The 72,089-nt window shown below is 46.8% G+C and overlaps 1 protein-coding gene across 2 annotated transcripts; it reads right to left on the bottom strand.

Moving 5' to 3' along the window:
• Nucleotides 1-23,100: 23,100 nt before the first annotated feature.
• On the bottom strand, nucleotides 23,101-62,222 carry LOC144806580 (uncharacterized). Of its 2 annotated transcripts, XM_078672915.1 has the most exons (3): nucleotides 61,566-62,222; nucleotides 28,592-28,683; nucleotides 23,101-25,586 (listed from the first exon to the last, which is right to left on the bottom strand). In XM_078672915.1, exon 3 carries the CDS (start codon nucleotides 24,381-24,383, stop codon nucleotides 23,304-23,306), a length of 1,080 nt encoding a protein of 359 aa, XP_078529041.1. In that variant the 5' UTR covers nucleotides 24,384-25,586; nucleotides 28,592-28,683; nucleotides 61,566-62,222; the 3' UTR covers nucleotides 23,101-23,303. The 2 variants fall into 2 exon arrangements, with proteins under 2 accessions (XP_078529041.1, XP_078529042.1); XM_078672916.1 differs by lacking the exon at nucleotides 28,592-28,683.
• Between the last annotated feature and the right edge of the window lie 9,867 nt (nucleotides 62,223-72,089).

Here is a 72,089-nt window from a genome sequence, read left to right as displayed (position 1 = left end):
AGATCCCGTTTACGCCAAGAAGAAACTCTGCCTGAAGAGAAGGACCTGGGAAAGCTGCATGGAGGACTACTGTCTCTAATCCTGAGAGACTGGCCTGTGGTGGGTGCCTTGCTGCAAGAAGGAGAGAGGAAGAAAAGACTGAGAGACTTTTAAATTCAACTTGTGCATTTGAACAATCTCCAAGGGCTTGCAGGTGAACTTTCCCCCTTGAACTGCACCCCAGGAACAGTGGGCGCTCCCCCCCTGAAAAGAGAAGCTGCTGTGAGTGTTGCATCTTCCCCGCAGCTCTACCAAGGAGAAGCTGAGCGCGCCGTGAGGAAATCGCTGTGCCCTCTGAAAGGCCCTGAGCACCCCGTCCCGTCGAGCAAAGCATCTGCTATCTGACAAGCCCCAGCTTACACCGCAAAGACCAGCCACGCTGGCTCAAGCACCGTGACTGCCGCCTGCCTAACTGTTGTCTGCACCGCAAGAACGGACCTCGCCTTGTGCCCGTCTTCCCCGAGGTGAAACTGCCCTGAAATCCGCAGCTGCCACTGTTCGTGAACAGCAGCGGCGCGTGGAGAGAAGGAGTACGCGTTGTACTCGTGGAGGCCTTTGTTCGCCCCTCACACTGCTTCTCGGGGCCCGCCCCCTCTTTTCAGAACCAGAGCACACCACAGGAAAGACTCGGCCCGCAACGCAACACAGCCCTCCCGAGCCACGAGCCGTAGCTCGCCACAAAGGAAGACTGCACCGCGACGTGGGACGTCCCCTCTATGCCTGCTTGTGTCCGCCCCGAACCCCTACGATCAAAATGTACTGTACGCTATAACCAGGTGTGAGTCTCACTGCCAACCAACGAATCGCCCCGCCTCGCTCTACACAAATCTGCACCAAGTACGCCTGACCGTACCCCGCGCTCCTGACTGCAGTGTCCTTGCGGTGCTTATGCTCAGAACGCACTGTAGGACGAGTCGCACGAGTCTGGTACGACTCATACACCCTGTTTGGTCCACTTGCAACGTACGTGTCTCACGCGGGAGGAGTGAGATTCAGTAGGGCCTTTGTCCGGTGATCGTACGGAGTGCACAGGAGCGCTCCAGAGGGCCCAGACCTTGAACGTACAGTACATTACCCCTAAAGACAGTGCCTAAAGAACAGTGAAGGGGTTTTTAGAGGTACTCAACCCTTCCAAAAGACTGAACATTGGGATATTAAGAACTGTGGCATTTTAAGAGTAACTGGAATCATCCTGAAATCGTTAAGACTGTATTTACAAGCCTGCTTGAGAGTTTCTATATAAAGGAATATATTTTTACAAAACTAGTCTTGTGTCCGTCCCTGTGTGGTGGGTTGATGATTTATTGTGTGTGTTGCACTAAATGCTTAACCGTATGTGCTCAGGAGTTTAGCCTAGTCTGCTCGCGCCACGCCGCCTAGAGGGTGAGCAGGGGTTATTTCTGAGAGTAAGTCCTTTGCCCTGACTTAGAGGAGAGGGTTCCCGCTTGTCACAAGTGAATAGTGGAGAAGTGTGGCTCAATGGTTAGAGCGGCAGACCTTGATGCAGAGGTCTGGCCCGGGACCAGGGTTCAATTCCCGCTTCGGCGGGTCTTGGGCTCAATTTCCTCGGACCTGATAATTCTCGCCTCGGTGCCTATTCTAATCATGGGTCCCACTCTGCAACTCTGGGCAATAGCTTGCTTAATCTCCACAACGGCCCCAACAGCGCTGGGATGCCTGGCTTCACCTTGGGGGTGCCAATGAGTGGGCATTTCACAGGGAAAAGCCAGGAAGGGTTCCACAGCGGTATGCGTACAAGCGCCTGAGATACCCCTTCGGGGGTCGATTCGGTGCGCTATACAAACACTACTACATTTACATACTACAATACTTGCGCCAACCAGAGACCCGCGATTAACTTTTCTCGTACCCAGAGTGCCCCAATCTGTCACTTCAGCACATGCACACACTGTTCGCCATAAGCCCTGCAAATCTGGCACCCCGACAAAAAACATGCGAGCAACGCACGATTTGCAGGTTGCATATGTTTTTATAACTATATGTCAGGGATACTCGCTAGCAAACGGGAGTTAATATTAGGAAACTGCAACAAATATTACTTCTACAATGTATTAATATTTATTTCCAAAAAGACGTCACACGCTTAGAAAATACTTCTTTGATGCTAGCAGCATGCTGCAATAGTCCTTCCAAATGGAGTTGCATTCTAGGAAAGCTGTGCCTGGCAAGCAGAGGGAACGCCGGCTTCCCAGGCTGTTTCCAAAGTCACAGGATTAATTAGCGCCTGTGACAGGTCGCTGCATTCACTTGTTTTTGTGATGTTTGCTGTTTTGCCAAATTACAGCCACATAACTATTTAAAAGGTCACGGAAGAACTACACCTGCCAGGGATGGGGCTGACTGACACACCAGCGTGTCCGTGCAGGTGGGATCTCGGTACCCATCATCTGCACACCAGTCCCACGCGCGGAACTTGACCCCGCGAAAGAAAACAGTATCCTTTCCTGCGCACAGTAACAATGGAAAGCGAACAGTTATGCACCCAGAAAGGGGTCGCCAAGCAGGGTCTTGGAACAAAATCCTAAACGAATAGTTTCTTACCTGTCGGTGTAGTTTTGCAGCTTGAAAGATCTTTCTGGATTCACTATGCTGTGCATTATTTCGCATTCTGGTGGTTGGGTCCGGAATCATAGTCTTTTCTCTTTTTTTTAAATTTTTGTAGCCCAGGTGGGCATCGACGTCCCACCATTTGGTGCACCTTTCGAGACGTCAGCATGCTTCCTGCGGAAGCTCCCACCCTTGGGCACTATCTTCGGATTCTTTTTTCTTCTGTCTGTTCTGTTACCGAAGTTACGGCAATGTTCAACTAAGTTATTCACCGCTTTCAAACATCAAAGGCTTGTTTTTCACGAATATTCCTTGTATTTTCACCCCATACCGCTCCAGCCTCATCTTTTCTGGCGGAGGTGGGTGGGTTCGCTAGTGAATCCAGAAAGATCTTTCAAGCTGTAAAACTACACCGACAGGTAAGAAACTATTGGTTTTGCAGCGTGAATCTTTCTGGATCCACTATGCTGTGCATAGATTTTGTAGCGGTTTTGTTACATCTGTGGCAGCTGGGTGAAAGATGAGCGTTGGTTGTTGAATATATGTTGAAGCACTCTTTGTCCAACTTGTGCTTCCTTGTTCATTTGTATATCCACGCAGTAGTGCTTAGTGAACGTGTGCACTGAAGCCCATGTTGCCGCCAGGCATATGTCCTGAATTGGTGTATTGGCCAGAAAGGCGATTGTTGCCCCTTTCTTCCTGGTGGAGTGGGCCCGTGCCCCTCCTGTTAGTTCCTGCCCTGCTTGCTTGTGGCAGAATTGTATCGTTTGTGCGATCCATCGAGCGATGGTGCTTTTTGTCACTGGTCTACCCAGGAATTATTTTTTTTGCTTTTTTTGCGAAGGACACGAAGCACTGTTTCATCTTCCTGTGGTCCTTTGTCCTTTCTATGTAGTGCATCACTGCTCTTCTTGTGTCTAGAGTGTGGAGCGCCCTCTCGGCGCTTGTTGTTGGCTTTTGGAAGAAGCTCGGTATCTGTATACTCTGATTCATATGGAAACATGACACTACCTTTTGCATGAAGTGTGGGTCCGTTCTCATCATGACCCTGTCACTATGTTTCCGGAGGAAACTAAAAACTCACCTCTTTTCAAAATAACTGGGCTCCTTCCCCTACTGCTCCTCCTGAGTGCTTCAGTTAGCGCGGGGACACGCTTTTAGCGTAACCAGGCGCTCTATAAATGCCCCTTAATAATAATAATATAGGGTTCTTGTCATGTTGGTGCTTGGAGCTTGCTTACCCTGCGTAGTGAGGTGATTGCTACCAGAAAAGTCGCTTTCATTGTTAGCATTTGTAGTGTTGCTTTGTGGATGGGTTCGAAAGGTGCTTTCATGAACTCTGTCAGAACCACATTGAGGTTCCATGCCGGCGGCGGCATCCTTTTTGGTGGCGCTATTGTTTTAGCCCCTTCCAAGAATCTTTTTACTACTTGTGATGTAAAGAAGCTTCTCCCTGTTTCTCCTCTTGTGTCTGAACTGGGGTGGCGGAGTGAGCTAAAGAATGGTGATGGATTAAACCCAGATCAGTTGACTGGGGGTGAGAGTTTGATTTTCTCAAATGCTCTGTCAATCATCCCCTTTTGTATCGCTTTGTTCGCCCTAAGTGTGGCAGGGTATGCTCAGACGTGAGTCCCTTGCTCACTTTGCCACTGGATTCAAGGTAGCCTGGCTGATGAGGATTATGAATCCGAAACAGGTCCCAGGATGCTTGTTTCCGGTCCAGGGAAGATATGGCTTGGCAGTTCGGGCTGGACTGTTCCCATGAGGCACAGGGTCAGACTGATTTGCTTATGGCCATGTCTGAACTGGGGTGGCGGAGTGAGCTAAAGAATGGTGATGGATTAAACTCAGATCAGTTGACTGGGAGCGAGTGTTTGATTTGCTCAAATGCTCCGTCCATCATCCCCTTTTTTGTATCTTCTCCTCTTGTGTATGCCACAATCGCTGCCAGGTTTACCCTCAGCGAGGATGAGCTTAGTTTGGCCTTAATTAGGTGCGTGAGGTATCTTAGCACCTTTGATTCTCTGGTCAGCTTTCTCTGTAGTTTTTTCTTGCAGCACCATTGAGTGAATCTTTTCCATTTTTCTCTATAGCACTTTCGTGTGCTGGACCTCCTAGCCTCTCGCAGCACCCGCAGGGTGCTTTCTGGTAGTTTTAGGTGCGCAAACTCTAAGTCCTCAGGAGCCAAGCTGCTAGGCTTAGGCTCTCCGGCTCTGGGTGTAGAATTTCTCCGTTTTCCATGGAGAGTAGGTCTTTTCTTTTTGAGAACTTGTGGGGTGGCCCCTGCGCCATCTCCATTATCTGCGAGTACCAGGTCTGCCTGGCCCATTGTGGTGCCACCAGGATGAGCGTCATATTGCTCGTCATGCATTTGTTGAGAACCCTGGGGTTCAGCGGTATCGGGGGGAAAAGCGTAGGCAAATGTTTTTGACCAGCTTATCCATAGGGCATTCCCCTGGGATAGTGCCTCTGGTTGTCTGGATGCAAAGTATTGGCATTGTGCATTCTGGCTTGTTGCAAACAGGTCTATTGTCGGGGTGCCCCACCTCCTGAATAGTCTCTCTGTCTCCTGTATGTTGAGTTCCCACTCGTGAGATGCTGAAGTCTGCCTGCTGAGCCAATCCGCTTCTACATTGTCCTTCCCTGGCAGGTGTATGGCTAGCAGGTCTATTTTGAGTGGTATTCCCCATCACCAGATTTCCTGTGCCAAGTTTGACAGAGGGAATGATTGAGTTCCCCCCTGCTTGTTGATGTAAAACATCGTTGTGGTGTTGTCTGTCTGTATCAGCACCCTCTGGTTGTACAGTTGTTTCTGAAAGGCCTTGAGGGCCAGCAACACTGTTTTCATCTCTAGGTAATTGATGTGCCTGACCGCATCCTCTGGGCTCCACAGACCCCTCACTCTGAGCTTGTTCATGTGTGCGCCCCATCCCTTCTGGGATGCGTCTGTGGTGATGGTCACTGTTGGGTCCGGTGGCGTTAGAGGCTTCCCTATTGTTATGTACTCTTTGGTCCACCACTTAATTTCTTCCTGCACTTTGTGCGTTACAACCACCAGATCCTCCCAACTTCCTGTAGCTTGTGACCATTGCTGTTGCTGCCACTCTTGCAGTGGTCTCATCTGCAGGCGTACATTGGGACCAGGTGTATGCATGACGCCATCATTCCCAAGATCTTGCTCACTGTCCTCACTGTCAGAGCTCGCCCCTTCTGGTAGTGATGTTTCTCCCTGAGGAGGCTGAGTGTCCTCTTCTCGCTGGGCAACACCCTGCATTGGACGGTGTTGATTTGAGCTCCCAGGAAGATCTTCACTTGCTCCGGATTCATTGAGCAATTTCCCCAGTGTATGGAGAACCCCAGGATTGCTAACATTCTTGTGACCTGCTCTGCATGATCCCTGCAAGTCCTGTAAGAGCTTGCTTTTATGAGCCAGTCGTCGAGGTAGGGGTATACGTGTATCCCCTCTCTTCTTAGGTGTGCGGCCACTGCTGTGAGGCATTTGGTGAATACCCTTGGTACGGACTTTAGACCGAAAGCCAGGGTTGTGAATTGATAGTGATCCTTGTTTACTGTGAATCTTAGCATGTGCTTGTGTTGTCTGTTCATAGGGATGTGAAGGTACGCATCTTTGAGGTCTATGGTGGACAAGAAGTCCCCGGCCCTTTTCTGTGGGATGACCTCTTGTAGGGACGTCATATTGAATTTTTGAGTCTTTACATATTTGTTTAGGAACCGTAGATCCAGGATGGGTCTTAGTCTTTCGTCCACTTTTGGCACCAGGAAGTAGTTTGAGTACACTCCCCTGTTTCGTTCTTTGAATGGTACCGGTTTGATGGCTTCTTTGACGAGGAGTTCTTGAGCTTCCTCTTGGAGCAATTGCAGCTCCTTTCCGAGTGCTGTTTTCTCTTTGGCTTTCTGTTTGGTGGTCGCTTTTCCAACTCTATGCAGTATCCGAACTGTATAACGTTGAATATCTACTTGTCCGTGGTTATTTTTCTCCACTCTCTGAGAAAAAATCTCAGCCTGCCTCCTTCTGGTGTTACATGCTCTTTTGTGTCCTGTCCGTGTAACCCTCTCCTCCTTGCTTTTCGTGTTTTTCCCTCAGAGGGTTTGAGTGGTTGAGCACCCTTTTCCATGTGAAGTCACTTAGGGGGGGGGGGTTGTTCACCGCCTCTCCTTTGGCCCCGTCGGTTTCCTCTCCTGCGAAAGGACTGGCCCCTGTTCTGGTAGTTCCAGTTTTGCTTCTGCTGGCCCTGGTGACCTTGGTTGTCACTCTGTTGACCCTGGTGGAACGCTTGGTGTGACTGTCCTTGCTGGTTTCCACCCCTTCCGTTCGGCCTCCGCGTCGGAGTGCCTCTTCTCATTTCCCTGGATTGCAGGGCCCCCATGGACCTTTCAGTCTCGTTGTCCTTTTTCAGTTGGTTGAGCTTCTCATCAACTGTGGCCCCAAATAGTGTTTCTCCATTGAAAGGGGTGTTCAGGATGTTATTTTAAACCTCCGTCTTGAAGCCTGAGATCCTGAGCCAAGCTTGCCTTCTCTCTGTGATCCCTATAGCCATCAGCCTGCTGGCTGTTTCAGCCCCGTCTAAGGCGGTCTTTAGGCATGAGTTTGTGATGCTTTTCCCCTCTACCACGAGGTAAGCGGCTCTCTTCTGGTATTCCTGTGGGAGGTGTTTGAGCAATTGGTTCATCTTGTCCCAAACTGGTACTGGTGTCTGTTCAGGAGGGCGTTGGAGTTTGCCCTCCTCCAGTGCGTTGCTGCATTTCTCTCAATTTTCCTGCCTGTTAGGTCCATCCTCCTGCTTTCCTTGTCAGGTGGTGGCCCAGATGTTGTTGGCACGTTGGCCCTTCTTCTGGCTGTTGCGGCTATGATTGAGTCTGCTGAGACTGTCCCCTGGATGTATGGGGGGTCCTGGAAGGAGAACTTGTACTTCTCCGTCCTTGGCGTGCAGACCTGCAGGTAGCTGGTTCCTTGAACGCCTCTTTTCCTTGTGCCGTTATACTCTTCAGCATGGGTAGGAAATGGCTTTTTGTCTGTGAGGGGAGCAGGGTTTCCAGCAGGAAATCTGTCTTTGCTTTCTCCTCCTCCAATTTGACTCCATAAGCTGCTGCAGCCTTCTTGACCACCTCATAGTAGACCCCAATGTCATCTGGCGGCGAAGGCCTCGAGGGGTATGTCTCCACAGCCTCCTCCGGGCTTTCGGCCTCGATATTTGCCAATCCAGGTTTTGCGCCGTCGAGGATCCCGATTCGTAGCTCGAATGCTGGTCCCCATAGTCACCCTCTGTGTAATAGAGGTCTTCCTCTTCTTCCTGTTCCGAGGGCTCCGGAGTATTCGGCGGCTCTTCGGCGTCGAACTCCTCCTGTTCTTCTATCTCTTAGAGGGCCGTCGTGGGCCTCGAGGGAATTCTGAAGCTTCTCATTTTGTCATTGAAATCCTTCTTCCTCTAGATGATGTTTTCCATCTCGGCTTCGAGCCTTCTCTTCTTTCTCTCCATCTGCTCGGCCTGCTCGGCGTCGAGCATTTCGGCAGCCCTCTTCAACGGCACCATCGACGTCGAGGCGGTTCTTGGCTCCTTCTCTTTGAAAGTCGAGGGACCCTTTTCGGGAGCTTGCTTCGATGACCTTTGCTTTTTGCTGGTCTTCGCCGCCCGGGAGTCCTTCTCGAAGGATCCGCTGGGCTGTTTTTTGAGGCCTGCAGCTCCAGTCGTCGAGGCTTTTGACGCCGGTGGTCCCCTCGAGGTTCCTTACTCTGACTTTCGAGAGTCAACCTCAGGTTTTCGAGGCCCTGTCGAGGGTTTCGGGTTGTAGACTCTCCTACCTTGTCTGTTTTCTTATCGGTCTCTGCGACCGTGGAGTCATCTGGACCTTCGGCGATGTTGTCCTCGTCGTCGGTGGAGAGGCCCAGTTCGTACAGCGACGGGGCTTTGCCCTTGCCCTGCATCGTATGGTGAGTTAACCTCTGTTTCTCCCGAATCTTCAGTGTCTTCGGTGTGAAGACTGAGCAGGCGTTGCAGTCCTCGCTTTTGTGTACGACCGGCAGACAGAGGTTGCAGACTGGGTGCTGGTCTCTCTGCGCGTATTTGTGGTGGCAATTACGGCAGAATTTGAACAGTGTGTTGTCCATTACTGCGCTCAGGGGGCCCCCTGAGTGCGCATTCTCCGTCGGACGTCGAAGATCGCGAGGTTCCTCTACTCCTTCGTCGTCCCGGCTCTGGTGATCTTTTCCTCCTGGTCTTCTTGATGTTCTTTCCCGAAGAAATCCGCTTATTTCTCTCCTTTTCTCCTCCAAAACTTCTGGAGCTTCATGCGACGATCCAGACCCAATGGCGGAAAAAAGAATCTGAAGATGGCGCCCAAGGGTGGGAGCTACCGCAGGAAGCATGCAGACGTCACGAAAGGTGCACCAGATGGTGGGACGTCGACGCCCACCTGGGCTACGAAAAAAAGGGAGAAAAGACTACGATTCTGGACCCAACCACCAGAATGCGGAATAATGCACGCATAGTGAATCCAGAAAGATTCACTTTGCAAAATCTCACTTACCTAGCGCCGAGAGCCAGAACCGGGAGAAAAGACAGCAAGTAAAACGCAGAGATGAAATCCATGGTGCAGCGCGCCTGCTTTCCAAGCTCCGTGGCTTCGGGCTTCTCCCCGTTCCCAGCGTCTCCCCTTGCAGGCAGGCAGCTTCCTGTGCTGGGGTCTGTGGACGCGGATGAGCTGCGGAGAGAGCGGACAGCCTAGAGACGGGTGCTCGGAGAGCGGTCTGAGCTCCACCGGTGATGTCACGGGTGACGGAGCCGCCGCTGCGCCTGCTGCAAGCCTCCTGCCTGGGCACTGTGATTATTCAACACAGTGACTCTATTGATGTCCTGGGAGGTTTGTTATTACTACCAGTTTAAGTGGCAGCCGAGGCGGGAGGGGCTCTGGTGCACGACTCCAGGCGCCGAGGCTAGGCGTGCCGTCTGTTTTTTAGTGGTGTGCATTATATCACCGCTCCGTCTGAGAAAAAAATGCAGCAATGTCCAGAAAGCTGCTTTGCTTGGCAGGTGGCTGCTTGTGAATGTTGTCTCGAGCTCAGGGTGCTCCGCTCAGCGCGCACAGTGGAGTTAACTCGCCATTTTCCAAGACAGAACTAATGTAACAAGAAGCCAACATTTTAGAAGTGAGCGGCCGCGCTCCTAAAAAAAACAAGAAAAAAAGCGCTCGCGCGGCAGCAGGGAGAAGGGATTCAGTCGCGGGATAGAAAATTGCGACCAGATGGGCAGCATGCTCCGCGAGTGAATCTCCTGAAGTATACGCGTTGCCAATGAAGGAAATAGAACGCGTGCACGAGCTTGGCTGAAAAGCCTAAGCGCTCGGAAAAGGTCGTTTTCCTTTGCAGCGCATGCGCGCTGCGGAGGCTCGATCTAAAAAGGAGAGGCGGCAAGGAGAAAAGGTTCAAGGTTGTGGGCACCTCTGTCGGGTGAGTGGCTATACTAGAAGAGGGTGAGCACCTTTATATTCACTATAAGATGTGGGTATGGGGGTCAATAGGATACATTTTTCCACAGGTGTCTTCTACGTGGGAAAGATAGCAATATATGTATACATGTTTGATCGGTGTATAAGATGTGACATGAATTAATCTTAAGAATGGACTGTCCACTTGGAGGGGTGCGTTAAAACATAAGCTATAGGGGCGTGGCCAAGATGGCGTCGGAGTAAGACGTGCTTTCGAGTCGCTCCGGCGCCCGACCTGCTAAGCATTGTATAGCATCGCCTACGGGGTGCCAATCGACTCTGAGATACTCGCAGAGACCACCGGCATCGAGTGGAGAGGTTCGGAGCCCCCGGCGAGGCCATAGGAGACCGGAGAGCACCATTGCGGGAGGGTCATCGCCCGGCCTACTAAGCATCGGCCTTGCGTGAGGGGGAGGCCGTCCTGTGAGTGCAGGGGAGCCAGCGCCGGCTGGGCGTGGCATCGCGGAGCAGCGGATCACTCCTGCCCCCTTATCGCCGCCAGTGTTGCTCCGCACTATCGAAGCACTGAGGCGGTATTGGGCGTTCTGTTGCAGCGGACCCGAGGACCTCAACAGACGACCGGCCACGTGGAGGGTGTACCTCGGACTCTCAGCGGAGCTGTGCGAGCCCGGGAGCGGCTGTTACTGGACGGCACAGAGACGGCTACTTGCGTCCACTGATGAGGCGGGGTGTCCTCTTCGCCCCCGCGAGCAACCTAACACTCTGAGGTGGTGCCCGTGGCGTGAAACAACTACGAACCGAAGGCACTGGCCCTGCGCTGTGGGCCCCGGTCCGGCACGTGAGCGGACCTAGAGGCCTATTTTGCCCTGCGAGCTGACTGTCTGTCCCGCGCTGTCCCCTCACCGGCGGCCGCAGCATCATTTGGAGGATCGGAGGGGGCACGTGGCTGGAGCAGGGGGTCTGCCCTCGTGGCCCCGGTTGACGGAGGCGGAGAACCCCGGACTGATTGCCGGACAACACTGTCCCTGCATTGACTCTTGGACTCTGGCGGGAAGCTTCTGAGCCGCCATCTTTATTTATTTATTTAATTATTTAGTATATTTGTAGAGCGCAAAACCTGTCACCCAGAGGGCATCCTGGCGCTTTGATCAAGAACCATAGACTTTAACAGCTCAGGCCATTTATGGAAACAGGTGGGTTTTTAACGCTTTCCTAAAAGGAAGGTAGTCCTTGTGGCTTCTCAGAGAGAGTGGCAGGGAGTTCCAAAGTTTGGCCGCTGCGACACTAAAGCAGCGGCCACCCATCCTCACTCTGTGAAACCTCGGAACTACAAGAAGATGCCCCGAAGAAGAGTGGAGGGGCCGCGAAGCAGAGTACCATGCAAACATCTTTTGCAAAGGAATGGGGCGCTGTTGGTGAACAGCTTTAAACACAAGACACGCAGCTTTGTATTGTACCAGCAGATGAACCGGGAGCCAGTGTAGGTCTCTTAAAGCAAGGGTGGAGGAGCTGGACCTAGGGCGAGAGAGAGCCAGCTTGGCGGCCATGTTTTGCACCCGCTGTAGCTTACCGGTCAGATTTTTTGGGGCCTCCAAAAGAAGCCCATTATAGTAGTCGAGGCGACTTAATATGGTTCCATGGACTACTTCCGGCCTTGCTTGAGCGGGGAGAAGGGGCAGAACCTTGCGCAGCATGCGCAGCAGCATCATACACGTAGAGGTGGTTTTATTGACGTGTATGTCAAGCTGTAGGTTAGGGCCAAAAATCACCCCCAAATTACGGGCTGATTCCGCCGCCAGTACTGGCTCAAGGAAGGTACTAGGCCAAAAGTTCTCTGGGAGTGCCCGCGGAATCCGGTCGATGGAACAATGGAGTACCTCCGTCTTGGAGCTATTAAATTGTAGGGAATTAGCTCGTAACCAGTCTGCTGTGGCTGCCATGCAGCGATGGAAAGTATTCAGCGAGACCGCGTTATTCCCTTCCAGAGAAAAGACCAGCTGGGTGTCATCGGCATAATTAAATGCCGAGACACCGAAAGATTTTATTAGCTGGACTAAGGGACGGAGGTACAAGTTAAAGAGTATATGGCTGATGGCCGAGCCCTGTGGGACCCCCTGTCCTACACTCCTTGGCTCAGAGCTAAATGGTGGAAGTGAAACCAACTGTTGCCTGCCATCAAGATAGGATGTCAGCCAGTCTCTTGCCCCCTCAGTGACCCCGCACTCCTCCAGTCTCCTGACAAGGGTCCGATGGCAGACCGTGTCGAACGCGGCCGACATGTCGAGCAGCACTAAAAAGGCTGCCCGACCACTGTCGACACGCGAACGAAGATTGTCCAACACGGTCACCAGCGCGGACTCCGTCCCGTGTCCGGGGCGGAAGCCAAACTGGTCCTCATCGAACCAGCCGATGTTCTCCAGGAAACCTGAGAGTGAACGAGTCACCCATTTTTCAAGAATCTTAATCGGAAAAGGGAGCAAGGAAATAGGCCTGTAGTTGGAGAGACAGGCAGGGTCCAAAGTGGGCTTTTTAAGCAGAGGTGACACTACTGCTAATTTCCAGCATTCTGGCACCGATGCCGACTCCAAAGATTGGAGACAGATCGAGAGCAGATCGAGAGCAAAGGCCAGAAAAGATCTGCGTGGAAAGCCTTCCAGAATTTGGGGGGCAGTGGGTCGAGCGGGGACCCCGAGGACACCGTATGTGCCACCTTACAGAATTCCTCGAAGGAAGGGGAAGGAAAAAACCTTAGTTGGGGTCGACTGGAGGGGGTAACCGGAGCTCCCAAACAAAGGTCAGGGGCATTGAGCTGGGGTCGACTGGATGGGCTGCCCGGAGCTCCTAGACACAGGTCATCACCACCCGTCTGGGGTCGACTGGGCAGACCCACCGGAGCTCCCACGCCCAGGGCTCCCAAGGTGCAAACAGAGCCAGTCGGCTGGGGTCGACTGGGTGAGCTGCCCGGAGCTCCCCGACTCAGTTCAAAGGCATCAGTCCGGGGTCGACTGGGCAGATCAACCGGAGTTCCCATATCCGACACTCTTGGAGGAAGGACAGGCGACCAGGGTCGACTGGGTGGCACGGTCGGAGCTCCCAAGCCAGTGCTGAAAGCAATTGGCTGGGGTCGACTGAGCGAGCCAACCGGAGCTTCCGGTCCGAAGGCAGTAGGTAAAGGGTGCGTTAGGCCCTCTAGGATCTTAGCAGTCTTCTCCTCAAAAGCAATGGCCAGCGAGTCACAAAGTGCCTGCGACGCACGGATCGTATTAGCCGCACAGACAGGGTGGGACAAGTCCCTGACAATTTTAAACAGGGCTTGGGATTTATTAGACGCCTGAGTCAAGGAGGCTTCTAAGAAGGCCACTTTGGCCCTCTTAATATGGGCCTTGTAATCACGCAATGCGAGCCTGTACGAGATTTTTGCCGGGGCGGAGTACTGCTTCCTCCACACTCTCAGCACGTTTACAGCTCAGCTTCAATTGTCATAGCTCTTCCGTGTACCAGGGAAAAGCCCTGTTCACTCTCCCTCTGGATTTACGGAGGGGCACAACCTTGTCAAGCGTATCAGTAATCGACCGGCATAACAAGGAGTAGCTTTCCTCCACCGAGTTACTCAAGCGGAAATTAGCAGGTATTAGGGAGGGCCTAGGAGATGAGCTGAGCAGTCGGGACCAAGATCTGCCCCATTTCGAAAGTCCTACCCCGGCGCCTTCAGAGGAATAATCCCCTAGACATAGAGAAAACGCCACAAGCGCATGATCAGTCCAGCACTGGGCTAGGATGTCGTTAATCACTGCCGATTCACCGTCAGCGAAGATCAAGTCCAAGACATGACCACCCCTATGTGTTGCCGAGCCGACCACTTGCTGCAGTTGGATGTCAGCAAGAGCCTGGCAAAGAGACGTGAACGCTCCGTCTGCAGGACCCCCCTGCCAAAGGTTGAAGTCGCCCAGGACTAACAGCTTCGAGTGGGTGTTGGATAAGTCATACACTAGGTCGAGGAACTCTGGTAGAGAGGAAGCCGATCCCGGTGGCCGATAACACAGCACACCCGAAATCAGTGCTTTCTACGAATCTTTAATGGAAAACCCCATCAATTCAAAGCCAGATACCTCGCTGATTTTAAGCTGGGAAAGACCCAGCCATTCACGATAGATAATGCCAATCTCTCCACCCCGGTTCTTCGGTCAAGGGGTGTGGATGATTTTAAAACCTGGGGGGCAAGCCAACCCCAGTTCAACTAAACAGTCCTCCTGAGTCCAAGTTTCGGTTAGGAACAACATGTCCAACCCAGAAGAGTCGATCAGAAAGGCAATCTCAGTGTGGTGCTTGCAAAGCGACCGAACATTGAGCAGCCCACAAGACAAGGATTGAGATGGAGAAGGAACGGAAGCCCTCTGTGTCACGGGAGCCTGAGATGGTCTTAGTTCCAACAGATCCGTCCGAGAGTAGATCAAGCGAGGGGAGTGCGGATGGCCAGAGGTAGCGGCCCTATGCGCGCCCGATGCGCGAACGGGCGCAAACGGGCTTACCTCTGGCGCACCTCCGGCGCGCCTACGTCGCGCCCGCTGCGCGTGACCGCTGCGCGTCTGGTCTACCATCTTTATAAGATATTCAACCGAGTGGAAGTCCGCCTCCAGCGTCCCTTGCCTTCAGCAAGATGGCGCCCGGAGTGCTCCTCGCCTTCGCCCCAACCCAAGATGGCGGTCGGACCCGCTAAACTAACTGTATCCCGCCAAGTGCGGGTGAAAATACCATTTAAATGCGAGTGAGCCTGATCTCAATTCCCCGGCCTACGAATCCGGCCCTAAGCGGTGAGAGATAGCAGCGCGATCAATTGAGCCCTTAGTACCTCTGTAGCGTAATGCATGCGGCGCAAATAAAATTTAAAAAGCAACACAGTTAAAAAGCCACACAGTTTCAGCGCGCTGGTGCAAGATCTAACCTGTGCAGCAGTCTGGCAGCTCTTATAAGCTTGCCAAAATGCGGAAGTCCGCCTCCAGCGTCCCTTGCCTTCAGCAAGATGGCGCCCGGGGTGCTCCTCGCCTTCGCCCCAACCCAAGATGGCGGTCGGACCCGCTAAACTAACTGTATCCCGCCAAGTGCGGGTGAAAATACCATTTAAATGCGAGTGAGCCTGATCTCAATTCCCCGGCCTACGAATCCGGCCCTAAGCGGTGAGAGATAGCTGGCGATCAATTGAGCCCTTAGTACCTCTGTAGCGTAATGCACGCGGCGCAAATAAAATTTTATAAAGCAACACAGTTAAAAAGCCACAGCAGTTTCAGCGCGCTGGTGCAAGACCTAACCTGTGCAGCAGTCTGGCAGCTCTTATAAGCTTGCCAAAATGCGGAAGTCCGCCTCCAGCGTTTCTTGCCTTCAGCAAGATGGCGCCCGGAGTGCTCCTCGCCTTCGCCCCCCACCCAAGATGGCGGTCGGACCCGCTAAACTTGATCAGGCGGCCGCCGCCCGTGGCGCAGTTACGCGGTAGCGGGGAGGCCTGCACTCCTAGTGAATCCTCCCGCTACTCCTGAGCACTCCTCGTCCCCGGTGAAGGTACGATAGTCTTGGTTCCACGGCACGGCCGGCCCTCCGAGATGTCCACTGTACCACGCAAAGGAAGGACGGTTAAGGACGGGGCCTCCAAATCGTCGCAGCAGCCATCTTCCCCAGGGGCTAGTGGTTCGTCTAGGCAGTCGAATGAGGAGGCGCCCGCCACCAAGGCCTTCATGACGGAGCTGTTCGCCTCTATCAAGGAGGATATTCCTGAGCTTCGCGCCCAGCTGGCGTCGGATCTCCGGGAGGTGCGGAGGGATGTCGATGGCATTGGTGAACGAGGGGCAACCCTGGAAGATCACGACTTGAGTGTGGCGAATGATGTGCACCAACTACAACAGGATATTATTCGCCTTACGGAACAGAATTTGGACCTGCAGGCCCACGCAGAGGACTTGGAGAATCGTTCCAGGAGAAACAATATTCGTATTAGGGCGGTCCCTTGGGACGGTGAGGCTGGAGACTTGCGAGAGTATGTCCAGGCCCTGTTCTTGCAGATCTTGGACGAGGAGGACGTGCAGGAGATTAAAATGGATAGGGTGCACAGAGTCGGCCTGCCTAGGCGAGGGGGTGGCCCCCCCCGGACATCCTCGTATGTGTGCATGACTTTCAAACGAAGGAGCGTATCCTCCGGAAAGCTAGAGCCATCACCTCCTTACAATTCAGAGACCACCGTCTGCAACTCTACCACGACTTAGCGGCATCTACGCTTCAAAAGAGGAGAGAATTCCGCCCAGTGACTGCTTTCTTGCGGGAGCGTAACATCTCGTACTCCTGGGGGCACCCCTTCCGTATAATATTCCGATGGCAGAACAGACTGGCGCAAATCCGCTCCCTGCAGGCCGCGAAGGATCTTCTGGGGCTGGAGGACGTTCCTTCCTCTCAGGCGGCGCATCCCTCCCCATCGAGACGACGGCATCGATCTTCCTCATGGCATCGAATTGGTTCTTCCCCGGACCGGGGGGGTCCGGACTGCACTGCTAGCTTGCAAGAGAGAGGAGCTGCGGTGGCATCGGTGGCTTCGGCCACGCTAGCAGATACTCAGCAGAGCTCTGGAGCAGCATGATCCCCGACTTCCTTGATGGTTGGGCGCCGGAGGGTCTCTGACCCTAAGGTCCCGGGGTACTATGGTACTTTTGGAGAAGACACACCGGGCCGTGGCCCTGGGGGCCCCCGAACTGGTGCCCCCACCCCGATTCCAGTCTGATGTGGACCTTGTGACCCGTGGCCCATTGGAACTGCTGTGTGCTTGGTTCAGGTTTAGTGCCTTGAGCTCTGTCTTCTTGTTTTTTGGTTTGCTGGAGGGGGTGGGAAGGAGGGAGTTCTGGGGGTTGGTACTGCAGGGGAACTGTTGGGGTTGGGGTTGGTGGGGAGGGGGGGTGTGGTGGCGACCGAAGATGGTGTGTATATGATGTTGTTGGCACTAGTGGTGTTCTTCTTTGCACTTCTTATCTTGCACTACACTGTGACCTTTCCATTTCTTGTGATTTGCAGGGGGGAGGCCTCTCTGGGAAGCTGGGGAGGGGTGAATGCGGTTCCCCGTGAACGGAGGGTACTTGGGGCTTCACCCTTGCTGTCTTTGTACAATTACTTTCAGTATACAGAATTTAACCTGTCGTCCTGCCAGGGAGGTTCGGAGGTGGGGTACGCTGGAGTCACTGAAGTGGGAGGGATGGCCCAGAATATGGGGGGATTGTTGGGAGGGGGGCCTGATACAGGGGGGTGTGGACTGGTGAATGGCGGGGGTCGGGGCTTGGACTCTGGGTACCTTAGCAAACGCATAGAACGGAGTCTCATGTCGTCATCATGCCAGTTAGTATAGGTACCTGGAACGTGAAGGGTCTCAATTCCCCGCAGAAACGACAGAAGCTCTGGAAGTATCTCTCAGACCACCATCTAGATGTAGTTGCCCTCCAGGAGACCCACTTGGCCAGGAGAGATGAACTGAGACTCCGTCATAGACATTTCCCCCTTATCTACAGGGCATCTGCGCCCACGAAGCATAGAGGGGTGGCCCTCCTCTTTCGGGCCTCTATCCACTTTCAACCCCTGGGGGTGAGCGGTGATAAGGAGGGCCGTTGGTTAATGGTGAAGGGGAAATTATATGGCCGCCAGTGTACCTTTGTTGTGGTTTATGCTCCGAATGCGGGCCAAAATGGTTTTTTGCAATGCTTGATGGACAAGATGGGGGACTTTGTGGATGGGCACTTGATACTGCTGGGGGACTTCAACATGGTGTGGGACAGGGATTTAGATAGCTCGGGGGCGCGCAGGGCAGATACTGGTATCTTCTCGGAGGAAACGCAACGTCAAGTAGGCGAATTGGGACTGGTGGATAGCTGGCGCTTCGTACACGCTCAGACCAAGGATTATACTTTCTTTTCTCACGTCCATCGCTCGTACTCCCGCATAGATCACATTTTTGTTAGCCAGGCCCTCAGGGGAGATATTCGAATGGCTGATATCTTCCCGCTCTCATTGTCGGACCAAAGTTTAGCGGTGCTTGGGTTGCATTGGTCTGTAGGGGGGGACGGCTGGCGGAAGTGGTACTTCCCGGCTGCATTGGTACGGGATGAGGTGACCTGTAAGGAGCTGCGAAAGGCTATAGGAGACTTTTTTGCTCTTAACCCACCTTCTGACACGTCAGTGTATACCACATGGGATGCGTGCAAGGCCTCAATATGGGGTACGTGCCTCGCCCTTAACGCAAATCTTAACAAGCTTCGGCGGAAGGGGAGGGAGGCTCTGGAGTCGGAGCTTGCGGCCCTGGAGCAGGCGCACAAGTCGAACCCCTCTAGGGTGACCCTCCGCCCGCTTACGGCGGTACGAGGGAAATTGAAAGCCCACTACAACAACCGGGCTGAATTTACCCTCCTACGTCTTAGACATGTCTCCTACTCCCAGGGGAATAAGGTTGGGCGCCACCTTGCCCGGCAGCTTCGAGATAAGCGCGAGAGGGATTACATCGGGGGCATACAGGACCATACAGGTTCTGTTCGGCATAAGGATGTGGACAAGGCGGCCATTTTTGGTCGCTTCTACGCGGATCTCTACTCGAGCGACGCCCTGGATCCAGAGGCCCAGTCCGCATTTTTGGGTGGTCTTCCTATCCCACAGGTCTCCAGGGAATGGAACGAGTTGCTGTCTTCCCCCATCTCTAGGGAGGAGGTACTGGACGCCATTAAGGCTCTGAAACTCCATAAGGCCCCGGGTCCTGACGGTTACACGGCCCTGTTTTACAAAACATTCGCATCAGACGTCTGCGACTACCTGGTTTCCCTTTTTAACGCGATGGCTTCTGAGGGTAGAACCTCGGACACCATGGCTGAGGCCCTGATCACTATTATTCCCAAACCAGGGAAGGATCTTACCAACTGCGCATCTTATCGCCCGATAGCGCTCCTTAACCTGGACGCTAAGTTGTACTCGTCTATTCTTGCTAGCAGGCTGCAGGACTTGATGCCGGCTCTGATCCACCCAGACCAGTCCGGATTTATAAAAGGTCGACAGACTCATGACAACTTGCGGCGCGTAATCCATTTGATTGAGAAGGCTGAGCGGTTTCACATACCGGCGGTGTTAGTAGGGCTCGACGCGGAAAAAGCCTTTGATCGCGTTGATTGGGGTTTTTTACACCGCACGTTGGTAGCCTTCGGGTTCTCACCCTGATTCATAAGAATGCTTGAGGCCAATTACAACAATCCCACCTCTCGGGTGCTGGTTAACGGTCACAGGTCCGGGAGTTTCCACCACTCCCGCGGAACATGTCAGGGCTGTCCGCTCTCGCCACTTCTCTTTGCGCTTAGCATAGAACCGCTGGCATTAGCGATTTGGGAGAACAAGCGGATCTTGGGCCTCCCCTTTACGGGTGGGCAACATAAGATTTCACTCTTCGCTGATGACGTATTACTGTCAATTCGGGACCCGGCGTTGTCGTTACCCCATATCCATGCAGTGCTCTCTGAGTTTGAAACGGTGGCGGGGTTCAAAGTTAACTTTGATAAATCATACGTTTTGAACTTAACCCTACCGCCTGGTGAGGTGCACCGGATCCGGTCGCTTACCCCACTCTCGTGGTCAACCTCCTCCCTGTTATATCTGGGCGTACGGCTGACCTCTACCATAGCAAGCCGGGCCGACGACGCCTGAAATGGCAGAAACCGGTCCCCGGAAGCTTGTTTCCTTCCCAGTATAAGAATTGGCTTGGTAGTTTGGTTTGCCCTGTTCCCATCATGCACTGGGACAGGAACAGACTAATTTGCATATAGCCAAGTTCTGAGCTGGGATGGTGCAGTGAGCTAAAAAACGGTGATGGATGAAGCCCTGATCTTTGGACTGGGTAAGAGTGGTCTGCTTAATTCAGGCACTCTGTTCATCACCACCCCCTTTTCTGAATCATTTTGTCCACCATAAGCGTGGAAGGGTATACTCAGATGTGAGTCCCTTGCTCATTGCACCATCAGGATTCAAGCAAGCCGGGCCGACGACGCCTGAAATGGCAGAAACCGGTCCCCGGAAGCTTGTTTCCTTCCCAGTATAAGAATTGGCTTGGTAGTTTGGTTTGCCCTGTTCCCATCATGCACTGGGACAGGAACAGACTAATTTGCATATAGCCAAGTTCTGAGCTGGGATGGTGCAGTGAGCTAAAAAACGGTGATGGATGAAGCCCTGATCTTTGGACTGGGTAAGAGTGGTCTGCTTAATTCAGGCACTCTGTTCATCACCACCCCCTTTTCTGAATCATTTTGTCCACCATAAGCGTGGAAGGGTATACTCAGATGTGAGTCCCTTGCTCATTGCACCATCAGGATTCAAGCAAGCCGGGCCGACGACGCCTGAAATGGCAGAAACCGGTCCCCGGAAGCTTGTTTCCTTCCCAGTATAAGAATTGGCTTGGTAGTTTGGTTTGCCCTGTTCCCATCATGCACTGGGACAGGAACAGACTAATTTGCATATAGCCAAGTTCTGAGCTGGGATGGTGCAGTGAGCTAAAAAACGGTGATGGATGAAGCCCTGATCTTTGGACTGGGTAAGAGTGGTCTGCTTAATTCAGGCACTCTGTTCATCACCACCCCCTTTTCTGGACCTCTACCATAGGCGCACTATTTCAGGCCAACTTCCCTCCGATGCTGGCGTCGATACGTGCGGAATTGGAGTGGTGGAAACCGAAATATATCTTGTGGTTGGGTAGGATTCATGCGCTTAAAATGGTCCTCCTGCCTAAATTCCTGTACCTCTTCCAAGCCTTACCCATCCCGATAGGAGTGGATTACTTCCGTCGGCTTAAGACCTTGATGTTGAAATACGTCTGGCAAGGTGGTCGGGCGCGACTTTCGTATGCGGTTCTCCGATGCCCACGAATGGAGGGGGGGGGTGGGGTTCCCGGACATGCACTTGTATTATAAGGCTGCCCAATTGAGAGTCCTGGTGGAATGGTCCCAGCAGCTTTCGGAGAAACACTGGCTCCATATGGATCGGAGCGTTGCGGGGCGATCCATCTGGGATCTAGCTTGGAAACCTAAGGTGGACCGGCCCGGAAACGCGTACATTAGCACCCCTACCAGCACGGTGTTAAAGGTCTGGGACACGGTCAGTGGCGATGATCGGTGGACCACATTCCCGTCCCCGTTCACCCCTATCCATTTCAACCCGGCCTTCCCTCCGGCGTTGACGGAGGGACCCTTTGGTGTCTGGAGGGAGGGTGGCTGTAGGGCCCTCACCCACCTGTTTCACGGTGCCGCATCCCTTACTTTCCATAATTGTATGAGGGACTACGGTGTTCTGCCAACCGAACGCTTTCGTCACCTTTAGCTCCTTCATTGGGCGACGTCCCCTGGAGTGGTAGATGCAGCTACTAGACCTTTGACGAAATTTGAAACCTTTATACTTCGCACATCCACCATGAAGGGGGCGATTTCTTTTTTGTATAGGATGCTATTAGACACTGCGATGTCCACTCGGCCTAGATATATGGATCACTGGGAGAGTACACTTGGGAGGGACATTTCCGACAGCGAATGGAGGAGCTTATGGCGGGATGTGACGGCACATAACCACTCTACTGATCTCAGAGAGGCTCATATGAAGCATATATTCGATTGGTATTTGTATCCGTCCAAGTTGCACCGAATATTCCCGACTACCTCAGATAGGTGTTGGCGAAGCTGCGGGATGTTGGGTGACTTCAGCCACATCTGGTGGGACTGCCCCACCATCCGGCCATTTTGGTCCGAGATCCTCTCCCACATCAAGGATGTGCTGGGTTACCCACTCCCGGACTCAATGGACTTTGTCTTGTTGGGCCTCAGGGACCCGCAGCTTGAACACCAGACTAGAGCTGATAAGCGCATTATGTGGCTGTGTCTGGGGGCGGCCAAGCTGACTTTGGCAGCCGCTTGGAAAAGCCCGACTGCTCCTGCCATTTCTTTATGGCATGCACGGCTATGGCGACTACTGAGTATGGAGCGACTTTCAGATATCTTTATGGGGAAATTTAAAAACTTCATGTTCAAGTGGGGCCCCTTGGTGAGGTTTTTGTCACGTGGTTTGCCTTCGGCAGTTTGCCCTTCGGCGCTACGTGCGCTTCACCTCTTTCAAATTTAATCACCTGTGTGTATGATGATGTTCTGAATGTGTGATGGTCGCCACCACTGGGGGGGGGTGGGGGGTGGGGGGGAAGAGGGGGGAAGCGGGGTGCTGGTTGGGGTTGTTGTTTTTCTCTTAGTTGCGACCTGATGCGCCTCTGCAAGCGGACGACCTGGCCCCTTTTTTCCTCTATGATTATGATCGAGATTGGAACACCCTTCTTCTTCTGAGAACTTTGTATAGCCGCTAGGACATGGGTGCACACTTCAGACAATGTAGACTGAAGGTCCATATCATTAGCACTCCTATTGACTCTGCTGGCTGCCGTCCCTTTTGATGTACTTTTGGGGTTCCTTTTATCTTTTTTGCAATAATGTTCTTCAGCACCCCCTGTGTGGGGTTATGTGGCAGAATGTCGCCTGTTCCTTTTTTCTCCTTCTCTTTCTTTCTTGTCCTTTTTTTCTATTTCCTCTCTTTTTCTACTTTCAACTTTGCTAAATACAAATAAAAATTTTACAAAAAAAAAACATAAGCTATAAAATGTGCAATAAAGATATGTTTAAAAGAAAAAAGGAAAACATCAAGTCATTCTAAAAGCTGTTGCGAAGGTAGCCCATGAATCTTAGAAGAGGGGCTGCGAACTGTGCTTGGTAGAACCAAAGACCTATTTGAGGAATTATCAGCATCAGCTTTTTGAGATAGGAAGTAAACCAGTTTTGCTCTTAGTAGAGATGGTTTACAATCACTGCAATGGGTGTGACAAGTGCTTCTGGCAAAGGGTGTATGTTTAAGGTTTTTCACTCAGTGGGGGTTCCCTCATGTCGACGGGCATCAATTTTACAACTCAAGTGTTCCTGACATTCAGAACAGTGATAAGGATTTGGCACAGGATGCATTCTTTCATGTTCATTGAAATTAATTTTCTGAATAAAGCTTTTCTGGCATTCAAAACACTAATAAACACTTTTCCTTTATAACTTTGACCATCCAACTGAATCTTTACATGCCTTCATAACACTCATACATTATTTTAGCTAGGATGGGCTTTTATATGTGGAGTGAGAATTATTTTATAACTAAAGCTTCTCTGGAATTCAGAGCACCGAAAAGGTTCTTCCCCCATTGTGTGTTCTCTCATGAACAGTAAGATGACTTTTCAGACTAAAGGTTTTCTCGCATACAGAGCACTGATGAGGTTTTTCCCCAGAGTGAGTTCTCTCATGTAAAGTTAGACTGAGTTTATAACTGAAGCTTTTCTGGCATTCAAGGCACTGATAAGGTTTTTCCGCAGTGTGAGTTCTCTGATGTATAATAAGACTGGTTTTATAAATGAACTTTTTTAGGCATTCAGAACACTGATAAGGTTTTTGCACAGTGTGGGTTTGTTCATGGGGAGTGAGACTAGCTCTATCTCTAAAGTTTTTGTGACATTCAGAGCACTTATATGGTTTCTCCCCAGTGTGAGTTCTCTCATGGAATTTAAGACCACTTTTCAGACAATATCTTTTCTGGCATTCAGAGCAGTGATATGGTTTTTCTCCGGTGTGGGTTCTCTCATGTTGAGTGAGAAGGTATTTACGACTAAAGTTTTTTGGGCATTCAGAGCACTGATGGCATTTCTGCCCAGAATGGGTTAACTCATGCCGGGTGAGAATGGTTTTCCGACTGAAGGTTTTCTGGCATTCAGAGCACGTATGAAGTTTTTGCCCAGTATGCGTTCTCTCATGTCGAGTGAGATCTGATTTACATTGGTAACTATTTAGGCATTCAGAGCACTGATACGGTTTCTGTCCAGTGTGAGTCCTCTCATGTTGACGGAGAAGGGTTTTACAATTGAAGCTTTTCAGACATTCAGAGCAATGAAAAGGTTTTTCTCCAGTATGTATTCTCTCATGTCGAATAAGGCTGCATTTAATACTGAAACCTTTGTGGCATTCATAGCACTTATGAGGTTTTTCCCCAGTGTGAATTCTCACATGTTGAGTCAGCTGGTGTTTGTGAGTGAAGCGTTTCAGGCATTCAGAGCACTGATGAAGTTTTTCCCCAGTGTGAATTTTCTCATGCTGACTGAGTCTGGATTGACAACTAAAGCTCTTCTCACATTCAGAGCATGCATGAGACTTCTTTTTGGTGCTAATATCTCCAAGTTCGGGTTTCTCCTGTATACATTCCATTATGAGATAAGATTTCTTTCTGAAGTTAATATCTCAAAGTTGGGATTTTTCTGGCAGACACACCATAAGACAATACTAAATCTTATTCAGCATGTGTTTGGCATCACCCACTCAAATGTGCTGCACTTGTTAAACTTAACACTTGGACATTTATTTAGTCAAAGATCACTTCTCTGTGAAGATCACAGTTTAAAATCTCTGTAGGCAACCTGATTCACCTTACAACCTTAATATCAGCAGCCCCTGGTACTTATAGGGAAGCTTCTCATGGGATTATTGCCTCTTCATTACATCCATGTGGATTCTCTAACCCTTTTCTCATACTTATTTATTAATGAGCTAATGAAGCACTGATCAGGTCTTTGGTTGGTGTTCTGTATTTCAAAGCTAGGTACATATTCACATAATGTATTGCCATGAAATTCAGAATACTATTGTGCATCAGTAGCAGCACATTGTTTCTGGTCACCCTTCTTACAGATGTCTTCTATGTCTGTATATAAAACTACAATGAGGATGTTAAGGATTTTGCAGGTCTTGCCCGGTAACAAGTACCCGAGGTCATATCTAATGGGTAAGAATGATAGTGGACATGTGGACCTGAACTACAAGCAAAAGGTGGTCATTGGTCCTAGAGGTGCATTTTTTCCCTCATTCTCCTTCCCTTTGTCCCAGATATACCCACATCGCTAGTTCGTAACTAACAGGTATCTTAGTTCTAAGCAGACTACCTGTCTTTTAAGCAGCTTCATTTACACTGTATAAGTGACGAACAGATATTTGTTTTTGATATCAAGACAATTCACTGGATATGGTGCTCAAGTGTTCCATTTGCTGAGGTCTGTTAAAAATTCTTCAAGTCCCACTTGTTCTGTGTGTATTATCTTCTCTTGGACTGGATAGAACTTTAGACTGATGCTTGTCCTCGCTGGTTCAGACAGATGGTCTTCCTGCCCTGGGTTAGCATCTCTAGGGCATTCCTCATATACCATTAGAGCAGCAGGAAGTCTCTAAAGAGAAACTGCTTTCGCATTCTTTATTTTACTCTAATCCAAGTTTCTCACCACATCTTTTCATTAGATACTTTACTCTTGTTGGAGCTCTGAAGCAACTTTACTTCTTTAGCATCGGTCCTTTAATAGTTTTCAATTATTTGCTTAATACTGACTACCATTTTGTCTTCTACGCCCACTCTTCAATCACCTGTGGATTTAAAACCAGAGATTTTTAAAGAATGCAAACTGGAACAAAAGGAATAACATTTATTAGCTAATACCGACATCCAGATTCTGAGTTCATTTTGAGAGAGGGATGAGAGGGCTCTAGGCATTTTCGAGATAGAAAGCTTGAGAACAATAAAACACTAGGTTGAGGTCTAAAGATGGAAATTCTGATGAACAGTTTTTGTGCACATCAGTAAGCTATTCAAGTGTCTTCTCAAAACTTCCTCCAACTCACTGTGCGGTATACCTCTTTGCACAAGTCCCCAAACCAGGCAAGCAATATCTCAAAGAACAAGCACACCCTCATAAGAGTGTCCCGTTCCCAGCACCACAAACAATGCTACTTCTCCCGGTCAAGCATGTGTTAACAACTCAGAGTCGACAATAGACAAGATAAGTAAAGAATTATGGAATATCATGGCCAACCTTACGCTGGCAGTTGAAATAACTACGGCTCAGGAAACTAGGAGACCACATAGATCTCTCACCACCACAAACACACAGTATCAAGCACACCTAGATGGATCTCTATGCCTTTGCCAAACACAACTATACGCCTCAACAGGACAACAAACCAGATGTTAGAGGTGGACATTGATGACCTATGCCAATCTTACATAACATACCCTCACCACACAAACAACTTATAAAATACACACTATAGCTATAAATACTTCTCTGGTGCAACGAGTCATAGCTTGTACTAAAAACCTCTGAAAAGTAAGACATCACCTTCATCACAGGTAATCAAGACAGAAAAAGAGAGCCTAAAGAGACAATGAAAAGCTTACTGCACAACTGCAATCAGCAGCTAAATATGCCAAAGACAAAGCTGACCCCATACCGTCACATAATCTAGACCAGGGGTGTGGAATTTAATAAAATATCTACTTGTCCATAGGAAGGTTGCTTCAGAAATCTACTTGTCCTGTAACAAAATCCACTTGTCCCTTTAGTGCCATGTAGTGTGATGACAAATTATGGCAGCAACCTCCATATATAAGAGCTCTGATATGGATTCTCGGATTATGCCAGGGTTCATACCATGATAGTGTTTGAATATGTGCGATCCCCTTATGTTGCCTCATTTCCGCAGATCTACATACTGGGGCTTTAGGTAGTGGTACACAATAGTTCCAGGGTTAGAATGCCTTTTTGAGTCTGTGCGAACCTACTAACTTGCATGTTTTAAGGTTTTTCAACAACCCTTCTCTGATCTTATCCCATACTGAGAAATGTTGGACATTTACTCCTTACAATGGCAGACGTAAACAATCTTACAGAGTTGGGAAAAAGAGTGGTTGGAGGGAAAGTTCAATTGCAAAGTTCAGATGTTTGCATGAGCAAAGATACACATGCATATTTGTTCATGCCAAAATGCAGTTCACAAATATTTTCTACGAGTACTATTTTTTGTCCTGCTTCTGAAAATTCTTGGGAATTCAAAAAAGCGGTATAGCTTCAATAGTGCACCCATGGACATATCCCATGGGTGCACTTTTTAGACTTTCTTCAAGAATTGGTTCCCTAATTTAGTCTGGCGTTGACCAGGACGTTTTGCGTTTATTAAAATTTTATCTCTCTCTCTCTGTATCGGCTGGCTTCACTGTGAGTGACAGCATTCTGCCTTCATAAGGAGCATATCGGCACACAGTAGTTTTGCTCAATGCCAGGAACTACTGATTTTCCATAATGAATTGTATTGGGAATTACTAGCGTGCATCAACACGTTACTAAACGATGCTGCAGCTACAAAAAAAATGTATCTGAAATGTTACAGTAGTTGAGCGAATTTATTTATTTTTGCTTTCATTTGTTTGTTGAACATTTTATTTTGAAAGCAAAGACTCATCAATCTTGCTTTCTATTTTCTGCAAATATTTGCATCAAATAAGAGAGCATTCTGGGGGCATTATACGTAGCCTCATATTGCTAAGCTTTGAAAACGTGTGTACACGTTCCTATAGTGGAACCACGGTCAGTAGTGCAGTCGGAGCTTACAACAATTACTCTCACCCTAATAATAAATGCTTTCAATTAATGAACCATAATTACAAGCTTGAAGAGCTTGGACAAAAATATTACCTTAACTGCAGACAGTGCCCTTTCCTGATCCATAATGTGGTACTGTAAACTGGCAGCCAAGGGGATTGTGCTGCAGGGGGTTGGGCCTACTTGTTCCAAGGACAAAATACAAATGAAAAAGTGTTGCCCTTGGCCTCAAACAATATGTCCTGGGCGTCGGCCTATAGGAATTCCACTTACCTCTTAGAAACAACAATCCTACCAGTGACCTGACTAAATAACTCTTCCACACCACTATTAGATATCTTAGTTCTACCTAACTACAACATCATTAGACTGAACCACACACTAAAACCAAGTTGGGGGCGTGCGGGTTGCATGCATTCACAGATCAAACGATTCCAAATGGAGAAGATATCCTCCTGTGAATATATTGGGGTTGAAGTCCACATGGGTTAGAGGGATTTATTCCCTGACCAAATTATATATTGTCTACCACCCTCCTGGAGACAAGCAGACCCTCATGAGCAATTAACAATCGCAGTACAGACCTTACGACACTCAAACACAATCTTTCTAGGTGACTTCAACCTAAATTGCAATTAAATTGAGGACCCGCATGTGACTCCACTAAATCTTTTTTCAAAGACCATAATCTGGTGCAATCATACAATCAGGGGAGAGGAGTTGGCCTAATGGCTAGGGCGGTCGACCTTGAATCTGGGGAACTGGGTTTCAGTCACTGCAATGACTCTGAACATACTGTGATTCTGGGCAAATCACTTAATCTCCCTGTGCCTAATAAAAATGAAAAATAAAAAAATGTGTCCTCATGTAATACAACTGGTGCTATGTAAAGCGCTTTGATACCCGATCCGGGTCAAGTTTGCGATATATAAAACGGTGTAAAAAAAAACAAACATGCACAGGTCGACCAGACGGCAAAGGAACATCACTAACCCATATATCCATGGCAGAAGCATTATGCATAGACTCCATAACGGCATGCGATTAGTCAGATCATCACAGCATCTTATTCCACATCTCAGCTCCTGAAGCAAAGGCAACGAGATAAGAGGTTAGACCTAGACGGTGGGTCAGGGATACTAAAAATAAGAATAGAGATGACCTGTATGATCTATGCCAAAGAAAACTTCAACCCCAGGAAAGCATTTCCGATGTTCACAAACTCATGGAACACTACAACAGAACTATGAATGACAAAATGGAGACGGTAGCCCCCCACCCTCCCCCCAACAACAAAAAAGGACCAAAAACAAATGAACACAACTGTGGTATAACGGTCACCAAAATGAAGAAAGAAGCAGACTCAGATTTGGAGAGAGATGATGGAGGCTAGCACCCTCACCACACCTACAACAGCTCAGAACTCTGAGAAATTCATATAAAAATGTATATTTATTTATTTTTATTTATAGTTTTGTATTGCGCGAACATGACCTAGTGGGTATTAGAGCACTTTACATGACGAGAGGTAGGGTATCAGTTGGACTGGTAAAATAGACATGAGTGACTGACAAACAGCAATGAAAGATTAAAAAGCTTGATCTCAATAACCCCTTCGATGCTGATGACGAGCTCAGCTCGTCATCAGCCACGGGTGGCGTGTGCTGATGACGAGCTGAGCTCGTCATGAACAATAGGATTCATCAAATATCAGCACAGCACAAAAATCACCGCAGCAGCGATGCGGTTAATAGTCAGCAATAAGATGGTCAAGCATCATAAACAGTAGTTAGTATGGTAACATTTTAATAAGCATAAATATATTGTCTCAGGGTAAAAAACTAGTCTGCAGAAAAGATTTTGCTTCTTTTTCGAAGGAGGTGGTAGAAGAGATTAGACAAGCTTCCGGTGGTAAAGAATTCCATATCTCAGGTGCGACAAAGGAAAATGTGCTGGCACCCGTTTTCTTTTTATGGGTTCATTTGGGTTTCAGAAGCAGGGTGTGCACACTTCGCAAAGGTCTGCAGCCCCTATTGGTTTAGCTTTTGGGTCTGATATCTGGAGGTATTGATGTGTAGCACTTTATGAGTCATGCATGCAATTACTTGTTGAATTCTTGCTTCGTACAGTAGCCAGTTCAGGGATTTTAGGGCTTAGACCGTGTGGAAATTTGGCAGAGATCGCTGTTAGCATTGAGCTGAAGCCATCTTGTTTCCGGCAGCCATCTTGTCTGACCATGTGCTCACCATGTGCTCTTTCCTTCTTCGCTGTTGCTTGCCCCTATGCTTTGCTCAAGAACTGGCTATACTTAACCCTTGTTACTCTTCACATGCTCAGAAGAGTCTGTAGCTGCCCATGCACCTGCTCTAGTCTGTTACTGTCAGGCTTTTTTAACTGAGATCAGCAACTTATCGCCCCTCCTTCTTTGTTGACTGTGCATTTTCTGTATGACCATCTATGTATGTAACTCTTCCAATGTGAACTTGCACCGCCTCCTTTTGAGCTCCAGTGTGGGTATAAAAGACCCATGGTTCTTCTACTCCTTGTGCTACTTCATACACTGCCGAAGGGTGTTGTGTGAATGTAGTTCCACCTCATGAGGTTTAATAAATTGTTTACTTGACATTTCAGTTTCCGTGCCAACTTCTATTTGCTGGTCTGAGGACTTGTGTGCAGAGAAGGTGTGGAAAAGTAAATTTTGCCATGTTCTGTGTCCCTACGTGTTCCCCATGTCATGTTATATGTGCATGATTAATATGCATATGTATCCCCCATGATCGATTAAAGACGCAGTTACAGTTGCGTCCATCTCTAGTATGCCAGTTTCCAGTCTTCGTGAATACAACGAATATTAGGCCTATATAAAGTTATGTTGCCACGTTTTACAGTGTGCACGTTAATTCAGTAAAAGTCCCCGTTTCTAGGCCTCAAAAGGGCCCGGACACCAGATTCAGCTCCTGTCTCCTGCACCCTCGTTTCGAGGAGCGATGCAGCCCCCACCTGTATCCCTGACCCTTCACTTACTTCCTGCCTCGCAGTGCCCGGCTCGGCCTGGCTCTGCCTCTGAGTCTGCCAAGAGTATGTTATTATTCTAGTTATCAGTCCAGCTCTCCTTCTCTGCATTCCTAAGCTACTGAATCGCATCAATAGTTTCAGTTAACGTCTAGCCTCACTGTCTCCATGTAAGAGAAATACTGTATTAATGGTCATTTAATATTCCCCGCACACGGACTACATGTAGAATAATGCATGCACCAGTCTTAGAGTCAAGTAGCCTTTCCCCTCCTGACTTTTAGTTTATATCAACATGTTCTCTAAACATCAGATACCAGATATGCCTAGGTACAAGTCGCTCTGACACTCCAGACTTATGTCTCCTCTTCTAGCGCAGAGATCATAGCCCCAGTTTCTCCCTGGTAACACGTCATTGCCAGCTTGCGCGCACCACTAGGTTAGAGGTCCCGGCTCCTTAGGTAGCCCCCTCCATGTTTCCGCCCCATTCATGACATATTCTGTTACGTTTGCATCACATGTCTATGTATACGCCCTGTTCACGCCTCTTTATGCCTTATCTTTCGCGACTGCTACGCGACACACCTTCTACTCCGCCCACTGCTACGCCTACTGTAATTGAGTTCTATGTGTTTGCTTTAAGTATATATGCTTGTGCACTGTTATTAAAAGTTGCTAGCCATCCCAGATCCTGCCCCGGCAGCTGCCGGGCCCTGCCATCCCATCCCTGTGCAGGTTGTCCTGTTGCTGTCCTTTATGCTGTATTAAAACCTGCAAACTCCTACTACCTCGAATCTTGACTCTTATTTATTGAGCTATCTGTTTATTAAGGTATCCTGAAAAATAGTATAGGTAATATTTATTTATTTACCACATAATGGCGCCCGAACAGGGACTTGCCCTTTCCCCACGCGCCGGAGAAGCCACGTATGCCCCCTGACCCTCTGCAGCCGTGACGGAACCATACCGTGCACGTGCAGATATTTCTGCTTCAAGTATCCCTCAGGCCCACGGAGGAGACGGAGGTTGCGGTCCAGCATCCAGACGAGGCGGTGGAGGAACGCGGCAAGTCCCGACCAGAGCCCAAGCCGAGAGTCCAAGGTCCGAGGTATCCGGAGGCCCACCCGTAACTGAAGTCCGAAGTTCGTCGTCCGTCATCGTAGCAGTCCAGTCCAGTCCGAGGCCTTCCGTTCTTGCTGCCCGGTGAGTACCGTTGCTGGGGTAGTATCTAGACAGGGTCAATTGATTTGTCTCTGGTCCGTGGGTTTGGGGTACACAGATCCAACACGAAGTGTCCACTTAGGTGGGTGCGGGTCCTGACGTGTCTCTTTATGGGACCGGTAAGTTCTGTACTGTTTCAGCAGTGCATCTAGTAACTCTAGTCTGTTCCGTTCTCGAGAAATTCATGTGTTTCTGTCCTCAGTATTCCAGGTAGTATTCTGTCCGAACTGTTATTTCAAATGTTCCTCAATGTGTTTTCAATGTCGTGGTATGAATGGTTTGTTCTTTTAAAGTCTTATCGTGTTTATTGTGTATTGTATTGTGTCTAGACTCTAGTTCAGCCATGCCTTTGTTCTCGAAATTACGTCAGTTAAGAACTAGAAAGGGTCTGCTCGAGGAAGCAGTTCCTGTCCCGCCTAGGGACAGTCCAGGTCATTTCATGTATCACAAGCATGGCATAAGTGCCATATTATATCTAGATTTATGGGTCGAGTACACCAAGGAATTAGACGAGAAATATAGATGGCCTGTATCAGGCACATGGGATGCCGAGTGCATCATGCGAGTAGAAGAAGCATTATGGAAAAAGAAAGCCAGACAGTCACAGAAAGATGCCATCGAGTTATGGCGCAAAGAATCTCATAAAAGAACCGAAAAAGAAATCAGAAAGTCAGAATTAAGTAAAGAATCCTCAGAAAGAGCCCAAGAAAGGGAATTAATCGAAATAGGTGAACGAGTTAAAGTCGAACAGTCAGATAGACAGAGGAATGCCCTCATTAAGGGTATGTATCCTCTTCTTGCCGAGGGCTTGCCAAAAGCAACCCCAGAAGCATCTAGTAATTTTCCGCCACCATTAGTTCCGACCAAGCTACGTCACAAACCGACCGCAGCTGATATTTTTTTCTCGTCCTATTTGGACGACACTGTCCCAGAATATGCAAATCCTGTTCCGCCTGCTCCTGTAAATAATGTAATTCATGGTCCTCCAGCTACCGGGGCACCTGTTACAGCTCCTGCTACGGTACCCCCGGTCCAGCCCGCAATACAAGTTCCCGCTACATCAGTCACTCTGCCAGCATGAAGAGTATCAGTCGACGATTCCAGTTTAGGAGCCGCGGGGGGAGGTCCTCCGGGAACCCCGCCGCCGCACAAACGTTTAACGTTAGTCGAGTTACATGCCCGAGCGTCACAGCGTTCGCCCAAGTCCCAGTCCGTTGCAGATATCAAGAAAGCCCTCACCGAATGCCGTTATGATCCAGTCCCAGGCGATGATAATATGGTCATATATTCATTACGTGTAAGACGGGTGACCGAGTATTTGGACACCCTACCGAATATGAAAGAAGATCTAGACAGAATATATCGTTTCATCCGTACAGGGGATGATCCAGAAAGTATTGGCGAGATCATGTCATTAAGGAAAGCTGAGACCCAGCTCATGATATTAAAGTTTCTGATTAATTGTTTAATAAGGGTACAAGATTATCCGACCAAAGACCCGACCGAAATGAGAGCTCTGATGAAATGGAGTGATCATATAGCCGAGGGAAGACACAAGACACTCAGTAGTATAGAGAGTATGTACAAGAAAATTCGTAAGGAAATAATAAGGTTACACGAACAACGCAAAGCAGCACAAGTAAGCGAGAAAGAAAACGACTCTTCTACTGAAGAGGTAGATGATGAGAATCCTTCCAGAATAGCGTATGTAGGTAGAACTAGACTTTCCGACCGACATTCACGCCTAGAACACAAGAAAGTTTCCTTCCCTCCAGTACCAGAACAAGAGAATCTTGAACAAGTATTTCAAGCTACCGATCACATTCTGAAATCACGAATCGGTTATAGTGAACTCAGTTCCATGCACGAACAAGAACTAGCCCGATCAGCAGTCCGATGGGCTACTGATTCTACCACTTTTCCAGACGAAATAGTGGCACAAATGTTTCTGAAACTGCCCCCAGCCGAGCAGCGACTGGTGGGTATGTATATGATCCAGCACCTCATTACACTCTATGAGGGTCAACATTCTGATCCAGGTCCGTTACACGATGTCCTGAACGAGTTACTCCAGTACAAATGGAAAGGTCTAGGTACCGATTTAATTAGTGTCATTCTAGAACAGCGCCACAAATATAGAACGTTCCTGAACCCGCATTTTGTTCATGTCCCACCTCCAGACAGTAAAAGATTCTACATAGACAGACAGAATCCGTTACGAGAAGTACACCCAGTTAGGACAGCGGGTGGTGAACTAGAACGAGTATTTGTTTACACCCCTATTACAAAGATGGAACTCTTAGAGATGAAGAAATTAATTCCCTGTCACGACAAAGATCCAGCAGGGTTCCATAGAGAATTAAAAGACATGCTCCGTATGGGAGAATACACGTATCCAGACATAATTAAAATGCTAAAGGTCCTGTTGCCCGCAGGGGTATATGAAAAACTCAAAGAAAAAGAATGGGAGGTGGGAGAGAAAAAGATTGATTGGACAGCTCTAGAAGCTGAAGATAAAGCACGAGTACCAGGTACCGGTTTAGGAGATAAATGTAAAGAATTGCCCGAACTGTTAATTCAAGTTTTGCCAAGATTATTAACCACGAAAAAGGAAGACTGGGATGCAATCTCAGCCTGTAAACAGAAACAAGATGAAGATACTAGTGATTTTTATTCTAGATTCGAAAAATGTTTTAGTATAAACAGTGGTCTCAAGACGAGTAGTGAGTCAAACCCTCATCTTTTTGTTACTAAACTAGTCGAGAATTCAAGTCCACAAGTTAAAAATCGAGTTCTGAAAGTCGAAAGTACCTGGCAAGCTAATACCCCGTCCCAAATGCTTCAGATGCTTCAGTATCACCAGAATAGAATCAGAGAAGAACAAGAACACGAAAGGAAACATATGAAAGACACGAAAATGAAAGTATTAGTTGCACAATCTGTTCCTCAAGACAGTCAGAAGAGGGGTCCGAATCCAGCCAGTCATCCTGCAGCTCCCGTTAAAGGGACTTGCAATTATTGTAAACAGCCAGGTCATTATATAAATGAGTGTGCAGTTCTGAAACACAACATAGCCACTGGTAAAACTAAAGAAAGACCACGTCCGCCTAGACAAGAACAAGTTTCACAGACTTCTCAGTCACCGCAGAATGCACAACAGACAGTTCCAGCACAGCAGCCTATAGCTGCAACACAGCATGTTACACAGCAAATGTACCAGTATGCTCAGTCAGAGTATCCAGAGTACCAGCAATATTCATGAAACAGCCTAGAGAGGGAGGTAGGCTTGCCTCTCATCGAGATACCTGTAGATCAAGAAGGTCCCTATGTACATAGTCAAGTATTGGGGAAAGACAGAAAGTTTCTTATTGATACAGGGGCAAGTAGGACTACCATAAGTCACGACAAGGTTCCAGGGGCTCCGCTCTCAGGCTCTAGTAATGTTTCCCTTGGATTTTCAGGAAAGCCAATTGTTAACGAGATATCAAAGCCAGTTACTCTAGAAGTAGGTCCATTGTCCCGTACTACTGATCTATTACTTACGAAGTCATGTCCAGAAAATTTGCTGGGCATCAAAACATTGAAAGAATTAGGTGCAGTAATTTGTTGCTCCCCAGAGGGAGTTCGTTTGTTCTTACGTGACTTCAAGGGTCAATATGTATTACGTGATTTTGATTCAAGACTGTTAAATGTACCTCAGCATTTATGGGCGCAAGGTCCAACTGATGTAGGTTATATGCAAATCACACCACATCGTGTGACTCTGAAGCAAGGTGTTGTATTACCCCGAATCAGACAGTACACATTACCGCCTGAGGCTGTAGCAGCCTTATCCAAAATTATTGACGAGCTCATTGCTCAAGGAGTGGTTGTAGAAACTGACTCCAATGTATGTAATTCTCCTATCATTCCAGTCATGAAGCGTACTGATCCAAATGCACCTCCAGTATATCGATTAGTGATTGACCTACGAGAACTTAATAAATGTATCATTCCCCAGTACCCAGTTGTTCCAGATATTTCTTCCCTATTGACAGCCATTGATTCCGAAGCTACGTTCTTTACTGTAATAGACCTCAAGAACGCATTTTTCAGTGTTCCCATTCATCCAGACAGCCAGTTCCTTTTTGGTTTTTGTTTAAATGGAAGGAGCTATAAATTCACACGAGCTCCTCAAGGTTTCACAGAAAGTCCTAGTATTTACAGTCAAGCACTCAAGAGACAACTAGACAATATTCACATGCCAACTGACACTGCCCTACTCCAGTATGTCGATGATCTACTGATCACAGCCCGTTCTGAACGTGATTGCGAGCGAGCATCACTTACAGTCCTGTATTTCCTAGCCGAGATGGGGCACAAGGTGTCCCCTTCAAAGCTTCAATTCTGTGTCCAGCAAGTGGTCTACTTGGGACACTTACTGTCCAAGAGGGGTAGGCAGTTGACACCTGACCGTATCCAGTTAATAGCGAGTCTTCCACAGCCCAAGACCCAGAAGGAGGTACGAGCTTTTATCGGCCTCACTTCTTATTGCAGACAATGGATTCCTCAGTATGCATATCTAGCCAAGCCACTGATACAGTTAACGACACAGGAGGCAGCCGTATCGACTGTCCTCCCTTGGACATCTGAACATACACTTAGTTTCAATGAGTTAAAGAAAGCTTTATGCCAAGCACCCGTTCTAGCTACACCGAACTACAGTAAGCCTTTTACACTTTTTGTTACAGAACGTGATGGTACTGCATTATCCGTTCTCACACAAGATCAAGCAGGACAGTACAAGCCCTGTGCTTATTTTTCGAGCACATTAGATCCAGTAGCCCAGGCTCTGCCTGCGTGCCTCAAGTCAGTTGCAGCCACAGCACTAGCTATCAGACAAAGTGATTCCATAGTGTTAGGACATTCCCTGACAGTACAAGTTCCACACTCCGTGGAAGTTCTTTTAAATCGAACACAGACTCAGCACTTGACAATTGCACGTTTGACAGGTTATGAACTGACACTGTTCCAACCACACATAGAAATCAGACGCTGCAACGTTTTAAATCCTGCAACACTGTTACCGTCAGTCACTTCAAATTCTGTCACACATGATTGTGTGGAAATAGTTAACACCATGACAAAGCCAAGACAAGACCTGACAGATATTCCATTACCTAATCCCGACCTGACACTTTATGTGGACGGTTCATGTATGAGAACAAGTACAGGAGAACTAGTAGCCACGTATGCAGTGACTACTGACACCGAAGTTATAGAGACACATCGTATTGACACCCTGTCTGCTCAAGCAGCAGAGCTAGTCGCTCTGACCCAAGCCTGCATACGTGCCAAGAACCTGAAAGTAAATATTTATACAGATTCCCGTTATGCATTCGGAGTCGTACACGATTTCGGAGTGCTCTGGCAAGAAAGAGGTTTTATGACTTCTCATGGAACCAAGATTCAGCATGGTCTCCTCATTCAAGCTCTGTTAGAAGCAATACATTTACCGACAGCTATCGCTATCATGAAGTGCAAGGCACATACGAAAGTCACTGACATCATTTCCCAAGGTAATGATCTAGCAGATCGAACAGCCAAGCTTACAGCCCAGACTCCAGACATTCCAGTTAGCAAGACACTGACACGCACTCCAGATGCGACTACATGTATGACAGTGAAGGACCCTACACAAGATGTCATAGATATACAGTCACATGCTACTCCCGATGAAATCAAGAAATGGTCCGAACAAGGAGGGGTCCAGACAGATCAGGGATGGTTGACGAAGGGAAAAGCCACATGGTTTCTCCCCGACTCAATGGTTCAAGTCATTATTAATACAGCACATAGTCCTGCACATTTAGGAGAAAAAGCTATGTTAGACAGTATCCAGAACATTTGGTTCAACAAGCATTTACGAGCTGCAGCCAAGCGGAAAGTCCGTACCTGTATGATATGTTGTCAGTTTAATCCAGGTAAAAGTGTCCCGGTGGAACAAGGTGGATTCCAGCCTCCTGACCACCCTTTTGAAGTCCTCCAGATGGATTATATTCAGATGGAGCGATGTCGAGGTTTCAAGTATGTCCTCGTAGTTGTATGCGCTTTGTCCAGGTGGACAGAGGCATATCCAGTTCCAGATTACACAGCCGCGACCACTGCCAAGCAGTTGGTTCGTGAATTCTTCCCCCGCTATGGACTCCCTAGGGTCGTGTATTCTGATAACGGCCAGCCATTCTCGTCCGAGCTCATGAAGCACGTTTCCCTTCTGTTAGGGTACCAGTGGAAGTTTCATTGTGTGCGCCATCCTGAAGCAGCAGGTCTCGTAGAGAGACATAACCAGACTTTGAAAATCCGCATTGCAAAAGTATGTAAAGAGAAAGGTGTAGACTGGCTAGTAGCTCTGCCAGTCGCCCTATTCTATATGCGCATGGTTGCACATTCCAGATCAGGTCTGTCCCCTTATGAGGTCGTATTCGGCCGCCCCCCTAACATGTGGGATACACCTAGACCCCGCAGTATTACCGATGTTTCCAGTAATATGCTGACAGATTACCTAGCTTCCTTGATGTCTGCCCTACACTCTTGTCGTTCACAGGTTGCCGCTGCATTTCCAGACAATACCGAGGTTAAACCGCATGAGGTCGTACCAGGGGATATGGTCCTTGTGAGGAACTTTGATCGTTCAAGTCCGCTGGAGCCTCGTTGGAAGGAGCCGAAGTTAGTCCTTTTGACCACCCGTACGGCCGTGAAGTTGGAGGGCCGTAAGGGTTGGGTCCATCTGTCTCATATCAAGAAATTTCATGGACTCCGCATAAAGACTTTTTCCAAAAACATTTCCGAGGATTGTCAAGATTCTAAAGACTGCCAAAATACTGTTCTCAAGGACTGTCCCGCAAATGACATTGATACCAAGCCCTCCCTGTTAGAGAAAACTCCGCAGCAGGAGTATAAATCGAAATTAAGGTCTAGTAAAATAAGTCAGCCAGTTTAATTGTCTAAGTCCTCCCCTAGGTGAAACGGTTAGACAGGTTTCTGACATGTATAAAATAGACCCCCACAGAGAGAGAGTTAGTGAGAACTCTAAAAGTTGCATTATTATTTTATGTTTTCTGCTATATCTAAGCCTAATAGTTACATGCACAAGTTATGCATTGCATTTATGTTTTCCAGTTTCTCATGTAAATATGTTTTCCAATTCCACAGTAGAGCACACATTTAGTGATCTGCCTCCTCACGAGCTATCCTATCGTCTTGCTATGCGAAACAATACGTTTATAAGAATGTTACACTATTCACACCAGACCAGCAATGCCACTAATTGTTGGGTGTGTGGTCGACTCCCCCCCTTTCCAGACACCGGAGGGAGTTCTGCCACTCTTTCCTTATCCGTTTTCACATAATGGTTCGTGTGGAGCATGGTCCACGCTAACGTCATCCTCAACTGATATGTCCCTTCTGAATAGTACATGTTTTCCAGACAAGCAAGGTCTTGCCCATAGAACAGGGTCAGATCTAGAAAATGAAGTATATGATTTAGGTAATTATTCTTCGAATTTCATGGTCCTGAATGTTCAATCTGATACTACTCCAGATCTGCCTGCTATTTCAGTACTACCAGTCAAAGGCGAATTATGTGTCAGAAAGAATGGTTCCGCACATGTAGGACATAGTGATTGTACTACTACTGTCGAGTATAGTGACAGTGGGAAATCTATTTTCAAAGCTTCACGTCATTCGTATTTTGTTTGTGGTCAGACCGCATATGTTCGTCTGCCCCTCGATTGGGATGGAACCTGTTATATTGCCTTCCTACTGCCACCAGTTTTCCTAGCCCCATCTGATTATCATAGGAACACACATCTAGTACACATTAGACATAGAAGGGAGATTGAGTCCCCAATTGTCGATCAAACTGAGACTGCTCTAGAACAATATCAAGACTTCAATAAAGGTTTCTTCTTCTTTTTAGGACCTGTCCAGAATAGTAAACTAATCCGTAGGTTAACCAGAACCCTTGAAGCAGTAGTGAATGAGACTACTTCTGCTCTAGGTAACTTAACTGAAGAGCAATCTGCTATGAGATTTGTCGTTTTACAGAATCGTCTCGTCCTTGACGTCATACTGGCCGATAGGGGCGGGGCTTGTAGAGTCATCGGATCTAGTTGCTGCATTTTCATTCCTAATAACGCGCCGTCTGTTTATTCAGCTATAACCAGACTTCATAAAATTGCCCATCAGTTACACCAAAATCCAGGCACCTGGACATGGTCCGGTTGGCTCTGGAGCATTATTTCTGCCTGGGGATGGAAAGTATTGTCATTTCTAGGTATTGCAGTAATGATCATGTTCAGTTGCTGCCTCTGTATACAATGTGGCCCTGCGATTTGCGGCATTTGTGCTACATCCTGTATTCCTAGTCCTAAGCCCCGCTCTAGATCCCGTTCCAAGACAATTCGAGACGAGCAAATGATGCTGTCTGAAATGATAGATGGTATTATGAATATTGATGTTTCCTGATGGACACGTAGTGACAAGGAGGGAATGTGGAAAAGTAAATTTTGCCATGTTCTGTGTCCCTACGTGTTCCCCATGTCATGTTATATGTGCATGATTAATATGCATATGTATCCCCCATGATCGATTAAAGACGCAGTTACAGTTGCGTCCATCTCTAGTATGCCAGTTTCCAGTCTTCGTGAATACAACGAATATTAGGCCTATGTAAAGTTATGTTGCCACGTTTTACAGTGTGCACGTTAATTCAGTAAAAGTCCCCGTTTCTAGGCCTCAAAAGGGCCCGGACACCAGATTCAGCTCCTGTCTCCTGCACCCTCGTTTCGAGGAGCGATGCAGCCCCCACCTGTATCCCTGACCCTTCACTTACTTCCTGCCTCGCAGTGCCCGGCTCGGCCTGGCTCTGCCTCTGAGTCTGCCAAGAGTATGTTATTATTCTAGTTATCAGTCCAGCTCTCCTTCTCTGCATTCCTAAGCTACTGAATCGCATCAATAGTTTCAGTTAACGTCTAGCCTCACTGTCTCCATGTAAGAGAAATACTGTATTAATGGTCATTTAATATTCCCCGCACACGGACTACATGTAGAATAATGCATGCACCAGTCTTAGAGTCAAGTAGCCTTTCCCCTCCTGACTTTTAGTTTATATCAACATGTTCTCTAAACATCAGATACCAGATATGCCTAGGTACAAGTCGCTCTGACACTCCAGACTTATGTCTCCTCTTCTAGCGCAGAGATCATAGCCCCAGTTTCTCCCTGGTAACACGTCATTGCCAGCTTGCGCGCACCACTAGGTTAGAGGTCCCGGCTCCTTAGGTAGCCCCCTCCATGTTTCCGCCCCATTCATGACATATTCTGTTACGTTTGCATCACATGTCTATGTATACGCCCTGTTCACGCCTCTTTATGCCTTATCTTTCGCGACTGCTACGCGACACACCTTCTACTCCGCCCACTGCTACGCCTACTGTAATTGAGTTCTATGTGTTTGCTTTAAGTATATATGCTTGTGCACTGTTATTAAAAGTTGCTAGCCATCCCAGATCCTGCCCCGGCAGCTGCCGGGCCCTGCCATCCCATCCCTGTGCAGGTTGTCCTGTTGCTGTCCTTTATGCTGTATTAAAACCTGCAAACTCCTACTACCTCGAATCTTGACTCTTATTTATTGAGCTATCTGTTTATTAAGGTATCCTGAAAAATAGTATAGGTAATATTTATTTATTTACCACAAAGGATGAACCCCTAGCACTGGTAGGCCTTGCTGAGGCCTAATTATACAAATTGGCGCCCACCCGTGTGGCTCATCGGCGACTCGGATACCCGATGGAGTGGTCTTGACGGAGGAATGGAATCTCGCTGCGGATGATCACTGCCTGAGGAGGCCCGTGTCTTGGCAGTCACAGAGTTTTTCTACTTTTCCCGATCTGCCCCTTCAGGTGGTGCCGGTACTCGACTGAGATCCCTTCTGGTGTTTGCCGTGCAGAGACCATTTGGTCGATTCAGAACTTGGCACTAGAAATCTGGAGACTCTTGCTTGGTAAGATCATTTGATGCGATACTTCTAGTTTGTTTGGCCAAAATCTTGGAACTTGCTTGGATATATATGAATTGCAATTTATATAGACTGGTAATGAGAAGATTTTTCTCTACCTTTTTAAAAACTTGAACGGCACACATTGAGTAAGCGCCACTTGGCGAATAATATTGTATGTGCTGCAATATTCTTGGCATGCCTGTTCTTAGCACACTTCGCAGAATGTGTTGCTTTCTTGGAGGTACCAAATGGAACAAGAACAGAATCAGCCCCCCCCCCCCCCCAGTGGACACAAAATAGGGACATGTATATTAAAAATGGTATTTTTTCTATAATGTACAGAACACTATGGAATAAATATACCAGTAAGGATCTTGAGTTGCAATGGCCTATAAATGGGTCACTTGATCTTAGAAAAATTCAGTATGTGGAACAATGTATGTTTAAGCACCAAAGTAGACAAGATATGTTTGACTGTGTACGAATGTGGGAGAAAGACGTCTGTGAACGAGTGAGAAGAGAGCAAGCTTTGGTAGAAAAGGAACAACGCAAAAATATCCATGCGAAAGCGCTGGAGCTGAAAAATAGAGAAATTAAGAAGATAAAAGAGGCTGCAGAAGAGCTAAGAGAAAAATAGGGTGAGCGAGAGAGCACAAGAAACCGGCGGGTGGAAGATCCCCTTTAAAGAGCATAGGAAATAAGAAAGTAAATGACACATCGGGATGAGTAAGAGAAACAGGAGGGATAAGATCACCTTTGAGTAGGGAAAATGAAAGAAGAAGTCAAACATCTGGGTAGGGAGGAGAAAAGGCAGTGTGAGTAGGAGAAGCAGCAGAGGGTGAGATTCATAGATTTGGGAGGGGGCATTAATGGGAGAACCTGGGTAGACACTGGAGACAGGCACTGGGGAGGCTGAATAAATAGGTCAGCAGGGAGCGATATAATTGAAAGAAGGGTAGAAAGCGATACAGAACGATGTACAGAGAGGGACATCCATAATAAGGGAGGAGAAGGAAAGGTACAGAGTCAGAAAAAGAATGGGAGAGATGCAAGGAGCAGAGAGAAGAAAGGCAATCGGGCGTAGAGGCAGGCAGAAAGAGAGAGCCATGGAGGTAAGATGTAAGAGTCAGGAGGGTCAAAGATTAGTGCCAGGGAGGGGAAGGGTGAGTGCAAGGGGTGAAGGGTAACTGCCAGGCAAGGGGAATGAAGGGCTAGTGCCATGGAGGTGAAGGGTGAGTGCCAAGGGGGTGAGTAATGAATGCCAGGAGGGACATGGGTGAGTGTCAGGGAGGTGAAGGATATGTGCCAGGGAGGGGAAGTATGAGTACCAAGAGGTTCGAGGGTGAGTGTCAGGGAGGTGACAGTTGAGTGTGATGGAGAGTCTATGCTGAGTGCCAGAGAGGGAGATGGGTCAGTGCCAGGTGTGAGGAGTGACTGCCAGGCCTGAGGGGTGACGGGTGAGTGCCAGGGAGGTGAGGGGTGAGTGACAGACTGCAAACATTAGTGAGCTGGGGTCTAGAAGGAGGTGCGAAGATCATCACCCGGTGTGTGTCAGGCCTGACTTGGGTGGATGCAAGAACCTCTGAAAGGCGAGTGCCAAGTCACTCATAACCTTAGTACAGGAGTGGGGTGCGCAGGAGTGCGCAGGAGAAAGTAACATCTTCAAACAAGAAACTATTCAAAATCCTAAAAAAAACTCCACTTTATGATCTTGCAACCTTATGTGGAAAATAATGAGCAAATGATTGGGCTTACATAGTGGACTTGCAGCTTGTTACATACAGCAACTTATATTGATAATGTTTGCATTGCAAATAAGCCAAAGGTAACACAATTTGAATTAGTAACGAGATTCGCAATGAACTAGCAACAAGTATTAGTTATGCAGCACAATATCCTTGGTGCAACAACTTCAACTGTTTCATGGCTAAACACTTATAAGGTCCCAAAGGCGAGAAGTATTGGTTATGCCAATGCTTGTTTATTCAGCACAGCAGATCAAAACGTGTACAGCGTCAGAAACGTTTCGGCTTCAAAAGCCTTTTTCACAACGCCTGCGCCAGAAAGCACTTCCTATCTACACTGACACTTCAACGCTGAAAATGGAAAAAGGATTCTATGAATCTCTTGCAGCCATGTTGGAATACTCCAGTTCATGCGTATTGAGCATAATTTGCTTATACATTTAAATCCCTTCTCTGCAACTGTAATTGTTGCTGCCTAATGCCCCAGTGGGCCCAATACTGATTGTTACAGATTGTAATCAGAGTAACGACGTGCACCTAAAGGCATAACAATGAAACTCAAATAAGATATTGAATCATTGACACAATTAGAGTCTTACTCAAGTCCTGATTTGAGTACGAATGTAATTATGTCAACCTGTTAAAAATGTGCTAGTTTAAACATAGCATGTAGGGAATTCGCGAGTTTCAGCGCTGTCTTAGATCTAATATGCATACTTCATGTACAGAATTATTCAGTATTCTCTATTTTTTTATTCAATATCTTATTTGAGTTTCATATTTATGCTTTTAGGTGCAAATCGTTACTCTGATTAGACTCTGTGACAATCAGTATTTGGCCCACTGCGGCATCAGCCAGCAGCAATTACAGTTACCGAGTAGGAATTCAATGTATAAGCATACTCTGCACAATACATATGAGTATTCCAACAAGGCCACTACAGATTCATAGAATCCATTTCCATTTTCAGTGTTAAAGTGTTGGTGTAAATAGGAAGTGCTTTTTGTGCGCATGCATCGTGAAAAAGGCTTTAGAAGTTTAAATGCGTCTGTCGCTGCACACTCTTTGATCGGCCGTGCCGAATAAACAACGTACCACTACTTGGAGTGTCGTTCTGTAATTTAACTTCTACAGAAGTCCTTGGTGTGTGTGTGTGTGTGTATATTTATATGGTCCAGTAGAAGGCTGGGTGCCGAAATACGTAGGCTGTACATCTTCTTGCACTAAGGAAAAAATAAGAAAATAAAGAAAGTTTAAACTGCATCCGAGTCTGCAGTGCTGTGTCTTCTCATTGGAGGTAGCGAGATGGTGTGGATATATATATATTCCAAACACAACTCCTCAGTTTCTGGAATCCCACACCCCTAGCAGGGCAGCACTGCTGGCGAGAAACTGCAACGCACCATTTATTAAAACAGCGTCCAAGACAGAAATAAAGCTGTTCACCTGGTTCCAGGAGTTTACAAACATGTGAGATGTGACAAAAAGAGTGAATGAAAATATAGAAACAGCTCTTTCCTACTGTATTTATTTGTCTGTATTTGTTCATGCATGTGTAAGTACAAATAGATAGGAGTGAGATTGAAATGATGTGGAAAATATGTCTGAAAGAGATAGTGGGGTTTAAGAGACATGGCTTATGGACAAAGGAAAAAACTAAATTTTCTAAGGATCTAATTACAGATTGTCTAGCGTTAGATCATAGTATGAAAATACCAAAATACCATGGCTATGTCACATTTCTTAACTTTTGATAAAATGTGAAATAAGCACAGACGACCCCATAAGCATACAAGAATATTGTAAAAGCGACCTGAAATTTAGATATATTACTGCCACAGAACATGATAGGGATAGGACGATTAGGCAAAAACAGACAGTGGCAGCTTACTGTGAACGCCCATACATGAGGGGTACTCAGTTATATCTTCTCTTGGTTCAGAACGTCCAGCACAGATTTTATCTGACCAGGCTAAGGATGAGCATTTTACATTATTTATTTGCCTTCCCAAGAACTGAGAAATGGCACAGAACTCTGCCCCCTTGCCCATGTGATGGCAAAACCTCACAGTCCACTCTGCACTTTATTCTCTTTTGCCCCTTTTATATGGATATTCGAAAAACTGTATTAAAACCACTATTTTTAAAAAATATGCTTTTTAACTATAAGGATGCATTTTAATTTTATATGCAGCTTGGACACTATAAAATTATAAGCTCTGTAATCTGCTTCATACAACAATCAATTAGAAAAAGAAAAGATTATGCACTTTTGGATGCTCTGCTGTATGAAAAAGATGAGTAATACCTTTCATTAATCACATTCTTTTGCACTGATCGCACTTGCACTTTATTGTCTGAACTAGTGGTAGATCCCCCTGAAGTCTAAATTTGCATATATTTTATCATAATTAATCTTACCTCCTGAAATATAGTCAAAATGCATTTTCTTTTAGATACATGTGTGTTAGTATGCGTTTATGGTGTTTGCCTTGTTGTCACCGAATACAGCTGTTTTGATTTGAGATAGGAGTTTCCATAAAAGCTAAATGTGTGCTTGTATGTGTGAGAGACAAGTTTGTATGTGTGGGCCACAGAGAGGGGGTAGATAATTGTGCAGTGTGTGCGAGTGTAAGAGAAAAATGTAATGTGTGTGGGTAAAAGAAAGCTTGAGTCAGTTTGTGCATATGTCAATGTGTGAGTGAGACAGAAATACAGAAAAGTGTTGCTGTAGGTGTCTGTGAGAGAATAGAACTTTGTGTGAAAGTGATTCAGAAATGATATATCGGTGTGTGTGAGAGAAAGGAGACAGACGAATTGGGTAGTGTGTGTGTGTATGAGAGAGAGAGAACGAAGCTATATAGTCTTCATAAGGATGGTCTATGTGTATATACGTGAGGCAGAGGGTGTGTGGGAGAAGAAGATTGAGGTTAGTGGGTGTATGAGAGTTTGTGATTCTTTGTGAGAAACTGCATGTGTGTGTGAGGTAGAGTGTGCTTTTGTCACAAACCAAATATATTATGTGTGTGTAAGACGGTAGTCAAGTGGAGGAGTGTGTGTGAAAGTGAAAGAATGTATGAGTGCAAGAGACTTAGCTTGAGGCAGTACATATGTGTGTGCGTGTATTTGTATGTAGGGGCAGAGGTAGTTGGTGTGTGCTTGCAAGATAGAAATAATGCATGTGAGGCAGGTGGTGTGTGAAAGAGAAAAGAGCGAGCATAGAGAGTAGTGCATCTTTATGTACAAGATAGTGAGAAAGACATATGAAGGGTGCGCTTGTGAGAGGAAGATAAGGTAGTGTGTGTGTGTGTGTGTATGAGAGACAAAATAATGTGGGTGTACCTTAGCATAAGAGTGTGTTTGTGAGAGATGGTGAGAGCACATGTATGATAGAGAGTAAGATTTATATGTCTGTGAAAGACAGTGAGCGTGTATTTATGTAAGAGGGAAATTGTGCCAGGGAGACAAAATAGTGTGTCAGTAAGAGGTAGAGTGTGGATCTGTCAGAGTCAAAGAGGGTGTGTGCGAGTGAAAGATATGGTAGAATGTGTGAGAGATTGGGATGAGTGTGTGAAGGAACGTGTGTGCGTGTGTATGTGTGTCTCAAAATAATGTGGGTGTACCTTAGCATCCAAGTGTATGTTTGTGAGAGATGGTGAGAACAGGTGTGAGAGAGGAAGATTTGTTTGTCTGTGAAAGACAGTGTATATTTATGTGTGAGGGAAATTGTGTCAGGGAGACAAAATAGTGTAAAATGTAGAGTGTGGGTCTGTGAGGGTCAAAGAGGGTGTGTGGAAGTGAAAGATATGGTAGAATGAGTGTGAGATTGGGATGTATGTGAGAAGGAACATGTGCATGTGTGAGCAAAAGAGGGTTAGGGGGTCTGTGTCAGTGGGGTACAAAAAGAACCTGTGCGTTTTTAAAAAAGCGATGGGAGAATGATGTGTCATGTGTGCAGGCGTGTTAAAAAGGGATATAGAAAGGGGGAAGAGCATGTGTGTATATGTGTGTGTGCGAGCGGCAGGGTGGGGCTTTTGGGGGTGTAGACCATGACACTAAGTTTGTATGCAATACATGTGTTCAGTTTAGAACTACAGTTCCCGATTTATGCTAGTAATGTGCTGTGATTTGGGCAGACGTGCTAAGTTTCGATGCCCGCTCTCCCCTCTGAAGGTACCGATACATACTTATGAGAGAGGAGGGTGTTTTGGTGTGAGAGGGAGAGGGTAGGTTTCGAATTAGGTTTGTGAAAGGCATATGGAGTACAGAATATTTCGATGAGAACTTTTTATTGCTACTGTGGGATCATATGATGGTTAGAACTGTTCACGTGACAGCGCTGTGATCACGGCTTCGAATAGCCAGGCAACTTGCTTGTGCGCATACACGTTCATGTGTGCGTGCTTCTTAGCCATTTTATACAAAATTACTTGAGATGGTAAAAAGAGTGTATCACAATATTCAAAAACAAACGATGCGCAAAAGTTCGTATGTTTACGAATACCTGTAATTATTTGTAAATTACGTCATGTTGGACTTGGCCCTTTTTCCCGAAATCTTTCGCTTTTCGCTCCCCTAATTCAGGATGTTCCCCCATTGTAACGAAGTTGTATAGGCCCTGTGAGGTTGAGATGCCCTGTGTAATGTTAAAATCAATGCTAAGGTGCAGGTGCTCTCTTCCCCTAGGATGGCTGCCACTGACCCCTGCTACTGCAGCGTGGTCTTTTTAGGCGCACTCTAGTAGCCAGGAGCTGGCTGGAACCCTTAAACATTGTTGCAATGCCAGCCTGCCAGCCTGCCCATAGCTAGAGTGAGGAAGCTCCTGGAACCTTCCAGAATAGGGGAGTGGACACCAACTGCCAACTGTCGCTGTAAAAGGAAAGGGAGGGAAACTTTCTAGTCAGTTTGGGCATCACTGACCTGGGGGACCCTCTGCAGGAGACTTAGGCGGAAGGGCCTAGTCATGAACCTATGCCTCTGGGGGAGACAGGATTGAGGCTCTGCCCACCAAGCTGTGTGAGGAACACTGAACTAGCCCACTGATCTGGCCCAGCGGGAGGGGAACCCAGGGACCACGAAGCGATCTGCTGAGGAAACTTGACTAGCCTTCAACTCAAACCCCCCTCTCTCTTCAAGAAATTTCTACCAAGGGCGTAGGAACCAGCTAGAGCCAAGAAGACCTTCTCACTGCCCACAGGACTGGTGGGGAATCAACCAGGTATTGGCGCTGTCACCCCCTGCGCTCCCTGACTTCACCTGGGTCCCCTCTGCTGTTCCGCCACTGTTGTGAAGTAGTGTGGCTCACTGGTTAGAGGCGGCAGACCCGAGAGCAGAGGACGGCCCGGGACCAGGGTTCGATTCCCGGCGCGGCAGGTTTCTGGACCAGGGTCAGCGGACTCGATAATTCTCTCGCCTCGGTGCCCACTCTGATCAGCGATCACACTCGGCAACTCTGGGCATTAGCTTGCCTCATCTTCACTAATGGCCCCACCAGACCTCCGGGGATGCCTGGTCTCACCCTGGAGATACCCATTAAGGGACCATCTCTCAGGGAAGCCAGGAAGGGTTTCGCAGCGGTCGAAGCGCCTTGGGACCCTACGGGTAAGTAGTGCGCTATATAAATGCCTATACATTTACATACATTGTGTGGCCTGTCCTGGGTTATCTGACCTGCAACTCTGTCTGATCCCCCTTGAGAAGCGCTGTGAACTGCTGACTGGCAAGAGCTGTATCCCCCTTGAGAAGCGCTGTGAACTGCTGACTGGCTAGCGCTCTGCCCCCCTTGAGAAGCGCTACTGAGTGGAGACCCTCGGTGGGCCCTAAGAGTGCGGCCCGATTGTGAATTGCCCCCAAAGCGCTAATCGAACCGAGCGCTTTAACTACCAGGCGCTCCTCAGCGGTGCCCCCTTGTCACGCTTTTAACCGAGCGCGCTCCTGAACTTACTGCTTTAGCCCAGGAGCCCTTTGAGCCTTGCCAACATCATTGCGGCCCGGCACCTTCTCCTAGACGCCAGCGCCACCTTCTGCACCCCCTCGGCGGCCCCCGGAGCCAGGAGAGGGCCGCCGTGAAATCTTGTCAGGCCGCATTAGGCCTCGCTAGGCCTGAAGCCGGGATCTGGCGTCACGTGACGGGCGCCTGTGTTGACTCCGCCCCCGCTGTGTGCTGATTGGGTCCCTGTGCTGTGCACCGCGAGCCGCTCTGCTATTGGCGGTCGCTGGGAGCCTTGGCCTCCCATTGGTCCTCGGTCCCAGCAGGCACTGAGGGAGGACCAGGACCGGCGCTGACACCTGCGCGGGGGCTCGCAAAGAGTACCGGAACCCCCGCCCGCCCCAGACTTCACTGGAGAGCTCAGAAGGAGCCTAAGAGCCTTCAATACCACCAGAGGGCGCAGTAGGGACAGCGCGCCTCCGGGTATCACCCCTCAGTGTACTGAACCTTCGCAAGGGCCCGAACAAGGGCCGAGGAAGAACGGTAAACCCCCGGGGAGGCTCCAAGACCGCCCTCCCCGCGGGAGTCTGTAGTTGGGCCCTGTTGGCCTGATAAGTACTGACGGCTGGGCAGGAGCCCTGTGTCATTAGTGGAGGGGGCTCTTGTGACTATCCATAAGGAAAGTTGACCCCTTAGTAGGGGAAAGGTTATTCTGTTATGGTGACCTGAGTGTTAATGGAATTGTCATGCTTAGCTCCTGAGAGTAATGTCCTGCCTATTCTGACCAAAAGAAATGCTCATTTCTAATTATTGAATTGCTTTATTCCAGCCTGGTGAAATGCACTACATTTGCTGATAAATGGCTTATCTTTGCAGCTAGGAAATGTTTACCCTCCATTTAGTGACTGCTGCTGAGTAATGAAATGTTATTTAAATGTCTTAAAAAGGAATTCCTTGCAGGTGCTGACTAGGAGCAAGGCTGTTACCAGGCCTACAGTTATTTGATATTTAATATTTATTTATTTAAGTATTTATTGCTGAGTAATGCAAAGCCTGTGTTTTAAAGGAAAGGCAATGAGTTAATGCTGCTGTGATTTTTGACTGCCCTGATTCTAATCCCAGATAAAACTTATTTATTTGAATCAAGCATTCTGGTGTGGACTCAGTCTTTGCGTGCACTTATTGTCTCAGTGGATGTGTGTGCTGTATAGTCACTTAACACCTAAGCTTTCGGTGCCTGCCTGCTCGGCCGCCCCCCCCCCCCCCCGGGGACCTAGCGAACCCAGTTCCTACACATCACATCTGAGGTTCATGTAAATAAGTCTGTATTTGTGTCTATTAGCCATCTATAGACATCTATAATTAGGTACATTGAACCGCACAGGAAACAGACTTCCCGCGCTTTCATTTACGAGTGGCGCAAAGTGGACGTTGGGGAAATCTATAGCAAAGGAAGTAGCAAAACTTATAATTGCTGAGTTCCAGTTCGTTCTGTTTGGGCCAAGGGCTGTTTTTAGTGTGTTTTGCACATGGCAATGAATAGTTTCTTACCTGTCGGTGTAGTTTTGCAGCTTGAAGATCTTTCTGGATTCACTATGCTGCGCATTATTACGCGGTCTTGTGGTTGGGTCCTGAATCGTAGTCTTATTTTTTTGTTGCCTAGGTGGGCGTCGACGTCCCACCTTTTGGTGTATTTTCGGTGACATCGGCATGCTTCGTGCGGAAGCTCCCACTCTTGGGCGCTATCTTCGGATTCTTTTTTCTCGTGTTTTTTCTGTTACCGAAGTTATGGCAATGTTCAACTAAAATTATTCACCGCTTTAGCCTCCAAGGTTTTGTATTTCAAGTATTGTCTTTGTTTAAACCCCCTTTTCTCTCCAGCCTCATCTTTCTGGCGGAGGTGGGTGGGTTCGGTAGTGAATCCAGGAAGATCTTCAAGCGTAAAACTACACCGACAGGTAAGAAACTATTCGTTTTGCAGCGTGAATCTTTCTGGATTCACTATGCTGTGCATAGACTTTGTAGCGGTTTCTCATGTTTGTGGCGGCTGGGTGGAAGATGAGCCCTGGTTATTTAATATGTGTTGAAGCACCTTTTGTCCGACTTGTGCTTCCTTGTTCATCTGTATATCCACACAGTAGTGCTTCGTGAATGTATGCACTGAAGCTCATGTTGCCGCCAGGCATATGTCCTGAATGGGTGTGTTGGCTAGGAAGGCTATTGTAGCTCCCTTTTTCCTGGTAGAGTGGGCATGTGTCCCCCTGCTAGTTCCTGTCCTGCCCGCTTGTGGCAGAACTGTATTGTTTGTGCGATTCATCGCGCAATTGTTCCTTTAGTTACTGGTTTCCCCATGAAACTGTTAGCGAAGGACACAAAGAACTGCTTTGTCTTACTGTGTCCCTTTGTTCTCTCAATGTAGTGCATTACTGCCCTTCTGGCATCTAGGGTGTGCAGAGCCCGTTCGGCGCTTGTGGCCGGTTTCTGGAAGAAGCTTGGTATTTGTATAGTCTGGTTCTTGTGGAACCTTGACACCACCTTTGGCATTAAGTGTGGGTCCATTCTCATTACCACCCTATCGTTGTGAATCTGGATGTAGGGTTCTTGTCCCGTTAGCGCCTGTAGCTCGCACACTCTGTGCAGTGAGGTGATTGCTACCAGTAAAGCTGTTTTCATGGTTAGCATTTTGATTTTTGATTGATTTGATTTAAAATTATTTCTATAGCGCACGTATACCAGCGGTTTCTTGGCGCTGACTCTAACTGGATCCAAAGCTAGTAGGCAGAGATGGGTGGGGGAAAATTAGTCAAAAGACTTTTTGAACAGATAAGTCTTAAGGTGCCTACGGAATTGAGGGTACTGTGTAATGGTACGAAGTTCAAGGGGAAGGGAGTTCCAAAGGGTCGGGGCAAGGGTGGCGAATTTAGATCCTCCCCACTTCTTTCTCCGGAAACGGGGAACAGTGAGTAGGGATTGATAAGACAAACGAAGTTCCCGAGTAGGAATGTATGGAGTGATCTCGGACGAGATAAAGGCCGGAGCCAATCCAAGTCGAGCCAGAAAGGTCGTGGTTGCAAGCTTGAATTGGACCCTGGCACCCACAGGGAGCCAGTGTAGAGATTTCAAGAGGGGGGAAGAGTGGTGGAATTTAGGGAGATTGAAGACCAGGCGGGCCGCCTGGTTCTGAATCTGTTGTAGAAGCCACAAGCTGTAGGCGGGGATGCCGGCATATAAAGCATTGCCGTAATCCAGGCGGGACACCACCATGGCCAGGATTATAAGCTTAAGAGCAGAAAAGGTGAAAAAGCGAGACACTCTGCGAATAGTTCGCAGGGAAAGAAAGGAGGAAGATACCACGGAGCTAACCTGGGAGTGAAGGGTGAGTTGTGAATTGATTTTTATACCCAGGGTTTTAACAGAGGAGGAGGGAGCAGGAGAAGTACCAAGAGAGGGGGGCCAGAAGAGAGAGGACCAGGGGCTGGATGAACCACCCGTCAACACCAACTCGGTCTTATCAGGGTTGAGTTTAAGGTGGTTGTAGTTCATCCAGTCCCTGATGTGAAGCATGACAGATTGAAAATTTAGCACAGAAGAGGGAGAAGAGGATAGATTGAAAACAAGCTGGAGGTCATCCGCATAGTTAAATACGGCGACCTCCATCTGTTGAAGGGAAAAGATAAGGGGGGCAAGATAGAGATTGAACAGGAGGGGGGAGAGGGAAGAACCCTGGGGGACCCCGCACTGCACTCCCCGGACGTCCGCCGTGAAATCACCCAGACGGACAGCCTGGGTGCGGTCACTCAGGAAGGAGGACAACCAGACCAGGGCAGTCCCCCCGATCCCCGCCGCCTCGACACGGGACAACAAGATGGTATGGTCAACCGTGTCGAAGGCGGCTGAAAGATCGAGGAGCACAAGGGCCTGGTGCTGATTGGTGTCCATACCCTCCCTGAGGTTGTCCAGGACCGAGATGACAACGGACTCTGTGGAGTGAGCGGGGCGGAAGCCGGCCTGGCGGGGGGCAAGGACTCCATGCGTCTCCACAAAGGAACTCAGAGCGCGGGTGACATGACGCTCGAGTACCTTAGCCAGAAATGGCAAGAGGGAGATGGGGCGGAAATTGGCGGGGACAGAAGGATCAGCCCCAGGTTTTTTTAAAATAGGCACAATTACCGCTGATTTCAAAGAATTGGGAACTACGCCTTGGGCAAGGGAGCTATTTAAAGGGTGGAGGGGGGGATCCGGGCAGGTAACAAAGATGTGACGGAGGATATGGGCCGGGCAAGGGTCAAGAGGAGAGCCAGACTTGACCAGAGGCACTTGGGCGGCCAAACTTTCTCTAGTGATGGGCGGGAGGGTGGTGAGTTCGCCCTTGGGAGGGGGGCATTGAGGGTCCACAAAGGAAGGGGAGGGGGGGGGAATATTGGCCTTGATGGTGGTAATTTTGTTGATAAAATAGTCATTCAGGGAAAGGCGGAGTTCTTCAGACGGGGCAGGCTTGAGGGTTGTTCTATCCGAGAATGCCAGGCCGTGAACGATTGTAAATATCTCCTTGGTCTGGTTCTTTCTAGGGATGCTTTGTGAATTGGCTCGAAAGGGATGCTTTGTGAATTGGCTCGAAAGGCTCTTTCATGAGCTCCATTAGGACTATGTTAAGGTTCCATGCAAGTGGCGGCACCCTTTTTGGTGGTTCAATCCTCTTTGCTCACTCCAGGAATCTCTTAACCATCTGTGATGTGAAGAAACTCTTACATGTTTCCCCTCTTGTGTAAGCGACTATCGCTGCCAAGTGAACTCTCAATGAGGATGAGCTTAGTTTTTTGTCGAGCAGGTGCGTGAGGTATTTTAGCACTGTTGAGTCCTTCTGTATCTTATTGTCCGACCTTTCCCTTCTGCACCACAGTGTGAATCTCTTCCATTTTGATACGTAGCATTTTCGTGTGCTGGACCTCGGTGCCTCCCGAAGCCCCCTCAGGGTGTTTTCTGGTAGTTTCAGATGCGCAAATTCTATGTCCTCAGGAGCCACGCTACTAGGCTCAGGCTCTCTGGGTGCAGCAACTCTCTGCTTTGCATGGAGAGTAGGTCTTTTCTCCTCCCGAACCTGTGGGGTGCACTTTGTGCCATCTCCATGATCTGTGAATACCATGTCTGCCTGGCCCACTGCGGTGCGACCAGTATCCGTGTCATGTTGCTCATTCTGCACTTGCTGAGTACCTTGTGCATCAGCGGTATCGGGGGAAAAGCATAAGCAAATGTCCTCGGCCAGTCTATCCATAGGGCATTCCCCGGGGACCCCCCCCGGGCAGCCTGGATGCGAAGTTTTGTCATTTTGCATTCTGGCGTGTTGTAAATAGGTCCACTGACGGTGTCCCCCACCTGTCGAACAGCCTCCTTGTTTCTTGTGCATTGAGTTCCCACTTGTGGGATGCCGATGTCTGTCGGCTGAGCTAATAAGCCTCTACATTGTCCTTCCCTGGTAGATGTATGTCTAGCAGGTCTCTCTTGAGTGGGATGGGCCATGCCCATATCTCCTGCGCTAGCTTCGAAAGCGGGACTGATTGCGTCCCACCCTGCTTGTTGATGTAGAACATCGCTGTTGTGTTGTCGGTCTGCATCAACACTCTCTGGTTGTACAGCTTTGTCTGGAAGGCTTTTATAGCGAGGAAAACTGCCTTCAACTCCAGGTAATTGATGTGTCTGACCGCATCTGCTGGTGTCCACAGACCCCTCACTCTGAGTTTCTAGATGTGAGCTCCCCATCCTTTCTGGGATGCATCTGTGGTGATGGTCACTGTTGGCGTTGGTGGCGTCAGAGGCTTCTCCCTTGTTATGTTCCCCATGTTCCACCATGCCATCTCTTTCTGCACTGAGTGCGTTACAACCACTAGATCCTCCCAACGACCTGTAGCTTGTGACCATTGCTCCTGTAGCCATTCCTGTAAGGGTCTCATGTGTAGCCGTACATTTGGCACTAGGTGTATGCATGATGCCATCATGCCCATGAATTTGCTCGCTGTCCTCACTGTCTTACTGCTGAGAATCACCCTGATACTGGAACATAAACTTTAACTGGTTGGCTATGGACATTGTCACCTGGAAACTGTTAACAGTTCTGTGTATATTGCTTGAAATTCTACTTACATGCTGCCTATGTATACAATGTGGTCCAATACTTTGCTCCATCTGTATCACTGCTTGTACACCTGCCAGACGTGATGTTAAACAAATGAATACCCAATGTGTACTAGACAAAGAAGTTGATGAAATGATGCAGATCGATGTACTTGATGTATACTTAAGACTCTCCTAGATTATAGATGTCTTCAGCTAATGCTAAAAAGGACATCTGTGGAAATTTGGCAGAGATCGCTGTAAGCATTGAGCTGAAGCCACCTTGTCCGACCATGTGCTCACCATGTGCTCTCTCCTTCGCTGTTGCTTGCCCTTATGCTTTGCTCAGTAACTGGCTATACTTAGCCCTTGCTACTCTGCACATGTTCACAAGAATCTGTAGCTGCCCATGCACCTGCTCCAGTCTGTTACTGTCAGGCTGTTTTAACCGGGATCAGCAACTTATCGCCCCTCCTTCTTTGTTGACTGTGCATTCTCTGTATGATCACATGTATGAAACTCTTCCTATGTGAACTTGTACCGCCTCCTTTTGAGCTCCTGTGTGGGTATAAAAGACCCATGGTTCTTCTAATCCTTGTGCTACTTCATACACTGCCCAAGGGTGTTGTGTGAATGTAGTTCCATCTCATGAGGTTTAATAAATTGTTTTCTTGACATTTCAGTTTCCGTGCTAACTTCTATTTGCTGGTCTGAGGAATTGTGTGCAGAGAAGAGCGAACCTGTAGCACTGGTAGGCCTTGCTGAAGTCTACTTCTACATCCGCTTGTTTTAGGTCTTCATGTGGAAGGTAGTGTTTAAGTTTCCGCAGAATGCTCAGCTCCTAATTTGCTCCTTTGGTGACTGTGCTAATGTGATCCTGCATATTCAGATGTTTATCTAATACCTAAGGATCTAGCAGAGTGTATGATGTAAGGAGAGCAGTTGAGGGCTGCAAGAGGTTTCAACCAAAGATCGATCTCGGGATGTAATTCAGCGGTGAGATGTGAAAGAATTCCGTTTTGGCAGTATTGAGTTTGAGATGGTTATCCGTGAGCCAGTGATGTGTATTTTGCAAAGTGGAATTGAGGAAAATAATGTCCTCTGGGAAGATGATTTTGAGATACAGCAGAGTGTCATCAGTGTCATATTATAGTGGATGGTAGCGGATTGTGAGTGGTTTGCCAGTGGTTGCAGGAATAGATTAAAGAGAATGGGTGAGAGAGCAGATCCCTGTGGAAAGCCAAGATTGATCGCATGGAGCTTAGACAGAGATGGATTCATTTGGACGCTCTGAGATCTGTTTTAGAGGATTGAGGAAAACCTTTGCAAAACGACCCCTAATAAGCCCATCCTTTGTTCCAATAGTTTCAGTAGTCTATCGTGATTAACTGTCAAAGGCAGCCATAAAGTTGAGCAGTATCATGGGGGATGATTCATTTAGATCCAGCATTAATAAGTCATCCACAAAATGAGTAATTGCAGATTCAGTGCAGTGAGGTGTTGGTCAAGGAGTTAAATGTTGTCTATGTGGTTGCAGAGTTGGATCTAGACACATTTTTTTAAGTGATTCGCAAGAGTAGGGATGTTGGAGATGGGCTGAAAGTTATTAGGATCAGAGCAGTCTGCGTTGTTTTTTTTAAAAAAGTGGGGGTGTCCTGCTTTTAGGCAATCAGGGAGAGTTCTTTGATGTAGCGAGGCATTTAATATCTTAAACCATAGGGGAGAATGAAGGTTTTGATCTCTTTGAATATAGATGGAGGTAGAGAGTCAGTGAAGTGATTATATGGGTTTAATGATGAAAGGATTTTGTAAATGTCACTTTCATTGTTTGAGGAGAAGGTGTGGCAAGAGGCATTGTTTTTGGAAGGGGGCCTGGATGGATCACTACTTTCAGTATACTGGGTGGTGAGTGAAAAACTGAGTGAGGAAGCCGGTAGTAGTTTATTCACTACTTGTAGTTCATTCTCGATCTTTGTGGTTTTTTCCATGAAGAAGACAGCCAGTTCTTCACAGTTTGGGAGGGCGCTGGTTCCGGCGTGACTGCTGCTTGACTATTTCAAATAGTTTTTGGGCGTATTTCTGGCTTGGTCAAGCTGTGCTCTAAAGAAATTAGCTTTCATTTGCCTTACTCTTCTGTTGTATGTGTTCCTCGTTGATCTTAAGCATTTTAGAAGTTCTAAGGATGGAGAGGATCTCCAGGCTCTTTCTGCTAATCTTAGATTACGTCTTTCGGTGTTCAAGTTGTGGGTGAAACACAAAAACTGAATAGACAAAGAAATCCTCAGCACACCGTCAAAGGTGTATCAACAATTTGTTAAGTGCACGATGTAAGCAGAAACTATACACAAGTTATTTCAATTTTTTTCCAACCCACAAAGGGATTCAGTATCATGCGCGATGTCAATAAGGCATCTGAGGGATCCTATTTTGTCCCAAAAACTTGAGCTTGTGAGTCACGGTCTTGTCCCAAACGTCGCTCTCCGAGTAGCTCGAGGACGATTTCCCTTTGCAGCGGTGGCTGCAGATTGTGCAGTTGCACACTCTTTACCCTGCTGGAGTCAAGGAACAGTTCTCGATAGACCCGTAGCCCCCTGGACTGTGGGCGGAGAGGTGGGGCCTTGATTGCTGCTGAGCAAGGCCAAGGGGAAAATCTCCTGGGGTGCTGGGGACTCAATTTCTTCTTGAGGGTGTTATGCGGCGCATGGGATGCTGCACAATATCACAGGCAATTACAACGCATTTGACACAAAGGGTTTTCTGTCGAGCTGCATGTGGCCTGGTCCTACTGCTGCAGGCCATTTAGGTCGGCCTGGGGAAGGGCGAGGAGCTGTTCACTCTGGAGTCACTCGTGCAGTCACTCTCACTCTGCTGTTCACTCTGCAGTCACTCATGCAGTCACTCTCACTCGTGCAGTCACTCTGCAGTCACTCTCACTCTGCAGTCACGCTGCAGTCACTCTAACTCTGCAGTCACCCTGCAGTCACTCTCACTCTGCAGTCACCCTGCAGTCACTCTCTCTGCAGTCACGCTCACTCGGCTGTCACTCTCACTCGGCTGTCACGCTCACTCGGCTGTCACGCTCACTCGGCTGTCACGCTCACTCGGCTGTCACGCTCACTCAGCTGTCACGCTCACTCGGCTGTCACGCTCACGCTACTACTCATGCAGTCGCAGTCACTCACGCTGTTACTCATGCAGTCGCAGTCACTCACGCTGTTATTCATGCAGTCGCAGTCACTCATGCTGTTATTCATGCAGTCGCAGTCACTCATGCTGTTATTCATGCAGTCGCAGTCACTCATGCAGTGACTCATGCAGTCACTCCGCTGTCACTCTCACGCTGCTGTCACTCATGCTGTCACTCACTCTGTTGTCACTCATGCTATTACTCATGCAGTCACTCTCACTCATGCTGTTACTCATGCAGTCACTCATTCTGCTGTCACTCATGCAGTCACTCTCACTCATGCAGTCAAAGTCAAAGATAGCTTTATTCGATTACAATGTTAAAATCATAAAAGCACAGTTCAATACATACATACATACATTAGGAATATTTTTATCTTAATAAGAACCCTAATTAATTCATAATCTGGGGAGTCACTAAAAAAGCACTAAGGTGTAACAGTAGCATGCTTTAAATACAATCACTTCCGAATTAGAAATGTTCGTTTGGAATATAAGACTAATGCATAGTCGATCTGCATCTAATAATGGACTTAAGAAACAGATACAACATGTATCGACATTTCATCATGAAGTTGTTGGATTTTAATCAAAGCTGGTCTGCACTGTTTCAGACCCCAGATTTTTAATAATGGTAACAAATACCTCTTTCTACTCCACATATAACATTTACAAAATAAAATACAATGTATTAACGATTGTAAAGATAAGTCATCGCATGGACAGTTAATTAGATGTTTTGACCAGTCATTAATGGCTGGAAAAGTAATCAGCCTAAAGAAACTGCCGGTTCACAATCATGCTAATAGCATCCTTGTGTAACAGGACTGATCGGGGGACAGATAATTATGTAAACCGGGTCCCTGAATTAAAGAATAGTGTTGTAAAACAGAAGCCTTCTTGCCCTCTACCTTCCATCGTTGATCATCCAGAAAAGCTAAACAATGTTCCTTCAAGGTTCTTCTGGAGATCAAGGACAGTGTAGTTGGTGTACTAAAGAATTCTGGGTGACCAAGTTTAACCAAGAAATTCTTAACATAACTGAGCCACTGAATATTTTTTGACCCTACATGTTTAATACAGTCCTGAAGGATGGCCCTGTTAAACTCTGTAGCCAATGAGGTCCATATTTTATGCCAGAGCAACACTGGGCTTATCCTAACTAAGTCTGAAATGTGAACCAGTGCAAGCTCGTTATGACAGACGTAAGTGGGGGTAGATTTGGGGACAGCTAACAAATAACGCAGAAAGCTATTTTCACTTATTTGTAAGGCCCTGCAATCAGCGACCCCCTAAATGCCAGACCCATACACTGCCGTTGATACACATTTGGCTTTGTAATTGTCTAACAGGATGCGAACTGGTCTTCCCCCAACTGATTAGAAAATTGTCTAACAGCACCAATAGCGCAAGAAAAAGCTAAGTTCCTTGAGGTAATTGCGGAGGTCCAATTGCCTCTTTTATTAAAAACAATCCCCAGATAAGAGAAGGTATTAGTTAAACCTATCTTCGACTGTTCTAAAAAAGTGTTGCATGAGACTTTATTTTTAGATGAGCAGCACATAGTAAATGTTTCCCAATGTTAATCTTTAGGCCCCTAGATCCCATATAATCTGAGGATCTAGACAATGCTTTCTGTAGCCCAACTTGGGTTCTTGCCATTATCACCGCATCATCTGCGTACAATAAAATTGGTACTGCAGCACTATTAACTTGGGGGTAATCCACCTCTAATTTTGTTAGATGGTCAGCCACTTGTTATTGTACAAATTGAAAATAAAGGGTGCCAGGATACAACCCTGGCGGACACCTTTCTTTATTGGAAATTTAGTGGTGCATTCACCCCTCTTGCCAAATCGCACCTTAGCCCCTGCTCCTCTATATAATTCTTTAAGAAAATTTAAAATATTATAATCAATACCAAGGTCAGCTAAAGTGCCCCACAAAATATCATGACTTAGACAGTCAAAGGCTGAGTTGAGATCTACGAATGTAATAAATAAGTTCCCATTTTTTGCCACCGTGTATTTTCCTATTAACATTGCCAGGTTTAAACCTTGCTCGACCGTGCCAATGCCCGACTTAAATCCGTACTGGAATTTGGATAGAATGCCCTCGTCTTCCGCCCATGTTTGCAATCTATTTAGGATAATTCGACCCGCGACTTTCATCAACGAGTCGAGTAAGGAAATGGGCCTGTAGCATTTGGGATCATTTTGATCTCCCTTTTAAAATATTGGTATAACTACTGCTTCCTGCCAGGTTGATGGAAATCCTTGAATGTTACAGCTGTTAAGTACATTAGTCAGGAGCGGGGCCCATAAGTCAGTGTTATCCTTGAATATATCAATAGGTACTCCGTCCGGGCCTGGAGCCTTGTGTTGGATTTCACCCAACTCAACCCACACCACGGATGCGAGGATGGCCCCAGTCCTCTGCCCCTATTCGGAATGGAATGCGTCCAGATATATCAGCGCACCCACAGACCGGACAAGGGAAGAAGGTGGGAATAAACCAAAGAAAAAGAGCTCCCAAGACTCTTATTTTGCTGCTCAGCTATGCAGACCCTGTTCAATAGAAGTATAGGTCCTCTAACCTGTAGAAGGGGAGAGAAGATAAAGAAACAAGAGAAAAACACATGTAACAATACAAAATCTGTGTCCTCTCACTTGCTACAATCATAGCATACCATATATTGCCCAACACAACCCTGTTCCCCCCCTTACTTGTTTTGCGCAGCTCAATCGCCCGTAGAGAGAGTCAGGATGAGGAAGACACTCGTGATACAGAAATCCTTCTGCTTTTTATGTAATATTCAAAACAATAATCCCACTCTTATTTCGTCTCTGGTAAAGGGGAAAAAACGCCAATGGTTTGAAAAAAAAACCTTTTGTATCACATTAAAACCGAAAACGCTATTAAACCATAGCATATTCCTAAATGTGGCCACAAACTAAATGAAGCTCCGTTCATATACAGAAAAACTCGGGGCTCCGCGAATCTGCCCAAAAACACACAACGACGAGGACAAGTTGCAGAAAAACCGGAAATAAAGTCTTCCGTGTTTAAAGTTCTAACACAGCCGGGTCTCTGCAAACAGCCAAACGCTGCAACGATTAAGTTTCAAGGTCCCACGGTGCACACCCAAGACCAGAGGACGCTTTCTCAAACTTCACCAAAAGCTCCCACAGCGTCTTTGAAAATGACGAACCGGTCCCGATATCGTCATCAGCAGAACGAAGCCTCGTTCTGCCAGTAGAAGCAAAGAACTCCTGTCCTTTGTCCAAGGCAAGGATTCCAAAGGTCCAAATTACCCCATAAACCTGGCAGAAACCCAACCAGGCAAGAAACCAAGCACCAACTTGATGTGCTAGTCCCTTGATAAGGCGGAAGCAAGAAGGAGGGGCAGTGGAAAGGGGAGGAGGCTACCACCACAAATGTAACAGAGAGAGGACAACAGCGAAAATTAAGGTGAGGAAAAGAGAAAAAGGGACTCATTCATGCAGCTGGCTCCACTAAATCCCAACAGTACCTCCCCTCAAAGGCCTCCCCACAGGACGGGGTTTTGTAGGATGACGTAAATGAAACATCCTAACTAAGCGAGGAGCATGTACTCCACTAGCAGGTTCCCATGTTCGTTCTTCAGGGGATACCCTTTCCAATCAATCAGATATAATAACCTGCCTCAAGTTCTCTTAGAATCAAGGATGGCATTGACTTCAAATTCTTCATTACCACCCACCAACAACGAAGGAGGAGGGGCAAAGTCTGTTCAGTATTAGTGTAGGGTTTCAATAAGGAAGTATGAAACACCGGATGGATTCGATATTCATCAGGCAGTTCCAGCTTCATTGCCACAGGGTTTATCACTTTAAAGACAGGAAAAGGACCCACAAACTTAGGTTGTAATTTCCTAGAACCTTCCATCCTTAAATTCTTTGTAGACAACCAAACACGGTCTCCAATTCCATAAGATGGAGCCGGAACCCTACATTTATCTGCCTGCTCTTTCATATCTTCCTTAGCCTTCACAAGATGTCCCTGAGCTATACCCCAAATCCGCCCCAGAGTAACGCCCAAGGTGTCTACTGCTGGTACATGCCCCGAGGGTTGGATGGGAATGGCCTTCGGGTGAAATCCCATAGAACAATAAAAGGGTGACATTCCAACAGCTGAATGCATGCTGTTGTTGTACGCAAATTCAGCTAGAGGAAGGGCCAACACCCAACTACAGGTCAAGGAATTCAATAAACACCTTAAATATTGCTCCATCGTTTGGTTAGTACGTTCAGTCTGACCATCAGACTGAGGATGATAGGCAGAAGACAAGCATATTTTTATTTGTAAGGCATCACACAGCTCAGTCCAAAAATGAGAAACAAACTGGGCCCCCCATCAGTAATAATGGCAGATGGTAAACCATGAAGTCTGACTATAGATGACACAAACATCAAGGCCATTGCTTTAGCTGTAGGCAGTTTAGCTAAGTGGATAAAGTGAGCCATTTTTGTAAAGGAATCAACCACTACAAAAATCACAGTACACCCAGATTCTAACGGTAAGTCCGTAACAAAATCCATGCTAATTGTATGCCATGGAGCAGGTGGTATTGGCAAAGGCTGTAACAGTCCAGACGGCCTGGAGTGAGTTGGTTTACTCACAACACATACCGGACACGATGCCACAAAATTTTGGACGTCATGGGCCAAGGTCTCCCACCAGAACCTTTGTAAACAAAATTCCTTGGCCTTATTCATTCCCGGATGGCCCACTAGGGCGGATGAATGACACCATTTCAACACTGTTTCTCGCAAAGAAGGAGGAATAAATAATTGGTTCTCATGATACAATAACCCTTCTTTGACAGAGAACAGAGGTTGAGATACCCAAGTGGTAAGATCTATGTCCTTCAGTTTCTCTTTAACTCCTGCCAAAAAATCATCCATGGTAACACTGCCTACTATCTTCTCTGGCGATATAAAGGAACCTTTGGAAAGAATTTTGAGAGAGACCCCTTGAAAACCAAGGGAATAGGGTACTGTTAAACAGTATGATCAACGCTTTCCCTTGGCTGAATTAAATGAGAACTCAAGCCCAAATACTGATCTTGGACACAAGACTCTACCAGAAAGAAGTACAAACAAACAACTTTCTTGTATAAAACTATATAGTATTTTATTAAAACAAATTTTTTGTCAATTAAAAAACACATACACAGAATGTAAAAATAGAGTTAAAAAAAACTCTTCACATAACTCATAAAAACATCACCACATAATTGTAAATTGTAGTACAATTATGTGGTGATGTTTTTATGAGTTATGTGAAGAGTTTTTTTAAACTCTATTTTTACATTCTGTGTATGTGTTTTTTAATTGACCAAAAATATGTTTTAATAAAATACTATATAGTTTTATACGAGAAAGTTGTTAATGTTTGGACTTCTATCTGGTAGAGTCTTGTGTCCAAGACTCTACCAAGATCAGTATTTGGGCTTGAGTTCTCATTTAATTCAGCCAAGGGAAAGCGTTGATCATACGATATAAAGGAACCCATATCTTTTTCTGTCCCCCACTCTGCCGAATTCACGTGGATGCGGGACAAGGCATCTGATTTCAATTGCTTTGCTGTAGGTCTATAAGTTATTATGAAATCAAATTCATTGAAGAAGGACACCCACCTCATTTGTCTTGGAGTTAGCGCACGAGCGGATCTAAAGAACTCAAGATTCTTATGATCCGTGAAGATGGTAATAAAATGGCGGGCTCCCCACAAATGATGTCGCCATTCTTCAAAAGATAATTTGATGGCCAACAATTCTCGTTCAGCAACCGTATAGTTTCTTTCAGCTGGTAGTAACGTATTTGAAAAGAAAGCTATAGGATGCATAAACCCAGTTTCCTCATCTCTCTGGGACAACACTCCCCCTACAGCTCCTAAAGAAGCATCAGCTTCAACAAAGAAGGGTAATGCAGGGTCAGGATGGACAAGAACAGGGGCGGTGGTGAACCGTTCTATCAGCTGATCTAAAGCCATTTGTGCTAGCTCTAACCACACAAAAGGAACTCCCTTTCTCAACAGCACAGTCATAGGAGCTACGATGTCAGAAAAATGTGAGATAAACCGCCGATAGAAATTGGCGAACCCAAGTAACACTTGTACCTCCTTAACACATTTCAGTGATGGCCAAGTTGTAATAGCCTCAATTTTATGGGGATCCATTCTGATGCCCTCAGCTGAAACAAGGAATCCCAAAAATTCTACTCTGTCTGTGTGAAAACTACATTTCTCCAGTCTTACATATAGCTGATGTTCCTTCAACTTCTGCAAGACTTGACAAACATGCTTTGCGTGTTCTGCCACAGTATTGGAGAAAATTAAAATGTCATTGATATACACGATGACGCTCAGATCCAAATATTCCCTTAATACCTCGTTGATAAAAAACTGAAAAGCAGCCGGAGCGTTACAAAGTCCGAAGGGCATTACATAATACTCATACAGGCGGAACTTAGTCCGGAAGGCTATTTTCCATTCGTCGCCTTCACGGACTCGTATGAGATGGTATGCGCCTCGGAGATCTAATTTTGTAAAAACCGTTGCATGCTTCACTTGATCCAGCAACACAGGTATTAAGGGAAGAGGATACTTGTTCTTGATAGTCCCCTTATTGAGCGCCATGTAATCTACACAGGCTCTGAGACCTCCCTCCTTCTTCGGGATGAAAAAGATAGCTGAGGAAGCGGGAGAGGAGGAGGGACGAATAAACCCCTTTGCCAACATTTCCTCTACATACTCTCTCAAGTGTTGTTCTTCAGGACCTGATAAGGCATATATGCGACAACAGGGCAATGTTGCCACTGGCACCAAATCAATTCGACAATCGAAAGAGCGATGAGGAGGCAAATCCTTCGCTCTTCCTTTGTCAAATACTTCCACAAAATTCTCATAACAAGCAGGAACCTTCTGCCTATCACCAGATGTCCCTTCTCCTACAGCACTGGTCAAAGGGGTAATCCAATCTGTGGCAACCTTGTAACAACTCTGTAAACAGTGAACTGAATCAAGGGTCACAGTTCCTCTAATCCAATCAATCTTCGGATTATGTGATTGGAGCCAAGGCACCCCTAACACAATACCAAAGGAAGGGCATCAATTAGATCGATTCCAAGATATTCAGAATGCCCATCACATATCATACAGATGAGTTCGGTCTGTCGTGTGATAGTTCCAGAGGACAACTCAGTACCATCTATGGCTCTCACTGGTTCAGGCTGTTCCTTGAAAATCCAAGGAACCTTAAGTTTCTCTGCCAACTGGATATCCATAAAGTTACCCGTGGCCCCTGAATCCAATAACGCAGATACAGGAGCCCTGTGGCTATTGGATATAACCAAACAAACCGTAATGGTAAAATGTTTGGGTACTCTCTTGACTACTCCTGCTATCTGATAAGAAGGGTTACATTTTCCATCCCATGTTAAATCCTCAGCTGGTCTAACACATGCTACCACTTTCTTAGAGGGAACAGAAGATGGCTTTGTAGTGTAGTTCCTATTATCTCCATAGGCATCTGCGCATTGGAATAATATCAACAACAAAAGACATGTAACTGAGGTTACAATAAGTCCCCTGCCGACAATATTACACTTAAGGGTTTGCCAGCTAGCTCAGAGGTCGCTAGAAACTTTCTCGAATGTAGGATAAGGTATTAGTGCCTACTTAGACAAGAAGAGATGTAGCTTCCGACAACCATACAACATGACAACTTTGAGTCTCCTCGAGTTAGGAGTAAATCTCCAGGGTCGTGAAAAACCAATAGAATCGTTATTACTCACTTAAACATGCATTCTTAGTTTCACTCGAGTGTAGAGTAAGAGAGACGGGCGTTTTCAATAAAAGGTGTTATTTATTGATCAGTCTGTTTTCTCACACAGGAGAAGTGAATTGCAATTATAGCTCCACTTATAAGAAAATATAATGCATACAGTAAAAAGAGTATTATAAAGTAATACTGCAACAGCATGTTATAGTTTCTTAGCCATAACATACATCTAAAACATATCCTAAAATCTATACAATAGAAAACTAGCTAACAAGAGCTAAACTGACTCGACTGATGTAATCTAACTTATGCCTACCCCGTGTTCCTAACCTGAGTCTCGAACGGGACAAGATAAGAAAGAATCTTCAGTTAAGTTTAAATAATTACTCTGCCAGGTTTGTTCTAAGAACAAGAATCATTCTCTGTAGCTAATCATCTCCATACCTTGAGTCAGAATGTAAGAGGTCTGGAATCTCTTGGACTCGATATCCCGGCAGCCGGCTGTGGATCGCAGGGAACACCGGAGCTGGCTCTTTTCTCGGCTGGAGAAAACGGGCAGCTTCTCTTCTCAGTGCGTCAGGCAGGAGGGTCGCTTCTCATTGGGACTCGAATCAGCTGGGCTCGGGACGAGGTCAGTCGATCATCTCCAGGAAACCACTGTGTATTTGGCTGGACCAACCTGGCTGCTTTTATACAGGCTAGGTGACTGGATTGATGCACAAGATTGGGCATATGGACTTCACTAGGTGCATGAAGCACGCATTACTGTCCAGGGGGTCTGGGACAAATCAATACTGGAGTGCGCAAGACTCTCCAGATGTTTGGACAGATTGGATAAGAAGTGCGTAATGCTCTCCTTGGCTTTGGGACAAATCAATACTGGAGGATTAGGTGTTCTCCCCTGAGGCTTCAGTATGTTCGTCATGTCCCGGAGCTGGTTGTATTCTCTAGGGACCATGTAGTCAGGTAGTCAGAGGATAACGTCATTGTTATGTCTTTGCTGACTCGGACTATTTAATTGGTAGGGATTAGTATGACCATATTAGGGTTAGACTATGTCAGGACCATATTTTGGCATGAATTGCTATATCTAGATTTGGGGCCTAGATAAATACATAACACACACTCCATGTACAGATGTACTATCAGATAAGAATCAGATAAGGATCAGATTAGAATCAGATAAGATTCAGATGAGCCTAAGCTATCCTACCTATACATAGCTAAAAAGTGTATAGATCCCACCCTCAAAATACATTACTTGCACATTTCTGAGAATGGTATGTACAAGAATAACAGCCTAACTGTATGACTTATATTTAAAAAATGCAAATTATAGTATACTTGTGCATTGCATACTAATAAAAACGTTATTGCATTTAATTACACATGAGATGTCTCTTATTACAGAAGAAAGATTTGAGAACATCACATCACATGGAATGCAGTGAATTTACACATGAAACGTCTCTTAATACAGAAAAAAGGTTCGAGAACATTTCATCACATATAAAACTGCTTGATTACCCAAGTATCTGGAGGCAATCCCATTATAAATATGAAACCATCCCCAGGCCTAGAAATCAAGTTCTATGAGAATATGTTTACCTTGAGCAGAGCATCGAGAGACCAAAATCAAAGTATTTTGGGACTGGGAAAAGATAAGTCTTCTCAAAGTAGCTGGAAAGTTATTCAAAAATATGGCTTAATGTTTTGAAAATTTGAAGGCCGAATACAAAGCATGCTATTCGTGCTTTCTGTTTCTCCTCACGAGTTGTTGTTCGAGGACATCATTTCTGATAAGTCTCGGAAAAAATCATCAACTGATTCTTGTGAAAGTTCAGTCAAATCAAAGTTATTTGAAAGGGTGCACACATGGAATGCCTCTCCGCCATAATAGTTATGCACGGGCAACGTGTGTGATTGTTGTACCTGTATGCCGCTTCCTCCGCGTACTACATTGATGTCAACTGTAGTTTCTAGGAATGCCGTCATCAGAATCGGTAACCTCTGGGGACAGAACACAGCATGAGTCGTTACTGATCCAAGCAGCGTTTCCACATCCATTGGTACGTATTCTGGAAGTGTCAAACAGACGTCCAACACGCATTCTTCTCCACATAGCAGGCATTTAAGAACAGGTAAGATGCAAGCGTCCCAAAGCGGTCTGAACGACAAGAACCAGGTTGTATTTAGCTCTCTCAGCCTAGAGTATCCTAGGATTTGAACTATGCGGTTCCTGCAGTGCAGAATCTGCAACGCTTGTTCCATGGTCAGGTTTGTTCCTTCGGTTGCAGGATTTGCCATAACGTAGCAGCAGGAATAAAAAAAGAATCCCAGCGACTAGTGCTAGTGTTAAAGGAATACCTCCGAACAATGAATGGACAAAGTTGGGAAATAGATTCAGGATGGCTTCGAATGGGGCTAGAAGTCTTGAAAATACCATCTTAAATACATGTATAATGCCGGTGGTATCAGACATGTTAAAAATTTGGCTAAGCATTTCCACGAAATGCGTAGGGCAGTTAGTGGATAAAAGGGCATGAATTTCATTTGAGGTCTGCGCGACCATTTGATCAAAAGTCTCTCTAGACGAGGTCAGGGGCACAGGCTTCTGAAGGAGTACGTTCTTTAGTCCGCTCAATGTAACTATTCGAAGAGAAGAGATTCGTCCTTTAGGCCACAAGTTAACTCCCATGTCTTGCCCTCCTGGAGGATACAATACATTCAAGCAAACTCTGACCTTGCTCGAAGCAGTTACGAGATAGCTTTTGCCTGGCAACATACCAACGCAGCTGTGATCTGAGACCATAATGTAGCTCCCGTTTGTAAGTTGATAGAAAAAAGTATCAATTTTAGACACTGGAACCCCTTGTAATGCACAGGACAGATTGTTGGCTAACCCATCACAGGCCCCGTGCAAGTTAATTTCTCGACAAAGCAAGGTACCGCTAAGCGCTGGCTTACAGTTAATTCCGCTGAGAAATACCTCATTGCCACCCCAATTTATACATTTGTGAGTATATGGTAGGCTCCATGAGCTTTTTAAATAATTACTACCTAATTTTGTATAGTGACCTACTGGAACATGTTTTAAGCAGTATCAAAACTGGAATTTGGTGATTGGTATGTTAAGGGTACCATGTATTATCCATTCAGGTACAGGTTTTTCAGATACTGTCAATGTAAGTTTTTCTAGCCTCTCAATGCCAAGGATTGTGTAATCTGCCCCTTTCTGTGCCAGAGATATCGGTCTATCTGTCAAGTTGAAGATGGTAAATATTGACGTGGAATTAACCCCTTAAGTGCTGCCTCGGTGCATTGGCCGACGGCAGCACTACCTCCCCAGTGCTGCGCCCGACCATTGGACGTCCATTCAGCACTAGTTCCAATGGACAGCGCAGCACTGGGGAGGAATGTTTAATAGCATCTATGAGGTTAATCAGACGCCACGGCACATAGCCTAAACGCAGGTTTTGCAACGTCCAGCTTAGTTCTGAAATAGAACGCAATTGAGATTGCCCATGTTGTAATATAAGCAAATCTGTCTCTATGATGCCTATGGCAGACGACACAATGCTGTCTAAAGAGTAGATTCTGGAGGACAGAGTCGTTAACCCATTGTCTACTACAGACAGTGTTTTTTCCAGATGAATACGATCAATTTCTCGTATTTTTTCAGCAGTTTCGATCTGTTCCACCTTCCAGGCCTCGTTGTAAGCAGCGTAGATGGAGGTCGCTATAAATCTTTTTTGACGCTGTTTGCGGGGTCCCAATATGAAATCACGCAAATCAGCACCTTCATTTAGCAATGTTAAGTGTTGTTTAATTTCAGGCAATGTAGATTTACCTAGCCATTCAAGGCACAGTTTACCTACACGGTATGTGGTTACTATTCCCGGGTGTTGTCTCTGGGAATACCTTAGGTCTGGCCTAATCTGTTTGGAACCTTCTATTTTGTTGAGCAATCTATCCTGACAGATGTTAGTATCTATAGGCCAGATTAACCATTTTTTCCAATTAGGATGTGTTCTGTTTTGATTCAAAACATAGTTTACATATATCTCATCATCACTAGTTGAGTTATCTTCTTGGAATGGGTTTGGGATAGATGGTTTGTCTAGATCTTTCATTTTTGCTAGGCCAAAACATGTTGTTTGATGAATTGTGTCATTATTTGGTTTGGGATAATGCAGGCTCTCATTAATGTTTCTGAACCTTGTATTTGCCAATTTCTTGTACCCCAAATGGTTTTTGTTTCAATTGTTTCCTTCCAGTAATCAAAACCAAGTGATGACAATTTTTCATAGAATTCATTTGAATAGATTAATTTAGTATTTGTCAATAAATGCTTTGTACCTGTTTTGTTCACCATTTTAAAATAGAATGTTTCTGCATTTGTAATATTGTAACCAGAAAAATATGCAAACTTTTCATAATATGCTTTTGAGCTGCCCTTTGGTGGAGTAGGACAATGTTCCCATTGATGATATTTTAAAACATTTCTAGCATTAGTAGTTCTATGCAAATAATGATGAGCAAAATGGGTATAACAGTACATTTCCTCATAATTTGATGAGCCCTGTAAGTAATCATGATTAGAAAACCTTGCAGACATTTCTAAATCTGACATGTTAGATTCAGTCTCGTAGTCCCAATCATCTTTGAACGAATTTGTTGTTGCAAAGTCACTTAAGGAAACCTTTAGCTGGTGTGGATACCGCAGCAACTCAACAGGCCCATAAACTTCGTAGTCAGTTGTATCCCATGCTATTCCTCCTGCGATGGGTGTTGCTGTGAGTTTCACATCTGAAAGTTCTCTCTTAATGATGTGGGAAGACTTGTGTGGTTTCAGAGTCACGTTGATGTTCTGATTTGCTGTGTCCATTTTTAGGAATTTTCCATCTATTAGTTTGCTCAAGCACAAGATTGATATGAACCAAAGCAAAAGATTCCATGGTGAAATCAGGTACACTTCTCCAAGTTGTTGAAGCAAGGCCTTTATTTTGGATGAACCAGTCTTTTTTCCAGTCTGTTCTACTGATGCACTTTGATCCTCAGAAAAGTAATTGATTTGGATGCCTTTTGGTCTGTTACATATGATTGGCCACATTCTGTGGTTTAACCAGGTCGATGGATACAACTCGGTTTGATTTTTACCAGCAAGAGGCGGTAGTACAACTGACCTTGTTCCTCGAATTTCCAAGACAGGTACTGCTTGTCTGTAGGAAGGCCCAAATTCCTTCCTCACCGCAATTTTTTCTCTGACTAGATCCCCGACTTTTGGAATCCAGACAGGTCTTGCTGGGACAGGTGGTTTTTCTTCAGTGGCGTTTGGCTCGATCTTTGTGTTAGACAGGCGATTCTTCTTTGATTTAGGTCCTGTAAGATAGCCAAACGATCTTTCACATCAAAAGTCTTTTGT

Source organism: Lissotriton helveticus (assembly GCF_964261635.1).
Source record: "Lissotriton helveticus chromosome 1_1 unlocalized genomic scaffold, aLisHel1.1 SUPER_1_unloc_9, whole genome shotgun sequence".
Lineage (NCBI taxonomy): Eukaryota > Metazoa > Chordata > Amphibia > Caudata > Salamandridae > Lissotriton > Lissotriton helveticus.
Note: the sequence above shows the minus strand (reverse complement) of the source record. Positions and strands in the feature narration are given on the sequence as shown.

Excerpts from the sequence above, each read along its gene's own strand:
- LOC144806580 (XM_078672915.1), bottom strand. The coding sequence starts at position 24,383 with ATGGAATGTATACAGGAGAAACCCGAACTTGGAGATATTAGCACCAAA.